The 61,263-nt window shown below is 35.8% G+C and overlaps 2 protein-coding genes and 1 non-coding gene across 4 annotated transcripts; 1 reads left to right on the top strand and 2 right to left on the bottom strand.

Moving 5' to 3' along the window:
• The first annotated feature begins 10,276 nt into the window (after positions 1-10,276).
• LOC6639567 (putative uncharacterized protein DDB_G0277255) lies at positions 10,277-18,778 on the top strand. 2 transcript variants are annotated; one of them, XM_023178522.2, is made up of 3 exons: positions 10,277-12,386; positions 15,310-15,381; positions 17,253-18,778. In XM_023178522.2, the coding sequence occupies exons 1-3, from the start codon at positions 11,277-11,279 to the stop codon at positions 18,174-18,176; spliced, it is 2,106 nt and encodes a 701-aa protein (XP_023034290.1). In that variant the 5' UTR covers positions 10,277-11,276; the 3' UTR covers positions 18,177-18,778. The 2 variants fall into 2 exon arrangements, with proteins under 2 accessions (XP_023034290.1, XP_046867973.1); XM_047012017.1 differs by lacking the exons at positions 10,277-12,386; positions 15,310-15,381 and adding an exon at positions 16,043-16,585.
• Positions 18,779-30,058: 11,280 nt separating this feature from the next.
• Trnai-aau lies at positions 30,059-30,132 on the bottom strand. Its single transcript has one exon. It is a non-coding gene; the product is annotated as a tRNA-Ile (tRNA).
• A 9,746-nt stretch (positions 30,133-39,878) lies between these two features.
• Positions 39,879-41,225, bottom strand: LOC111519751 (glutaminyl-peptide cyclotransferase). The gene has a single exon (XM_023181612.2). The coding sequence runs from the start codon at positions 41,210-41,212 to the stop codon at positions 40,157-40,159; it is 1,056 nt and encodes a 351-aa protein (XP_023037380.2). The 5' UTR covers positions 41,213-41,225; the 3' UTR covers positions 39,879-40,156.
• Positions 41,226-61,263: the final 20,038 nt, after the last annotated feature.

The raw sequence follows: 61,263 nt of genomic DNA, 5'->3' as shown, positions 1-61,263 counted from the left end.
GCTGCTGCTGCTCTTCATTATTTTTTATCACATAAAAATGGGGCATGGGGTAGGCACTGGGACTGGGAAAGTGTGTAACTCTCTGAAAGTAAAGGAAGGGGGTAAATGCACGATTGAGCGACAATCGCAAAGGGACCATATATATACATACATACATACATACACATTCTATATACTACCACATACGTATCTATGCTATTTCGCAGCTTATCATCAATATTAGTATATGGGGAGGAGCCTGGGGGCTCCCTGGGGTCGCATTCGAAGCGTGAGCATTTTGCACAAAATAATTTATGGCAAACTGTTGATTGTTGACATGGGGCCGACGCCACCGAGCCCGGGTGTACAGCAAAAAAAAAAGAATCCCTTTATTGGCATCCAAGTGCCGACATGGCAATACCCTACACATCCGAGAGTTAGATGGAGGTGAAATATATATATTTTCCACATACTCTTCCTAAAGATGGGCCTTTGATTTTCCTTAAGAAATAAGGTTATTTAATTTTATTTAGTTTTGCTCTCAAGTGAATTAGTTTATGAGGTTTAACCCCAAAATATCACTTTAAAAATTTCTTATAATCTTATTGACTTATTCAAATATTCTACTTAAAGAAATAATTAAAACAAAAATATTTAATAATTTAAGTTGTGGAATCGACGATATGTTTTTAAAATCATTTTTGAAGTGGTCATTTTTGTGTAATAGAAGCACAACCTTTTATAGACGTTAGGACCTTATACAGAAAGGAAGAAAGAGAAAAAGAGAGAGAGGGACAGAGAGAAGCACTTTGCTTTAAAGTGTTGTGAAAGTCAGTTTAAAATTAATCATATTCTCAAGTCCATTATGCATCATCTCATATGTATCATCTCAAATGTATCCGTCTCATTATGTATCCATCTAAATAACAAAAGCCTCTATAAATGGTCCTTTTTCGAAACTTTTTAAAATTTATCTTATTCCTAAGATTATTAAATATTTTCCTTATATACAGTAGTTTAACTTGATTCTAGCTTAAGGCCTAGTAGCTATAGCTAGTAAGAAGATTGGCTTTAATTTACAATCACTGCCCAATCACAGTATAAATAAATAAATAAATAACTTGATTCGAGCATAATTTTTTAGCATTAAAATTCCTTATGTGATCAGTATTGAGATCAAGTTAGAAACTGAATTCCAAGTTGTATTTTTAGATCTTAGTTTGGCGGAAGTTTTCCTAAATTCTCAACAGAGAGATTGCGAGACATAGAGAACTATCAATTCTAGGAAAGAAATCTCTAAATTGATCTTTTATGTGGCTAATCATTACTTTAATATGCCCGTTTTACATCATGTAGCTATAGGGTAGAAAAACAGAAAGCTGAAAGCTAAAGTTCGCTTGTAGAATTTATCATTAGTTTTATATATGTACATATGTACATACATACATATGTCTTTATATATATATACCATATATACTATATCTACTAAGTAAGTTGCTGCTATTGTTGTTGTTATTGCTGATTTTGCCAAGCGAAACGAAACGAAACGCAACGAGCAAAACAAAAACCGACAACATGATGGTGTTGATGTATAAAAACAAAAATAAAATAATAATAATAATAAAACAAAAAAAGAAAAAAAAAAACAACAGCTAACTTACATTACGTCATTTCCAGATGTTATAAGCCCCCCCTTAACCCCATACTCCAGAGTCCCCCAGGGCCCCCCTTTGCCATGCCTTGTCTTGCCCATGTCGATGCGATGCCTCGCATCAGTAGCAAAGGCGATCGAAGCATTTTGCCTGCCTGCCCGCCTGGAGCTGGCTGGCTGGCTGGCTGGCTAACTGAGCTGGGGGGGCACACATTTTGCCTCGTTGTGGATTTCGTAGAAAAACGCAGCGAATTCTACGAACTTGGAACACACGTCGTTGCCGTTGTGTTGCTCATATCGGAAAACAAACAAGTCTTGTATGTATATATATCCACACAGAGTGAGACAGAGACACACACACACACACACATACAAACAGTCGTATGTACATATGATTGATATTTGCTTGCCATGATTACTCGCACTTGTATTCCCATCTAATTACGACAAACTTGTACATACATACATATATGTTTGTATGAACGAAATGTGAAATATGATAAAAACATAAAAAGTAACAAGAACAACAACAACAAACATATACATACACACCGAAGAATTGAAGAATATTGTCTCAGTGTTGTGAGAAGTGATCGATGCACTACATCAATTAAACAACTGACAACAATCACAGCAAACATCATGTTCTTCATACATATGTATGTCTGTACATATATCGAAAAACATTGAAATATTTGATTATTATCACAATTATTGAAATCGAAAACATTTCCATTAAATGTTTTCAATTTTTTTTGCTTCAGTTTCGGTTTCGGTAAAATTGTTTTTAAAAAAGGGCTTTTGATCTTTTCCCTTCGTTTCTCAAATTATCGGCAATAAATCGATTGCAGAGATTTAGTTTATCGCCACAAACATTATTTTTAATTATCGTCCTAATATCAAGGATTCTACAATCTTTTTTGTTAGATCTACTTATTTTATAAATATTATTTATATAGCTTTGGGGAGGGTATAGTATTTAAATTTTTTATAATTATTTTTTCTGAACGCACAACATCTCAAAAATAGTGTGTTAAAATTTTAGATCGATCCGAGTAAAACTTCTCAAGTTATGGGCAGTTGAACGCAGGTCGGCCGACCGTTTTATATTAGTATTTTGGGTGTCCAAAACTTTAAAACGCTCTCCTGAAAGGTTGCAATTTTCAAAGCCGGTGAACACGATCCTGCAAAATCTACTGGACGAATTGTTTTGAAATTTTGCACAGTACTTCTTCACTAATCTTCTTCAAGTAACGCTGTCGAGTTTTTTTTTTTTTATTTTTAAATTTATTATTTTTACAACAACAAATAACTCGGTTGTTTGAGCGAAAAACGGGGGTTTTAACTCTCAAGTGCCTTTAAAACAAAAATTAAAAATAAAAACTGGACAGCGTTACCTGGGGAATTTTTTCCTTCAACTAATGCAATTTGATTTTTACATTTCCGATGATTCTGTGACGAGTTACGATGTTCACCGCAAACCACTTTTTTCCGAGGTCCCGCCGGAGATTGCCTATATCTCACTTTTCAATATTTTTGGATGAAAATTTTCAGACATATTGTTTTAATATTGTATTATCATACGGGCAAACAATTGAACCGAGACTATCCTCATTGCCAATAAAAATTCTTAAAAAAGGACAGATTTTTGCATGAATTGAGTATACACCCCCCTTTAATGATTATTTCTTTTATTTTTCTTGAATTATCGTTTTTAATACGATTTCAACGATTAAATAACTTGGGTGTTTTTAAATATTATGTGAGTATTTTTATTGAATTATCGTTTTTAAATCGATTTCAAAAATAAGGTTATCTTTGCCATCGACTTATTTTTGCAAAAAGTATTGCCATAACATCAAAGACTCTAAAATATGTTCTAGCTATATTATCTAGCTGTAGCTTTTATTATCATCCTTAAAATTTATGTTTACCTATCGACATTTTAGCATTTATCGATAATACTATTAAGATGCCGTTTGATGTGCTTTAAAGTTTAAACATCAAGCTAAATTAAAAAGCTAGAAACTTGCTGTTTGAATCCTTAAATTTAAATTTGCCATATAAATATTTAGAATACTTCTAAAGATATCTAGAAAAGACGTATAGATATACATACAATTATATGTATATAGAATGTACATTGTACATACATATGTATGAATGAATATAGCTCAAGGAATTATAGCAATCATTAACCAAATGAGTAAAAACACATTAAGATAAACAAATTGCCTTAAAAAGTGAAATTTGTTTTGTATCGCAAGCGTAGCATAAAAAAAAAATATAATGAATTAATATACCATACATATACATATGTATGTATGTATATCATTTTTTTCTTTCCTTTTATTGTTTAATGTTTATTTAGCAATTAATGTACGTATGGTATGTAAGTGTGTATGTTATTGTTGTTGTTATTTTTTAATATTGTTTTTTTGTTTTTTGTTCTTACCAAATTGCCTAGTTCTTCGATACACTTGAGAGCATTTGTGATTTATGGGCGAGACCCGCAATGATTATTGTTATACATACTTACTCACACTCACACACATATATATACTAATATACCATATGGAAAATATATGTATATATGTATATTTGCTCACGACAAGGGCAAACAAAAAACTTGATTGTTCTTCCATAGGCTTTAAAAGATAAACTGCAAAATAACTCTGACATTTGGCTTTATCTCTGACATAAACACAAATACTCGGACATTATGTAATTTTTTTTGTTCTTGAATTGATCATGAATTTGATAGAGTTTATAGTTGTCTATATCTACTACTGGAGCGTAATTAAACAATATGATTTGAAATTTTTATCTCACGTTTTGACACTAAATTGATATAGGGATCAGTTATGATTCTATGTAAGGTTAATTAAATAGTTCTAAGGGATTGTTTTCTTTTTCGATTTCGCATATACTTGTCGTAAACGGAATCGATTTTTGCTTTGGCTTTCGTATTCAAATACTTCCTATTTCATAAATATTTTAATTTAAACTTGGAATTTTAACCGAGTCGCGTTTTTATTTGATTCGGTAAAGTTTTCTAAAGAAATCTCATTGAAATTTTTCAGTTTCCGTAAAAGTTATATTAAAAACTTGTAATTTTATTTTAAATTTTTTGCCAAGCTAATTAATTTAAAGTAATTTAATGAGCATAAAAATAAAAATCAAAAATGTTGATTAAAAATTATTTGAAATTTTGGATATCATTAGTGAAACAAAGTAAGTACTAGGCTATAGGTAATTAAGATACAATTTGTCGTTAACTATTAAATTTTAAGTCGAATAGTCATCAGTACCTAATATATTAATATACATTTAATTTGCCAATAAATTTCATACACATCATCGTTTAATAAAAGAAATTGAAGTTACTTTAATTGACAAACTAATTGTACCTAATAACTACATAAACTTAAAGGAGCAAAAGGTGTGTAACCAAGTCAACGATTGAGTCTCCTCTTAGAATTGCAATGATTTTTGTCTATTTCTGGGGCAATTATTTGTTACATTATTTTGTAGTTGTTAATAATGCTTGTGTAATTTTCTTAGAACTACAAATTGGATTCTCTTTCGATGCGAATAATTTGATGCTTATATGTATAGGTTTTGTCCAATTAAAATGGGTTTTAGATTTCATAAAGTTATTCTATATAGAATTCAGTGGATCGCATAATTTGATGGGGGATGGGGGATGGCGATGAGGGGGATTGCTCAACCTTGGCTAATCGCCGCAAATTGAATTAAACATTCGATGCATTTTAGTGAGTGGGCAGTGGGCAATACTCAATGGGCAAATGCATTGGACTCTCTGTCCATGGATATTACGTTTATCAGATGTGCATTCATTGAAATGCACTTCCTTTCGGACTCGCTCAATGGCCAGGCCATTTCCCGTTAGCACCTACTTACTTAGGCTGCAACAGCATCAGATACGCATCAGTTGGAGGAAAAAAAAAACTGAGAGAAAAAAAATACTAAAAATGAAACTAAGTAAATAAGTAAACGTTCAGGTGAGTAAGTTGCCGACGTTGCTTTAGCTGTTGCCCACTTCATTTTTTCTATGTTTTTTTTTAGTCATGGCTAGAAGGAAGTGCAATTTCAAATTGTGCGACAGCCGGGTGGTAGAGCTAATCCGACAGGCAACGTTGCACGGTGGCAACGCGGGTCGCTGTAAAGAGAAGCGCCGGAGCGGGCAGTCGTCAGCTGATAAATAGGAAGACCGGAGACTGTTGTTCAACGGGAGGAAAAATATTTGTAACAAAAAACACACAGACACACACACACACACAAACCCATGACGACACTTACATAGATGTGACGTTACGACGACTTTGTGGCGACGTGACGTTCAAAATGGCATAAAATATAATATAATATATATAAGTACACACACATACATAGGTAGTATTATAGTAGTATGTGCGTATATGGCTATATCTATGTACATATGTACATGCATACATATTAGACTGGTTTTCTCTATTGTTAAGGAAATATACCTTTACTCATGATTATTAATTGCTAAAAGGTAAAAACCAAGTAGAGATTACTTGCAAAGTATGAATAGGTGATAAGAACAAATAGATAAATTAGCATTAGAAAATTAGAAAACATCATTTTTTTTTTTTAAGCCAGGTGCTAAAATGTCAAGGAAAATCTGAGAACTTTTGTGTATTTGGACAAATTAAATAAACAAACTATTGTTTGATCAAATTTACAAAATTGAGATGGCTATTTAATAAGTGTTTTTAATATTTCTATGGAAATCTAGATACAAATTTAATGCATTTTCTCTTTTAAAGTTTATCTACTGGCCTTAAGCAACAATCTTATTCTCAAGTAATCAAATCTGCACTTAAATGGTGTTACTAACTTAAGGTTATCCATCATTCGATTAAAACTATACACCAATTATCATGATAATTGATCGAAGTAATAAAATGGTTTAGAGGAAAACTGATTTTGTCAAAGTTTTTTTGTTCATCATGTCGTATGAGTAATATGATTAGTTGTCTTGATAAATTCCGAAGATTTCCCTATTTTACTACATACAATAAAAATCCACCCCAATTTAGATATACCTACTTACATATATACATACATATACCTTAGGTTTGTGTGCACTTCTCCCCCAACGTCAATATCAGTTTCAGCTAAAGTGCACGCAACTAACAGCAGCTAGTCACCTGGCCAACACCTCTAAAGTTGATTGATACAAAACTGTTTGACTGCGGCAGGAAGAAGAAGAAGAAGAAGATGATGATGATGATGATGAAAAGAAGGAGAGAGAAATACCCACTTAGTTGATGTGTATAGTGAAGGAAATAGTGTGACTTTGTGATGGAGTAGGGAAAGGGAGGGAGGGGGGTAGTGGAATAATGTGTGTGAGGTGGTGTCGTTGCTCTGAAGTATCGAGTTGCTTCTCTCTAATGTGACAGCTCAATGCAATTTAGTTGGCAATGACAACTGAAATAGCAATAGCAATAGCAACATCAGGAAGAACATCAATGATTGCAGCTGATTGCATACTAAGGGGGGACAACAGTGTTCCAGAAAAGTATGTATGCATGCATACATATGTATCTTAAATTAACTTAATTTAACTTTAATTTAGTTTAGAATTTTTCACAAAAATTTTGCTATAGCATTTTCTTTGCGTTTATGATTTCGTTGATTTGCTGGACATTAACTTTTCTTACTAACTGTTAGACCGTCGTTATATATTAAATGGCGAGAAGACTGCGGAAAATCATAAAATAATAAGGAAACAGAAAGAATCCCCGTATAATGATAACAGTAGATGGTGGTACGGTTATGCGGGGGAGGAAGGTAGGTTGGTAGGTAGTCTGTTTGCAGTCAATGAGAAGAAACGAGAGAGTAGATATGCACCAAAACAGGCAGAAAACCATAAAACATAAAATAAGAAAACAAAATCCAAAAACTTAACAAGCTCTTTAATATCGACTTGAATATACCCTATATAATAGTTTCCTATGGGAGAAATTCATTGTACAAATATCAATCAAATATTGAGAAAATTTGAACATACAAATTTTGTAGATAATTATCTTTCTCACTTAAATGACTTTTGGTTATGGCGTTAGTATTGCATTTTGACTCTTTTCTTGTTAATTTCCTTAGGTACATATGAGTGTGAAAGGGACAGAACAAGAATTGATGGACATTTTGGATGACAGTTTGCAAGGTGTGTGACTCTTTATCAACTTCTAATTCAGAAACTCCATTGCGGATTAGGCTAATTGCCGCTGCCTCGTGATTTGTAGATAGAGACTTACTTGTTGACCGATTGCTTATGATTAACTGATATGCCCATCGGTTTTTAATGCTTGCTGGGTATACGCAATGTAAAACTGTAACTGAAATGCTGCGCAAACAACTTTGAACGTCAATTTGTCAACTTGAAACGAAAATTGAATGCAAAAGCTTTACGCCACGACGCGACGTTGACGGCGCTGACGTTCCCGCGACAGAGCGGCAGAGCCAATTTTTGAATTCAATTTTTTTTTCTTCTCCTTTCCATCACCTCCTCATTTTCTTCTCCACGACATTTTTCGTTATTTTTGTGTTTGTGTTTTTTTTTGGTTTTTTTTTTGCGCTGCTGCAATCGAAGAGGCATTTGTGTTTACCACTGCACTCCAGCAATATGATTGGGGAAAGGAGGTGTAAATAGTGTAGGGTATAGCATGAAGCCGCAGCAGCCGGTGGGTCAACATAATGCCGTTATCGTAGGTGCGGCAAACACGTCGCTAAAGTTTGCGTCGACGTCAGCAGCGGCGCTTGATAATGAGCAAGTTAAATCGAGAAGAAAGAAGCAGAAAATGCGAGACACCAGGCATAAAAGCTTCCGCAATAAGAAAACAGCTGTGTGTATGCGTGTAAAACAGAGACAGACAGATACAGAGAGGGAGAGATAGAGAGAGAGGGTGAGAGCAAAACCATATAGAGCTGGAGTAACTGAGAGAGATTGCGATTAAGTGCAAGGTAAAATGCAAAAATGATAAGCAAACTCATTTGGTCATATTCTGCACGTGTTGAAAATGGCCAACGATAGAGAGAGAGAGAGAGAAAGAGTGACAGTGAGAGAGAGGGGTAGCATACGTATACAAGAGAGTCAGAGTCAAGGGGAGAATCATATAGGGCTTAACTCTGCCGCAGCGCAGCCGACACACGTTTAGCATAAATGCTCGTGTGGCTTCGGCAATGCCAATTTGTCACATGTTTTCTGGGATATAACATTCGGCTCGCCGAATCGTAGCACGACTGGAGGGGACTACAATTCGCCCATGTCTGAGAGCTAAAAAGATCGTGGCAAGACAAATTGTCAATGCAAATGATGATGCAAAACAGACAAAACCAAACAAAATGTTGCTGTTGCTGCGTGTGCCTGCCTGCGTGCCTACGTGAGCAACAGCAGCTCTCCACCATCCTTCCCTCCGCTCGACATACCCCCCCTTTACCGTACCGTAAGCATTATTTCATCGTTTCACCGTCCAGCGTCAAACAGAGATATGAGAGACAACCAAATTCGCCATGAAATGCAATGCAATTCCTTTTCTGTTTCTTCTTCGTTTACTGCTGACTCGCAAAATTTGTTACCGTGTTTTTCGAGCTTTTTTTTTTAGTGTCTTTTTGTTGTTTTTGTTTCTTAATTTTTTGTGGTTTTTTATACATATATATATATATATGTGTATATATATTATAGCAACAACATCAACAGCAGCAGCAACAGCAGCGGCGGCGGCAACGATAACAACTTCTCAAATCAGCAGAGAGCTGGATGGAGTAGCGAGACAGGGACAGAGAGACAAATACATATATAGAGAGAGTGCGATGGAGTGTCTAAAAGAGAGAGAGAGATTGATTATGGGCAGGGAGAAGGGTGGTAGTGGTGGAGGGACAGGTGGGGAGGTCAGGACCAGGCAGTAGCAGCGACGGCAACAATATTTACAACTGTAGCTGACAAGGCACAGTGGTGCGAATTTTTAAATCAAATCACAGGATAAATACAAACACCAAATGCTAAAATCTTAAAAGAATGCAAATTAAAGTTATTTTAAAGAAATCTTTAGATGAAGGGGAAAGGAAGAGAAACAAGTTGCTAGAGAGATATTTAATTCCCTATGTAATATTTATGGTTAACATATGAACTGTATTTAAACCACTGTGGCAATTATAAATCTCAGAAATGATCATTAAATTTTGATAATATTTTGTTTGGTCAATGGTTAGGAATCGCATGTATTTAGCCCACTGTGCAACGTGTTGCCGTTTGAGTTGACGGTAGCGACAGCAGCAGCAACAACAGCAACGATCGCAAGTCGCGACACGAGCAAAACGACAAGGTTGGCAAGGTGTGAGTCCGAGAGGGGGCGGTAGGCGGTGGCGGTGGCGTTGGCGATAGCGAGGGCGGGGGGCGAGCGGTGAGCCACAAGTAAGTGACGAACTTACGGCAGCAGCGGCAGCAACTGGTCCGTATGGAGGGGGGAGCTGCTGCTGCTGGTGCTGTTGCTGTTGCTGCTGCTGTTGTTGGCGAGCAGAGTCAGCGCGCATGCCACACACAGTTTAAATATGTGAAATTAGTACAAATCGTGATTTCAACAGCGAACGACGACGACGACGAGGAGAGACGACGACGACGGCGACGACGACGACGACGAAAGACCACGACGACGGCGTCGACAAAAAGCAACCTACAACAAACAACTGGCAACGCGGATCGTTGCGGTTAAGAGTGGCAGGCAGCAGCAAGTCGCACGTATTGCGGCAACAACAACATCGACAACAACAACAACAACTAATAATGCAATAAAAGCAGCAGCAAGCAAGCACCAATAACAACAACAAGAAAAACAGCTGATAGCAAAATAGAAACGAAACAACAGCAAGCAAACAGGCAAAAGCTTTGCATTATCAAGCGAGCAACAGGTCTCGGAGCAGAGCGCACACACGCTGCTGCAGCGGCACAAACACAGACACACACACACACACACTCTCACAGAGGGCGAGAGAGTATAGTCGCACACCTTTTGCGTTGATTTTGGACACTGTGTGTTGTGTTGTATTGTCGCGCCCGCTCGCTCGTTGGTTTTAGCTTGCGCTCACACAAACACACACACACACACACGTAGAGAAAACACACCGTTTTGTTCAGAGCGTCACCGTAACGTCTCTCGCGCTCGCTCTCTCTCTAACACACACACACACACAAACACACTGTGTCTGTCTCTCGCACAAAGTGCAGCTGAGCCGCCTCCGCTGGCCGCACTTGCCGCTGCTAATTCCTCTGCCACACCAACGGCACCGCGCTGCTGCCGCTGCCTCAGTCGAAAGTCAAAAGCAACGTGTTGTGGACGCTTTTTTTCGTCGCGTTGCGTTCGCTACCTTTTACACCTTCTTCTTTTTCTTAAACTCCTGCACCCACCAACACCACCAATACCAATACCACCACCACCTCCACCACCAACCACCAACAATATCAGCTGCACCATCCCACCACTACCACCACCACCACCACCACCACCATTGACCAGACCATCTCCAACCACCGCCACTATCATCATCATCATCATCATCATTATTGCCGCAAACTTTCACCAACAAAAACAAAACCATGTCCAGCAGCAGCGCCGCCACAGCCGCAGCGCAATACAAACTTGACGCCAATTCCAATGCCATAGCGTTGATTGCAGATGCTGCTGTTGCTGCCCCCGCCTCTCTGACCACAACAACAACAACAGCCACAACAACATCGCCCTGCCCCTCACCATCAACGGTAAACGCTGCCGCTGCTGCAGTCAACACAGTCGCCGTGAGCAGCGATCGCATCGAATGGTCACGCGCCACCATTTTGGGTTTCATCGAGGACTATCGTCGTCAACGTGTCCTATGGGATCCAAACACAAAGGGCTATCACATCAAACAAACCAAATATGAGGCCCTCAAAATGCTTAGCCAGAAATATGGCACCGAAATCCGTTCCATACGCTCAAAGATCAAATCGCTGCGCAGCTCATTCCATCGGGAGCACGGCAAAGTGCTGAATGGACGCAGTCGCGGCGTTAACTATCAGCCCATGTGGTTTGCCTACGAGGCCATACGTTTCATATTGGATGGGGAGCGATGTGATGTCGAGGATGTGGATACAATTGCTGCCGGCGGCGATATAAATGAATCATCATCATCATCTGCGGTTGTTGCTGCTGGTGCCACCACTGCCGAAGCGGCTGAGAAATTGGTTCTAATGCATAGCCTAGATTTGGAACAATTGACAAAGCAACAGCACCACCATCACCAACACCACCACCACCAACAACAACAACAACAACAACAGCAGCAACAATCACAACAGCCACAGGTGGTTGTTGTTGAGCCACATGAAGAGTTTGCCGCTCGTGTTGCTGCCGCTGTTGCTGTTGTACAAGCTGCTGCCGCTGCAGCAGCCACAGCTCGTGATAGGGACAGGGATCGAGATCATCAGATGTTGGATACCAGTGAAATGGATCCTTCGGCTGTTGCCACCATTGAGGCCATAACAACGGCGGGAGGCGGCGGCGGTGGCGGAGGCGACGGTGGTGACGATTGCTGTGGTATCGACGATGACAATGACAGCACCACCACCACCACCAATAACAACAACAACAACAACAATAACAATGGCAACAACAACAACGACGCAGTTGCGGCTGCTGCCGCTGCCGCTGCCTCCTCCTCAGCTGCTGTGGTAAGCGAGAGCTTTATGAATATGTTTTTTTGTGTTCATTTCGTTGTTTGTTTTTTCTGTTGGAGCTTTGGATGTTCACGAATGTATGTGTGTGTAAGAGTGTTTCTGTATGTTTGTGTGTCTGTGTGTGTGTATGTTTTAGTGTTAGTCCATATGGCGAGTGGTTTGACTTGTTTTGCGGCACCAGCCGCTGCTGTTGACAGCACACGCGCTGCTTACTGCTCTGCCATGGTTGTTGCTGTTGCTGCTGCTGCTGCTGCTGCTGCTGCTGCTGCTGCTGCTGCTGCTAGTGTCTAGCGGTTCGTCAGCAACAGCAAAAAAAAAAAAAAAAACAAAACTGTGACTCACAGTGGGTCAAAATTAATCAGTGCAACATGAAAATGTGCAATTCCGTTTTACCAAGGTGCTAAATAACTTATATTTGTATGGTAATTGTCCCAAGAACTATGTAGGATTATGGTTTCATGTTTTGTAGTTTCTATAGAAGTTATTATAAATGTGATCAGCTTTCTGATCTTGTCTTGGTCTTAAAGTTTGGTAACGATGTTTGGCAGGGATATCAAATGCCAATCATTGTTGCCGTTTGGCCCTTTCGCACTCATCCTACTACGTTTTGTACACAAAGAATAAAAAGAGACAAAGGATAATACCACCTGACATATAAAATAGAGAGAGATAGTGATATATGTATAACAGACACTATACAGAACTGTAATGACAACTTCAGATTAGGTTCTAGTAATAATAAAGACTAACTAATTAAAATAAAACATGTTGGTTTAGTGTTTAGAAGATTTAATATAACATACAAAGTACCCAAGTTTTTATTTCTCTGTTTTTTCTACTTTTTGCTATACTTTTCAGATGGTAGTTCAAAAGAAAAAGTATATAAAACTAAAAAATCAGTAGCTATAGTTAAGAATTCTCTTCACAGTATATATATTTAATAATTTTCATTGATTCCACATTTAAGTTCTTTTAAAATTATGTCAAATATTAAAAAACTTGGTATACATAACACTTGGTTTATTAGACTTTTTGATCAAATGCAAGACCACTGTGCCTGGGCCTTGCTATTGCGTCGCATGCGCTTGATAAGCTTGTATATGTGCGTGTGTTAATGTGTGTCTGTGTGTGTGTGTGTGTGTGTCAACTGGCTTTGATTTGCGCACTGTTGTGTGTTGCATCAGCCGTAGAAATCGGCAGCCCCACGTTTTGCACCGACCCTGTTTACCTGCCCACCCCGCCGACGCCCCCCCCCTTCCAACCATCACTAGACACAGGGGTTTGCCATACAGTCAAGCGTTCAGCCATAGCCATTACATGACTCGTGCCCGCCCCCAAGCAACAAATATCAGCAACGGCAGCAACAGCAGCAGCAACAACAACAACAACAACAAGAGCTCCAATATAGCAAGTTGCTGGATTGCGTTTTTTTTTTTGTTGTTTTGTAGCTGTGTGTTTCATTCGTTTGGTTTTGATTTGGTTGGGTTTTTTTTTTTTTTTTTGTGTTTTTGTTTGTGGCTAATACATCTCACACGACTGTCCGTCCGTCTGTTGGTGTCTGTCCACCCGTTGGTCCACTTCAATGTTGTCTTCGTCTGACGCTGACCAGAGTTCTCCACCACCATCACCACCTTCCATCTTGTTACTCCCTTCTCTCCTTCTTCTCCATCTCTTTTTTTTTTTTTTGGACGCCTTAACAACTAATTTAATCGCCATCGACTCACGGGTCTCTCATCGGTCTGTTTCACTGTGTCTTGTCTATATACTGTATGCATATGTTCGTATAGGTATGTCTGTTTATACATACATACATACATATATCTTTTTTTTTTATTACTATTCTAATTTGTTGTTGCCTTTCCGTCTACCTACCGCCCTCACTCCCCCGACATTTGTGTGTTTCTGCCATTCCGTGTTTTGCGTACCTACATGTTATTATTATTATTATATTCGTTACCCTGTAGCTTTGTTAGTAGCACTATTTAGTAGGCTATATGGATATATCGACCGAATTATAGGGTCCCTCAAATTCTTTGGCTGTATACTATATACATACATACAATTGTGCCTCTGTCTATATGTAGATTCTTGCGTTTAACTTTCAATAATTCAATGTCAAATATATTGACCATATTTATGACGTTGAATGATTTTTCTAGAATTTTGACATCTTTTACTATGGTATTTCCTTTAAAATTTAATACATATAGATTTAGTTGATCATCAGCCTGATAGAAGAGATATAGATGGATAAGTAGAATGATTGGTACATATATACCTATCTATACATATAGATAAAAGAATAGTAAGATAGATGGATAAATAAAAGGATAGATAGGTAAGGCTAGGATACCTTATATATATATTTCTTTCTTTAAACATTAAATATCCTTTAAAGTTGCTCAATTCAGTTAACTATAATGGACCTGGCTTTAATTGTCTTTGGCCAAAGGGAAGATATAACTCCAGTCTATTATCAATCAATCGTATCTATGTCTAAACAGTTATATGATAAATCTAAATAATTAGACTTGGAGCTAAATTAGATTAGACTTAGACTAATTAGGCTGCCTCTAAATAATTGATTTTAACCTGGGTTAACTTTGTCTTGGGACCTTTCAAAAAATGTGTAATTTATTACTCTTTTGTATACCTATATACAAAATATATATATTAAAAGGTACTTGGTAGTCGTTGCCAAAAATATTTAAGTGGAATTTCCAAATTTTTTTTTTTTCTTTCTTATTTTGTTATTATTTGTCTGACAAATTCTTCACATTGACTGGCTGCTGTTAATTTTTAACGATTTATTTTTGTTTCGATTCTATTCCGTGTTCTTTTTTCTTTTCCCTTTTTCTATATATGTATGTACATAGTATATTTGTTTATATATTTATTTATTTTTTTTTTTTTGCAGACACGTTCCTCTTCCGAATTGGATGGCGAGAATTATTGCAACATTAGTGCCGATGATGTGAAAACCGAAATTGTAAGTACTTTTTTTCTTCTTCTTCTTTTGATTATATTATATTTTAAGGTTGTGAGAAATTAGTTTAATATGTTTGTTATATACTTGACTTTTGTCAGTAGATGAGTATATCTTATCTTATCAATATAAATTAAAACCAAGTTTCACATTAACAAAATACTTGAATTTAATTTTTATTGACTTTCAGATCTTTGTGATTTGATTTAGCTTTAAAATTCAGTCTCCTTTCGTTAAAATTAATTGAGAGTTTAAATCAAATCTTTAAGGCAGGCAATTTTCCAATAAAATTTCATCAGACATTTGCCATTTTGATTTTAGTAATTACCTCATATATTATTAAATAGATAATTAGAAGTACAAATGATCAATCAAATTAATGGAAATTGTTCATGATTAAAAGATTATTTTCTATTAATCTATGCGTGTACTTTCTCCTTTTGTAAAATTTTTTTAATTACATCAGCCAAGATAAAACTTGGACAAGGATGGTCTAAAGTATTTACATTGGTTTTTTGCCCCCTTTTTTCTTGGGAGAAAGGGTATGAAAAAATAGTTCTAGCTTAGCTTCAATCTATGCGGAAACAAGTGAAAGTAGAAATCTGGAGAACTAACGGTTCATAGGATAGCAATAAATTGCAAATGAAAACAAGAAGCTTTGGTAGTTGTCGAAAGTATTTATAACATGCAAATCTAGTCTTTGATTCTCGGAATAAAAATGGTGAAAACTAGGGAATTGTCATTTGAAATTCGATCTGAGATCGTAATGAAATTTCAATTTGGTTTTACAGCATCGGAATTGGCCAATGTATATAATATATCGAAAAAGCAAGTTAATGATCTGCTTAAAAAGAAAAAGAAGAGAAATGCAAATTTGCAAAATTCAAATAAAAGTGGCCGAAAACTAGCAATGACTAAACGGAAATGCAAACGCTTAAAAAGCGTCAATGCGAAAAATCCATTTAGCAGTCCAATCAAATTGGCAACAGAATCCTCCGTAAAGTTGTTAGATGAAAAAGTTAGTACAGTGAAGTCTCCCGTGAGGCCAAAGCCACGGTTCCAGTATTTGTGTAAGTCTGCAGGAGATGTCCGCCTGCGGGAGTGGATTTTGTATGAAAGTCATGCTCTTGGCATGGTAAAATTCGTCCGGCTAAGAGAGATGTCCGTTTACAGGAGCTGTCCGCGACTAGAGCTTTCACTGTATATGGTGGGTAAAATGATTCATAATTCAATGATTCAAAATAATGCAAATTTCGTCGAGATTACTTAGTGGTATTAGTTCTAGTCAGCTTACAAGTGGTTATTAACGTCAAAGGTGCAGAAGAAGTTGTGAAAAGTTCCAAGACAAGAAAAACTAATGCTTTTGCCGTGGAGTATATAAGAAAACCAAAAACTGTGTAAATACTTTTGACTACCCATAAATGAATTAAATATTTCTAATTGAAATAAGGAACTAAACAAATTTACAATAAATATGAATGAGGAATCCATTAATAGGTTGTGCCCAATATATGAACTATGTATGTATAATCAATATGATTAGGTCTTATCTCTAAAGATGGGCGGCACGCCCCAGACCCAACCCCCTCCCCCAACGCGTCATGACCTATCCCCAAGATAGATGTAGTTGATGAAACGAGATGATACAGATTTCATCAGACAAAAATGTTTTGCGTGACATTGAAGATGAGATGAGTAGAAGAAAATGAAATGAGTAAAGAAAACTGGTTGCCGGTGTTTTGTTTTTACATTTTTTTTGTTGAGAGTATTTAGTTTTTGATAGTCTGATGAAATATATTTTTGTACCTCTATACATACTTCTAAAATATATATATTTAAATTTTCATTTTATTGTTTTTGTTGGGGATTAACAGATTGAACATGAAACAGAGCTGGGTATACTCGATCGACGGACTAGCACACCATCGCCCATTAATTATTATAAGGCAACCGATTTAACCTATAATCATCGCAAGCGTAAGGCACAAATGGATGAGAATGGTTGCGATGGAGTAGGAGTAGGAGGAGGAGGCATCGGCATTGGCATTGGTGTTGCTGGCGTGGGGTCAGTTCTGGAACAACATGTTGTTGGTGCCTTGACACTGACGCCCATTACAAAGACGGCAACGTCACAACAAATGACGAACCACAGGCAGCTAGCATTTCAGGCCTTACAGCAGCATTTTAACCACAACCACAGCGGCATCAGCATCAACAGCAGCAGCAATAGCAGCAACAACAATAATAATATCAGCGGCAGCAGCAACGGGAACAACAATAACAACCACAATGATAGCAGCCATTGCAATGGGCAAATGCATCTGCAACACCACCACCAACACCACAACAACCACCACCACCACCACCAACACCACCAACAACAACAACAACTACAACAGCAACATTCCAATAACATGGCACTAAAACGTGATCGTGATCGTGATCTCTCATCGTTGGTGAATACGTCCACTTCCTTGGAGCTAACTTCAAGCTCAAGTGCTACAGCAGGAGCAACAATTTCATCATCGTCATTATCATCAGGAGCAGCAACATCATCATCATCAGCTGCAATAGCAACAACAAGTGCCTCAGCCACGCCCATTAAGCCAAGCCATATAGATGAATATGGTATATTTGGTGAATATGTGGCCATTACCATAAGGAAACTAAAGACAACCAAATCAAAAATCGTTGTCAAACATCTGATCAATAATTTATTATATGAGGCCGAATTGGGTAAATATGATCATGGTATACCCGCCTCCAAAGAGCCACCACAGCTATATAAAATGCAATAGAATGCACCACCATCACCACCACCACCACCCACCTCATTCATACCCAGGCGGAGGACGAGGCGGCGGAGGAGGAAAAGCAGCTGGAGTTGGCGGCAGGCGTATCATAAGGCATCAAACAGATCTGGCGGCATTTTGTAGTTAAACATTTAAACTAATAACGCACACTAGTCAAAGGTAAAAAGCAAAGCAATAGTAAACCGTATATATACATATAAAAAAAGGAAACCAGAGACAGCAGAATTCTAAGGGCTATACCAAAATTGTTTGTTTTTTTTTATGAATTCTTTTTTTTTTTTTTGTTGTCGGTATAGATAGGTTGAGATAGGTTTTCGGGAACAGAATATATCGTAAGCCTTTTAGGGTAAACGAGTTCAAGTTATAGAGCATTTCATTCAGGGACAAAGACCATATAGAAGTACTTTATATAAATACAAATATATATACATATACATACGAACATATATCTATATCTCTATCGTCTTTCGGCGATCCATCAACGATATCAATGAGTGATATCAAAAAGTCAGTAGTCAATCAGTCGATAACCCACAAAAACCGCAAACAAAAACAGAGTGGAAACAACAACAACAACAAAATCGAAATACAAAACAAAAACAAAAAAAAAAAAATAAATACAACATACCATTAATTAAAATGAATTAATTATTAATACTTATGTTCTCTTTATTATTATTATTATTTTTTTTTTTTTTTGAATACTTTTTTTTTCTTACTTTTTATTGATTTGATTTGCGTTTTTGGTTTACGTTTTCATTTTTCCGTTTCTCATTTTTTTTTCTCTTTAATTTAATTCTTTATTTTTAACACACATTTTGAACTCAGGTGCCTTTTTTTTTAATTATTATAAAAAAAAAAATATATAAATATATATAGATACGTTTTTTTTTTTTTTTTTGTAGTCAATTAAGCGTTGTTATCTTATGCATAAACGAATCGACATAAATAAATGAAATGAAATAACATAAATTGCTGTAAATTTAATTAACTTTTTATTATCGCACACATGCAATATGTAAATGTTGAAATGTTTAAACGACAAACACAAAAACAAAAAACCAACAAAAAAAAAAAAACAACAACCAACCTTGTAAATAGCATAAAAAACAAAAACTGAATAAACTTTTTTTTTTTCCTTTTTGTTACTGAAATTGAATAAAACAAAAACTAAGAGACGGAGAGAATGAACCCCATATGAAATTGAAGTTTATGTCTTTTAATATATATAATTAACATGGATTACTTCTAGTTGTGGTATAAAAACTTAAGAAAAAAAAAAATTAACGAGTTTTGAGAACAAGTTTCTTCTGATACAATCCTCAATTGAATAATTCGGAAACGACAATCATTAAGAATTTTGACATACCCTTAAAAAACTAATCTTCCCCTTTGTCAGGGTTTTTGTTTTCAGGTTCCTTAGGGGATGGAGACGGAGACGAAGATCTATTCAAGTTTCGAGCTGTTAGCTTTTATGATTCTTCTTTTTTTTTCACTGATTTGACTTTCAAAAGGGAAAATTTTTGCTTACCCCTTTTCTGTCTTTTGTTTTGTATTCCACATTTTCCGCTTGTCTAGAAATCTCAGACTTTTTTTTCGAGAGGACAATGGATCGATCAATCAATTCTCACCATGTCAGGATATATGTATTATTTTATTCTATTTTCCTTTCTTTTGCTATTCCATTCTATTCTATTATGTTCTCTGTTTTCTATTCTGGTCTTTACTCTAGAGACAATTCGTGTAGCCGGAGAGTTTCTTTTTATCTGGTATATTGTTTGTGGAAAAGTTTCACAATAAATGTTTGCTGGCTAAAAAGGGTTGCTCTTTATGGAATTGAAACAAAACAACAAATTTTTCTCCTACCCCTTGCCTTTTCTTCTTGCTCTCCTCTCTACCCCTTGGTTAATTTTCGCATCAAAACTTAACGAGAATTGTAGCGCCCCCCCGCACCGCCCAGCCCGCTGCCAAGTTTTATTTACTTTGCTACTTTAGTTCTTAAAGCAATCGGCGGTCCATTGAAGTTTGTTTTCTTTTGTAGCTACCCCTAAAGAATAACAACCACAACTTTTTTCTCTCCTCCCCTTCCGAGTTCGCCCCTTCCAGGGAAGTAGAGGCACAACTCTATCATTAAAACTTAAATGACCTTCCTGTTGACATGAATGTCTTTCGGCTGCTGTTGGCTCAAACTTTGACTCCTGATATCACACTTTGAGAAGAAGCTGGAAAGAAACATTATGGATGGGAGGGACGGACGACAGGACGACAGCATGGATGGATGGACAAAAGGACATGGGGGACAGACATCATCCATTCAATTTCGCACCCCGGACAGGCCAACCAGCTAGCCAGCTGCTACTGACATTCTATTACCGTCGCAAAAGATTTTGTAAACGAGATACGCCATAAATGCTTTCTATTTAATGAGTTCTTTTCGCTACACACACACACACACACACACACAACAAATTTCCATAGACTTTTTCCCATGTATTTATTTATGGCCTAAGCTTGACTATTTAATTGCCCAAAAAGACTAGATCGGCATATGTACAATATCTATCTATCTATACATACATATATATGTTTCTATATATGTTCATACATATATATGGATATGCTGTTTGACCTAATGGAGGGGTTGGATCTAATACAAACACTTGCTGCGCTCATCCAAAACATTTCACTCTATGACTCATTTATCATGTGTCAGAGAAAAAGAGAAAAGCGACCTAGAGAGAGAAAAAAACGAAAGAAAAAGCATAGAACTGCGAAGAAAACTTTGGACTTTATGGGAGTGTTTGCTAAGTAGTTAGTTTTAATAGTCTTGGCCAACATAAATAACTCTCCTTGACCAGGAGGCGGCCAGCCAGGCCAGCCTCTGTTCATCTCGTCTTGTTACTACTTCCCTGGTAAAGTGCTAACAATCTTTGAGATACATTTCGTACGTTGTTAGCGTGATGAATGAGAGAACCTTATGTATCTATGTATCTATCCTATTTATGGGATGAAGTGTAGGAGGCGGGGTGAAGCATTGAGGCTGCTCAGCATAATTATATGCAGACCCAAATTGTTTGTCTTAGAGGATGACCGCAAAATGTCTTAATCGGCAACTTCAACTTGCTAATGTGTGTGTGTGTGTCTGTCTTTGGTATATGATTTCAAGTGTATGCGTGTGTGTGTGTGTGTGTTTGCTTATCATCACATTTCTGATAAGGTAAGCATATCAAATGAGACCCCATAAACATTTTAGTTGAAACTATAATAAATGAATCAAATATAGTAAGCAAAATTAATTGACTTGCACAGGATGTCTGTGAAAAGGGTAAGAGCCAAGCATTTAAATCACATTACAATATACACATAATCAATTATATAGTCTATATCTAATCAGCAATAATTTTACTTAAGAGATCTATTATGCCAAGCAGATGAGACGTAAGTAGAAGTAAACAATTTCAAAAACTTAGCATTAATTTTGCAAATACATAAATGGTTTACTAATTTTCCTGTTTTATGAAAGGAAATAGATTGATGCCTTTGGGTTACTTACTTTGTTCTTATTATTTTGAAAAATTTGGATATTTAAATCAAGATCAAACAAAGCTTAATATATGTATATACATTTTGGTTTTATTCTACCAACTTAACAACTTAACAACAACAACTTTTAAGACATTTTGTGCAAGGCAAACCTTAAAATATTTAATACTTTCCTTCTTTTAATATGGTTCTAAAAGGTTTAATTAGAGTAAAGTAGTTTTAATACTGGATAAGAAGTATAAATCAAATAGATAGGTGGTCCTAGACTCCAGGTTCTTATATAAAAACAATTTAAAATTGTGATTGATTTTTGAAACTTTTTGGAATTGTGTGAGTGACTTTTTGATTTGTTTAAATCTAATTTCGATGTTCCAGAGAAGGTAATGTGAAAAAAGTAAAAGGTTCCCGAATGCATTTCATATAATTGATTGATCCCAGAGACCATAACCGTATACCATTACAACAATGTAATGTATCGTAACGTAACGTATTGTATCGTATCGTATCGTATCATATCGTTGGTTGGCTCATTCCCACCCTGGGGAGAGCTCATTTCTGGCAGTTATCAAGGGGCGGTATATTTGCATCTGTAAAATGGTCAATTGAGGACCGTTAAGTTGTATCGTTATCAGAGTTACACTATCGCATGGCATGCAGGCAGGCGGCAGGGATACAGGAACAACAACAAATATTCCGCCAAATATGCCACTTTTATATGGCCAACCGAAAAATTCGAGGGTTGAGTGGGTAAAACGGGGCAAGGGGGGGACCATAGCCGGGTCTATGGTCGTTGGCGTTTCCATTTCCGTTTCATCACCCCTCGCCCGAGCGCGAACATTTGCGCGTCGCACATCATTTTGCTCCTGCTGCGTTTTATGCCTTACGCATTTTGCTCATTCACAAAACAAAAAGGGTCTGGAGACGGGTTGGGGGGGAGGAAGTTGTCAGCAACAGCAGCAGCAGCAGCAGCCGTACAACACTTTTCGTAATAAGTGTATTTACACAACCCAACTTCCTCCCCTCTCACCTCACCTCTTCTCGACTCTTTACTCACTTAAGCGACCCTAACCTATGCCCTACTACCCTCTTCTACGTCTTTCTTTACGCTCTATGGGTACTTCTCCTGTTCTGTTCTGCTCTCTGCTTACCTCGCTGACTGGCGCAATGGCAATGGGTTTCGTAATAATGGATTTCATTAAGACTGAGCAGAAGGACAATGAGCTAGCGAACCTGGGTTTGGGTTTGAGTTTTGGGTAAAGGTAGGGGTAGAGGATTTTAGGACTGCCGTTGTTGATGCTGCTCCTGCTGCTGTTGCCGGCGCTGCTTCAGCCGACGCTGCTGACATGGACGCCAATTCAAACTACGCCATGCGTAACAAATAAATTCATTAAGCGCAGCCAATGCCGACGACGTCGACGTTCAAACATTATCATCAATGCCAACGGACAAAGAGGCAGCAGGACCAGAAATACACACACACACACACACAGAGGGGGGGTGAGAGGCAGAGGGAGTGAGGTTGTAGTTGTAATAGTAGCAGAGAGGAACCAGGAACCGGCTGACTGAATGATAATAACAAAAGCCGCTCGGCTTGGCACGCGTAATTAAGTCGCATGTACGCCGAATGAGTCCTGTGAGGTCCTACACAGGAATCGACCCCTCCGTCTCTCTTCTCACCGTTATTCAAATGATATTTATGCCAGTAAGAGATAGAGAGAGAGGGAGAGAGAAAGAGAGCCTTGGCTTGGCATTAACGTGAAATTGTCAAGTATTTTGCCTGTTCCGATTGCCACGTTTAATTAAAACGTATATGGGGCATAATTTTTGGTCGGGCAACCGCAGAGCAAAAGTTATGTCGATGTCGCTTCATAAATTTCAAATTAATCAATGGGCTTATGCTGGCTGTTCCTCACATTTCGCTTGCCTTACAAGCCCATCTCTGCTCAGGACACCAACAAGAACAACAACAACAACGATGAGAACGACCAGGCCGGGGGCTTAGATGAAAATTGAAACTTATGCTCGACGGCAAACGGAAAAGCGGACAACCGACTCACCGACCGACCGACCCTGTGAGAAATCTATATAAATTCCAAGGGCTCAACACAGCGCTCGACGGTGCTGCGAGCCTTCATTATTGTTTCTGGTTACATTTATTTATTTTTTTTCTTTCGTTTGTTAGTAAAATGATAGACTTGGTAATTTTCGGGGCCCCCAAAAACTTGTTAATGGCCAAGCAGTTAACAAAAGTCTTAGTTAATATGAGCTCGAAGTTGAGCGCTAGAGAATGTGGGTGGATGAAATTAATTTGCTAAGCATACAAAAGTCAATGGTATTTGTATACGCTAAAAACCCACGTTACGAAATTTATATTATGGTTAAAGTTTTCTAAAATACGATGGGTATCGTAATATTCGATTTATGCTGCTCGCTAGAGGAGGAGGTGGTTCTTCTTTATAAGCTTCTTAAGCTCGAATGCCAATTAGGAAAAGTTCAAAAGGTTTTCCCTGTTCTTGGGATTCACTTTCACCATCAGTTTTAATGCTAGATCTTAAAGTTAAATATTCATTAAAGGTTTTTAATCAATTTTAAATATATCGAACACAAATCAAAGATAATAATTAACCATAGGTTCGACAATTAACTTTAGATAACCATAAAAAATTAAGATTTATGTAAAGTTGTTACAGATTTTAAGTTTACTCGCCTTGGTGGTTGTCATGATTGATGACTATCAAAAAAGTAAGTCAATGGTTTGTAAAATAATATTTTTGAACTTTGTTTATCCCTCGTTGAGTTTTAAATTTTTCATCTTTCGTTCAGTTCTGTAATTGAAAGAAATTCATTGTTTAGATTAATAATAACAATATTGAAATGTGTAAAAACTTTACATGAGGATATAAATGAGAAACAAATGTCATTTATTTGTTGATTTGATATTGGTTATTTATAAATAGGTAATACCGTTAGTTCAAACGCTAATGAAATGAAAAGGGCAAAACTAAAAGAACAACAAATATCTTTTGCCATATAAAACTGTGTATACTCTTCTTCGCTTTTGAGATAAATGTATATAAGAAAGTAAAATTAGCAACATTTTCTGAAATACTTTTTGCGTTTATATTTCTCTAGGACGACTTGCTCAATATTTGCAGACTGTATTCCAGAAGGACATCGCTTAGGATTCCGTAAATAACTTTTTAAGGAAATTGTCTAGGATTGAGTAAAGCATTCAAAAAGTATTTGTGAAAGAAAGTACGAATTCGGCAATAAATTTTGAACTTAGCTGATCTAGAAGCTTTCACGAAAAAAGGAATATTCCTCGAGGACTTTTTGATGATGAATATTAAATTTAGAACTTCATCGAAAACATTATTAAATTTTTAAATAAATTTTACCAGAAATTCATCACGGAATTCTTTCAAAATTGTCCTCTTTTTTGCTTGTTTTACATCTTTAACTTTTAAATACTTTAAACTAACTATTTTGCGTGACATAATTATCGATTCTTAAAGGCTGCTTAATAGCATTATTTTAGTCAGATGCCAAAAAATTTCACTACTAAGGGATAGAGATGTGTATGATGCTTTCATATTGGTGAGTCTATGTGTGTGAGTGTGTGTGTGTGTGCATGTATGGGTTTTTAATAGGTTTATTGTAGTACTGTCTACTCCAACCAGGCATACGCAATTTCATTTTGCGTAGGCTCACCTCATAGGTCGCGTAGAGGCATTTTGTACGGTTTCGACGCTTCGCTAATTGCCGGAGCCCTTTCAGGTTCCAACAGAAATGAATGGGCGGCTTTTCGTTGGGGATTCATTAAGCCACGAAAATGGTTATTTATTGCGCAGATTTCAAAGCCAAATATGCACACACGTGTGCGACGGCCCAGAACATCAACAACAGCAATGAACAAAAAAGAAAAATAAAAACCCTTTGCCTTTACTTCTTTTTGTTTTTTTTTTTTTTGGCACCGACAAGAGCAACAATAATGGTGTAATGGGTTAATTAGCAGCCCCCCAGTCCAAGTCAATGTGGATGATGGCAGCCTAAAAGCCTTACCATCACCTCATACCACACCGCACCGCAGCGTACCTAGCCCAGTTGGTCGTAACAATAAGTCAGCAAAGTGTTACAAATATCACACTTAACGGCTGGAAAAAAAGAAGAAAGAAAAACCAAAAACTGGGGTAATTAATCAAAGGTAATAGAACAACACACAAAGGCCAACAAAAGTAACATTTCGTTGCTCTCTCGTCGGTATCCGTGAGATACGCAACAGTCGTCTGACCTAACCGACCCAACCGGACCCTCCCTCCCCCCCAAAAAAAAAACCCAGTCGACCAACCAATCGGCCAATATGCAAATGCCAACCCTTAAGGATGTGGCGTGCCTTTATGGCCTGACATTGGTAAATATCTGGGCAATACAGAAACCAGCCAAAAAACTAAACTAAACTAAAAAAAAAAGAAAAACTAAACTGAAATAAATTTATTTACATAACTTCCTCCTCCTCCTCCTCCTCTCTCACACTCGACAAGCAACAGCAAAAAAAAAAGACCTTATAGCGTTGGCATTTCTCATAATCATAATTTACGCCCAAAAAGGTCGACAGGTCGCTGTGGCTTAAAGAAACGTTAAAACAGCTGAGAGTAACGGTCGCACAGTGGTTCAAAACTTAAAGAAAGTATTGTATAATGTTTAAAATTCTAAAAAGATTCAACAATATAAAAGTTCATACAAATTTAATTACTTTGTAGAGTGATAATTGTATTTTTTTACTAATACATTTAGTTTTTGATCACAAAAATTACATTTTGAAAGAATCAATCGTCAAAAAATTCTAAAGAGAAATGCATAGTTTTCTTATGGTATTCCAATAAATACATATTAGTTAAGTCAAGGACAAGGATATGATAAAACTGTAGGAAAAATTTGACAACGAAATATTTTACAAAGGATTTTCTTAAGAGAAAAGAAAATGGAAATATTGCAATGATTATTATATGAGAAATTATCGTTTGAAGTTTCAAGAACTAATTCATTAGTATCCAAAAAACAAAAGATAAACGATTGTCTCGATATAATAACTCTAAAATTGTGTAATTTTTCTTAGAGTTTAAATTATTAAAGTCTTTCTTACACTTCAGTTTTCTACTCTTCCCTTCCTACTCTTTCCCTCCTTGAATAAGATAAAAAATAACTCAAAGAGAAAACCGTTTCGGTTTCTCATTCATTTTCCCTCATTTCCCGTGCAGTTTTTAGGTTTCGGTTTTTTTTTGGTGATTTCACTTTGACATTCGATAGTTTTGAAAGCAAAAGCATCAGAGTTGGTAAGTTTTTGCATTGTTTTTTATATAGTTGATACCAATGTAGCCGCCATTGAATTTTACGCATGTGCGTGATTATTTTGCGCCTCGAATGCGGCAAAAACAAAAAAATACAACACCAAAAAAATGTTAATTAAATGATTTTCCCAGCTAGGGCGCCGGCAAAAAAAAAGAAAAGAAAAAAAAAAAAACGAAACGTTGGAAAAACAAAAACCACAATTGTGGCCACCACCACTGACCGACAGACCAAGCGACCGGTGGTCTATCTAACCTAGGTGGCTGGCGGTGACTGGTGGTGGTGGTGGTGGATTTTATTTTATTTTATTTCATTTCATTTTTTTTTTTGTTTTTGGTTGGTTCGCGCCTTGCCGGAAAAGTGCCTCAAATTATGCATTACTGAAGGTATTTTGCGGCAGCGACCCACGCATATATTAGCGACGAGATAGCGATCAGCGGGTCTCGGGGAAACCGTCCAACAGTAAGTAGTAAGCAAATGTCATGCGTAGCCGGTGAGTGACGACTGACAGCGCCTCAAATAGGCCCAACTCACGCACTGACCAAACGTCCGACCGACTAACTAACTAACTAGGCAGGTGATGGAGCTTCCACCACCACCACGATGATGATGGTGGGGTGGGTGGCGGTTTTTTGGTTACTTCTCCTCCATGGTGTGGTGTGGTCAGGTCGGTCATTCTTGCCCCTTCTACTTTCTGGTCTCTTCACACGTCAACGCAACAAAGCCGAAAATTAGTTAACATTTTTTGGTACTTTTGTGACCTGTACATAAAGTACACCTGCTTATTAGCCACACACACACACATACAGATAGTGAGCGAGACAGAGAGAGAGAGAGAGACATTCCATGCCAATACATAAACATAGTAAGAAAAGTGAGAAAACGTGAGAAATTTGACCCAGAAAGATCGTTAATGATCGAATTGATTGATTGCAAAGAGCCTAGCTCATTAAGGATTCCATATCTTTGTTGTTGTTGTTGTCGAATGAAGACATATTTGAAAACAAATAATATAAATGATCCACAGTTGCATTTGCCATAGCACATAAATCCTAATTGATAGGTCACTTACACTCTATATAGAAGATGCAGCCGGAAGTGTCTTAAACTGAGAACTGTCATACATCTTAATGATAACAAATTGTTAGAATGCTAACTCAATTTCAAAGAACTAGAGAGAAAGAGAGAGAGACAGAAGCAACAGCAGTTATGTGTGTTCTCTACAATTATTTTTTCATTCTTTTTTTTTCTCCATGGAGTGAAAGGTTCGTCTAATAATATTCCCCATTTATTACAAAACATTTTAACTTCTGTCCAAAGTGGGTTGGAAGTTGGGGTGAAATGGGCTTGCGGGCTGGTGGGGTGGTTGGGGCGGTCGGGGGGGTTCTTTTTCCAATTGTTGCTAATGAGTGCCACAAATTAATTAGGTTACTTCGTTACGCTGACGCTGCCCTCGGCAAGTTTATGTATGAACTGACGCGATGGCAGTTGGTATGGGGGAAGGGAAAGGGAAGTAAGTAGTAGTAGTAGTAGAAGGGGGTTTTAGCTGATAGTTGCTACCAAAAAACAAAAAAAAATTAGCATAAATTTCTCTTTCTTTCATTTCATTTCGGTTTTTTGTGTGTGTGTGTGTGTTTCTTTTCCCGCATTTCTTTTGTTCGCACGGAAAATTGAGCAATTTTCCAACGTTTTTCGTTTCTTTCTGTGTTTTTAAAGGGAGCGCGAAAAGAAGGAGAGAGGGGGCGGGCATTCGTTTGCAGCTGAACTGAATTATTAATTTAAAATCTTTTTATCACGAAACGGAAACTTCTGTAAGTTTCCTGAACCTCGAACCCTCAAGAGTGCCGGCGATCTTATCTCAACCGTAATAGATGACATGCACAAAATATTTCTCTTTTTTTTTTTTTTTTTTTTTTTGGTTTTTTGTGTATTTCTTCAGATCTCATGGCCCATTGTGCGGTTGCGTTTTCTTTTCTTTCACTCCATTTCTATTTCGGTTTGGAAAATTAATTTCATGAGGCGCCAAAATATGAAAGATCCTACCACATAGTGGTCATAGTGACCCATATCGGTTACCCAAATAATAGCAGTAGTAGCAGTGACTCAACACAAGTGGTAAATAAGTAGGAAAGAAACAAAGACCATACAAGTGGAATCACAGACATCAGACAAAAGGCGTAGAACCATAACGAATCTAGATTTAGTTTCGGTTCATAGGTAAATAGGTACATGAAAAAGGCAACATCAAGAGATTAATAGGCATATAATTATAGCATATACTGTAATTGAGGTACGTCCAGACACACACACACACACAACATACACTTAGAAACACTTTGTGAATGTAATGTGAGAAGGATAATGCGTGTTCTTTAAGATTTTTTAGAGAAAAAAAAACGAGAAAAAAAAAATTTTTACTTCCATTCCTTTTCACATTGAATGTTATTTATATCCATGTTATTATGGACTTAAGATTAACTTATAGCAATTCATATTATTTAAGACAGACCCTAGAAATTTTAAATGCCTTGTGATGTTTAAAATCGAAAATTTTTATAATTGTCCATAATAATCTGTTCTTTTTTGTGGGTGTAAAAAGATATTAATTCAGGAATGTCCAAAAAGTATCAGAGGCTAAATAATTATAAATTTTTTAACAATACCTAAAGATTTTTTAGTTTCTCTATGCAGGACTCAGTACGACAAGTGCCGTGTCTATTCGTCTATGCTTTCATTTTTTGTTAAAGTCAATCATTTTTAATTTTTACAGACGTTAAACACTGCATATTCAAATGTAATCATATATTTTTTAAAAATTTTTATGCTCAACTATACCAATAAATATTTTGGATAATGGAATTGAATTAAAAATAAAGAAAACTTTACATAGACAATTACTTTACAAAAAAAAGAAAGAAAAAACATTTTTAAATAAAATAAACAAGAAAAATAAAATTTTTAAAAAGAAAAAAAGTATGTGGCCCATGAGGGGATCGAACCCGCGACCTTCGCGTTATTAGCACGACGCTCTAACCAACTGAGCTAATGGGCCTTGTTGACATATTGGAAGTATGTGACAAATATTTCTATAAAAAATAAACTATTTATATTTATATATATATACTGCATAGAATGATAAGATATATTTATATATATACAGAGTACACTTCATAAATATCTTTTTTGCTTATAGAAAAATCTTGATGACTATTCTAAAAATATTTATGCTATCTCAAAAGCAACACAAAGTAAGCTTACTTTGTGCCTCATCTCCTTGGCAATCTGGCGCGTTGACTATCTAACACTGCCCCAACCCACCAACACCACCAACACCACCACGACCACACCACTACTACCCTCGCACTACCCACTTACTCATTCTAACTAAGGCGAACTAAGCTAAGTTATTAGGGCATCAACTAATCCAGCATCAAAGCTTTAAGGGGCAAAACCACAAAGGCGAATGGATGGACGGGGTAACGGGGGGATGCCAGAAATTCTTTGCTTCTTTCAATAGAGCCACCACCCACTTGGCCCTCAACCCACTCTACATATATCTACACTATACTACATAGTTTGGTTGTTTTGTTTGAATTTTTTTTTTTTTATGAGGGTGAATGGGTGGGGATTTGAACTTTATCAATAAAGATGCTAGGGATTGGCTGTGAGTTCAACGCCATTTTGTTGACGTTATCCTTCTACCAACACACACACACACACACACACACACACACGAGAGATTGAGATGGTGGGCGAGGGGAAGGAGGTAAAATGTGCGAACATTCACTTGGCATCTCTAATTAGTAGAATTTAATCTTCACACTATGGCAACGTCAAAGTGCCACGCCCACAGTTAGCCCACCCAGTAGTACTTATACACATACACATACATACATACATGTATACCACTTCTTCATTCCGTTCGCGTTGCTCATTATGAAAAATTTCAAATTAAAAAGGGGCAAAGCGCATGTGGAGCGGCGGCGCAGGCAGCAAGCAGCAAGCAGCAGGCTGGTTTGGTCTGCTCTGGTCTGGTCGGTTTGGTTTGGTTTGGTTTGCTTTCGGGGGCAAAGTAAAAGTTTCTCAGAAGAAGGCAACATCAGGATTTGCATAAATAGCAGGACATATATATGTGTGAATTAGTGAGTGTGTGTGTGTGTGTGTGTGTGTGGGAGCATCACACATCATGATTACATAATTTAGCTATTAAAACAGCGCCAAGTGGCCTGAGAGAGAGAGTGAGGGAGAGGGCGGTGGGGATCCCTTGGCGGTGGCGGCTTATTTATGCCTCGACACGCCGTTTGGCGTAGCTTCAAAGGATGCGGTAGTTGTGGGCGAGCGGGCGGGCGGGCGTGGTTGGTGGAGTCGTTCGCTCGGTCGGTCGGTCTGTCTGTCTATCGGTCCGTCGGTCGCTCGCTTGGTATATTCCAGTTCAACGGCACACATGTGCACTTGATTTACTCATTAGCGTTACTTTTCTCTTCATAATAGGCGCTTACCATGCCGGAAACCGCAACCACAGCCCGCTACCATCCAGGCTACCTTCCTCCCGTTCCTGTTGCCCTTCTCTCCAATCACACACTATGACTTCAGCTCTACCTCTTCTCTTTTTGCTTTGGCGTTGTTCCTGCTTGGTGCCTTGGCATAAGCAGCTTAGGCGTATCCTTTGTGAATGTGTAATTGCGCAGGCAGGCACACACACTCACACATATTCTCTCCCACACACACACACACACACACACACTCACGCACATGCCTAAGCCCTAATAATCCTCACTATTTGCTGAAAACGAAGAAAATGAAAAAAAAACCAAGCGCAAAAAGAAAGAAACACAAAGTACAAGTGTGTTGTTTGTGTGTGTGTGTATGTGTGTGTGTGTGCGTATATGAGTCCTGCGTAGCTGGGCAGCAACAAACTTAGCCCTTCCCCTCTTTCCGCCCTTTATTCCTCTGCCCTGGCCTCGTTCTCAATTTTCATTTTCTGCCATCAAAAAAGTAAAAGTCAAAAACTCAAATTTCACATTTACATTATGAGTGTGTATGTGTATGTGCATGTGTATGTGTGGGTCGGACAAAATTTTGGCAACACTATGGCAAAATTACCTGGCAACGAGTCTGTCTACCCAGTAAGATGATTCTTCAATGTGTAGCCAACTTAAATACTGCAAAAGTGAGGTAGTTGTCGTTATTAGACGGCAGAGAAAACGCTCAATCAAACAATTTACTTTTCAAATGCACTTGTAATTTCCAACTTGTTTAAGCATAAAATGAATGAAGAAGAAGTTTCACTAATCCAATCAAAATTCAGCAGCCAAAAAATGTTTTTTTAAGTTTAGAAAAGTTTCTTTTGGATTCCCAATCGATAGGCCCACTCCAAAAGTAGTCTATATTTTAAGGCGTTTAAGTCTAAGGTCTCATGCTTCATCTCACTTAATAGCTAAAGTTTTAGTAATCAACTGCTGCTAGGTACCACAAAGTTTTCACTCAATTTATTGTAGACCGTTTATGGATTGATTCATAAATAATAGAATACATTTTACCCCTCGTGTTAAACGAACCCTTTTATATATTCAGAGAGATTTATGATATCCTGATGTTCTGATGTCAAGGAACTTCTTTTTTGATCTACGCTCTATCTATGAAGTTTTAGGATGACTGTTTCTTAAGCATTATCATGAAGTCTATGAAAACTTAATTTTAGCATACATCAAATGAAATGATGACTAAATCATAAGTGGTTACTTTCCATCGCAATTTAAGCCTTCTTTGTGGTCAATTGAATACTTAAAACAGTTTTCCAATTGAATATAATAAAAACAAACAGCAATAACTTGGCAATAATTGTTTGCATTGTGTTTGTTGTTGCTGTTAGTAGTTGGCCCTTGTTCATGTGAGGTTGTCACTAAAATACATTCAGAAAAGTTCTTTATTTTATCCCAGTTTAATTATACTCATGTCATAAATGTGAAAATAATTAAAAATGGATTTCAGTTTTTGCCACATGCCACAAAATTTGGCCCGTAACTCACTTGACAGGAGGGTGGCAGAGCCAAAGCAGCGCAGAGCAGAGCAAGGAGTCATGGGTATTTTTTGGGCCGAAAAAGATGGGTATGTGAATGGGCCATGGGTATGGGTTGTTATGGGTTCTGGGGCATGGGACGGGTGGATTAAAACTAAAGTGGAGTGTCGGAAAGTGGAAAGTTTTTGTTGAAACTTTTCGCGCTGTGTGTTTTAATTAAAACTCAACGCACCAAATAAGCCTCGTGCCAGGTTCTTTGAAACCCCCCCCTCCCCCCACCAATCCGCGGGCGAGCCACCATGCTATTGCAAACTATTCGTAATATTATATATACATACATATATATTATATAATGCCTAAAAATAGAATTTTGCGTGTTTTGGCCAATTTGCTTTTCGTTTTTTATTTCTTTTGTGAATTTCTCATCTTTTCTTTTTTTTTTTGTTCTGGGGTTAAATAGAAATATATTTAATCCGCTTCGCTTATCTGCAACCTCTCGAAAAGAGTCTTAATTAACTAAACCGAATTTAAACGTTCTTGACGGATTGAAGAAGCCCGCAGGCAGCGGCTAAATCAATTACAAAATCAAACGACTGTCAATTTACTGCAGGAAGTGGGCCTAAAAGAGCGAGCGAGCGAGCGGGCGAGGTCCTGCCTGATGACAGGACAAAGCCATGCGAAATAATATACGTTTCTTCCTTCTTTTTTTTTCTTACTTGTTTTATTTTTATTTTTGCTTTTTTTTTTCTTCTTTAAATTTCCCCTAAACAAAATAAAGAAGCAGCAAACCCATCGACAGTTGCTTGACTAGGTCTGAATGTCACAGCCAGCTATTCACTTTGATGTTCTATCATCCAAGTATTTGACGAGGACTCTGATGAGAATTTCGCTGGTTTCGGTTTTTTTTTTATATTTTGTTTTGTTGGCATATAAGTGGCCGGCCGGGTCATAAAAAGTTATGTTACACAAAAGAACAGAAAATAAACAAACAGCAGCAACGTAGAGAGTTTAGAGAATTGACTTTAGAGTTGGGGGAAATTCAAGAGATAACTCACAGGTATAACCATTATAAACGGTGCTAACCGCTTGAAACGATATCGATACAAAAATATATCGAAACATTGACATATCGAACAGGCTCGATATTTTCGTATCAACTAACATCGATGTAAAATATCTTCTGTTTTGCATTACGATACATTGATTGAAAGAGGTCGTTGGAAAATATCTATTAATCACAATGGAAAATACATCGATATATGGCTTTGAAGCTGCATACATTTCCAAAGAGTATCCCAATTATTTAGCTTGCCTGGCTGGAAGATCTTTGTGTATATGCTTCTGTTAGGAATTTCATTTGACTTTTGATTTAAACATTGTAGTAGAGGAAATGAAACTGTTGAGATTACGATAAGTGACAAATTTTGTAGTATTAACTGAAAATTTCAACGGAAATTGACTTAAAGTTAAAGCTGTCCTTACCACACGACGTTGATGTTGCTGCTGCTGTTGCTGCTTCTTTACTCTGCTCTCTTTGTGTACACCAACTATTTCCATTTGGCCCTCTCCCCCCTGCCAGGAAGCAATTATGAAAGCATCAACTCTAACCGAAAAAAAGGAAACCAGGAAAAAGAAATCTCTTAGAGTTTTTGCCTTGCCTTGCACTTGCAACAGCAGCGGCAACTCCCCCAACGACTTTGCGCGTGTTGTGCTGAGAGATAAAGATAATAGAAAAGTTGAATTTATAGCAAAACACTTTTCAATCATGCAACCCGAAAGGAGGACCCTTCTTACATAGATACATACGTATGGATGTATCTATGTATGTATGTATAGACCAGCATATAGCCGGGAGACGGTGTAAAACAGAGTCCCCCATCAAATCATTTCCGCAACACTTGCTCATTCACGTTGTTGTTTCGTTGCGTTTCTTTTTCTTTTCTTTCCTTGCCTTGCCTTGCCTTGCCTTGCCTTTCCTTTCCATACCATCATTCCTTTCGTTTCGTTTCGTTTCGTAGCAACACCAAAGTTAATGGGAGATAAATATACATATAGAAAAAGAGATGATATAAAAAATAAAACGACATTAGAACCTTAAAGAAACCGAAGCATGTATACTCTTGTGTACAAAGAGAATCGTTTCGAAAGCATTTTTTGCGAAAATAAGACGCATCAAAAATTAATATGGCATTAGAGCTGAAATTAAGGCTTATCGAAACTTTGCGATAACAAAATAAAAAAGATGAGTAATCGCTTATTAAAATCAAAAAACTTCACATTAAACGAAATGAACAAATTCTGTTACAAATTTTGGCAATTTAAATAGTAAAATATAATCTAAATTTAACAAATTGAAATATTTTTAACTGTGTCACAAAATGATCGTAGATTCATATCGATCTAAAATGAAAATTGCGATTTTCTAATATTTTGTTGCTTTTAAATTGTATCTGCATATCGGTTTCAATGTATACCTTATATATATATTGTATATTGACTTATCTCATCTCATCTCATCGAATGATTTCAATGCATTTAAGCAAACTACATTTTCAGCTAAACAAACCCCAAGTCAAAGTCCATCAAATACTCTGCCAGTAAAGTGGAAAAGTATTAGGTATATACATGCACATATAGATGGATATATAAATTATACATATAAATATATATGTATATATAATATTGTGTGTGTGTGTGTGTGTGTGTTTCTAGCTGTTGTTGTGTGAAAAACATCTGCCAACGGATGTGCCTGGCCTGGCCAACCAACCAACCAACCACCCACATCCACATCCAGCCACCTCTTCCTCATATTCAAGCAACTGTATCTTGCAGATAAACCCGTGTGCCATGATGTTCCATGCTCTCGCCGCCCTCCATACCAACCCATACCATTCTTTCTCACTGTATCTATCTCTCCACATAGCCCCAGGACGATCTAGCCTGACTATTCATGCGTTTCAAATTTGCAATACACTCAAAATGAAAATGGGAACGGGAGGCGGAGACGAGGAGGATTGAGCCAAAGAAAAGGATGAAAAAACGCCGCATGTTACATTTTAAAGCTTTGGCAAACAAGTTTTTCCTTTTTTTTTTTTTTGCTTCTTTCTCTCTCTCTTTCCTTTATTTTTTTTCTTTTTTTTATCTTCACATGAGATTGAAGGGAAATTGGTCCGATGCGTCCATTGCTTGCAGGCAGGCACCTGTTCTAATGGCGTGACGACGACAGACGACAGACTGTTGGACGAATGAACGAACGAGGGCGAGGTGGGACAGGCTGGGGTGAGGGGGACAGACGGATTTGTCTCTTTCACAGACATATCAATAGATGCGCCGCCGCCTTTTATAGCAAAAGGGGCGTGTTATGGCAATTATGGAGAAAGCTTTTTTTTCTTTCTTTATTTTGCCTTTCCTATGGTGAAGGATAATTTATATATAAGTATAAACATATGTATGCAATATATGTGGATACACAGTAGTAGTATAAACATTGGGGTGGACAATATCCGCAACAACAACTCAACAAAAAAGCAACAACAACAACAACAACAGTTCAATATACTAAAATGTTTCATAAGGGTCTAGGTATATCAAAAGCTATCGATAACAATATATAAACAGAACTAGAAAACGTTTATGTTTAATGCTCAAACTTTCGATTTCTCTTAAGTTGCTCTGAATTACTTATTGATAACCTGCTCTATAACTACATGTCAGCAATCCGATGAATTTATAGCGAGGTTCATCAATAACTTTGATATTTTTAATTTTAAAAAGAACGCTTATGTCGATTATTCGATTATTGCAAAGAGATTTGTCTCTTCACAAATCAAAAATTATCACTTATCTCGTGTATTTCGATTAATGTCACACGATTTGTGTTTGTCAAGGTTTGTTGGGGCTAAAGACAAATGGATTGTCCCTATATCGACCAATGTAACTCAATAAACTCAGATATAAGAATTCTATTTTATTTAGAAATTTGTATATCGATAGTTCATATTAACAATCGATAGCACTTTCTAACTTTTAAATTCCAGATCATGAAATTTAAATGTTTAATTTTATATGATTTCGCTGACTTCCCCTTAACACAACATTGCGTATACGTGATAAACTCAAGAACATTTAAAGTAGAGAAGGTAAAAAAAAGGAGAAGAGAAAAAAAAACACGAGAAAACTTTGTGTGTTGCATATTTTTCTTGAAGAGGTAACTTTTAAGTTTGTTTGTAAAATATACTACCTACTTCTTAGTTTTGTTTTCTTTTCACTTGAATACCCTGGCCCATAACAAAGGGTTGAGTTGCCGACAGTAAGATGGAGTGTGTATCTACTCTTATGAATTCATCAAGATTTCTTTACCTTTTTGGTAAATGTAAATTAAATTTGTGATAAATTACCTATGAAAGGATCAAAATTGAATACACTTTGAAAGCGTAAACGAGGGTATAGACACGTCGATGTCACATCTCGTCTCTCTCTTTTTCTTGTTTTGCGTTTTTGTTGTGTTTTTTGCCTACTAAATTGTAATGCCATGATTTGAATGTGGATCCATTCGTAAGCCTTCTTTTGTTGTATGTGTCGTCATGCCAAAGTGCCAAAGTTTTTTCCATTGTAATAAATATTTTAATTTTCAACTTGAGCAATTAACCCAAGAACGCATGTGGAAACGAAAGGTTGCCTGCCTCACTGTGGATGCTGAAGGGTGGGGTGGGTATGGGGGATGGGTGGGTATGAGCTTCAGTTTTGTCATGGTTGCCTGTCACCCTCAAACCCCTCTTGCCTTTTGCATCTTGTTGGAGATGTTTTGCTCTATATATGTATGTGTGTATGTATGTATGTATGTATTTATGTATATGTGTACATGAGAACATTATGAACTTAAGCTTGGCACAAACAACAAGAACCATAACAATAAGATTCTTAGACACATGCCAAGTGGTTAAGTCTTCGGGGCAAGAAATGTTTGGAAAAAGTTTTGTACGCGTCGCATTTGAAATGATTTTGCATAATTCAATGTTGGGTGAATATGGTGAATACTCTCGACACTCCACTCCGTACAGCATTCTCCACTCTTCCATCCTCCTTTTTTCATAGAGGAAAAAGGAAACTTTTTCGACAACGAAAAAACGAACGGCAGGAAAATAAAGAAGGTAAAAACTTGGCCTGTAATATATTTTCTTTAATTGCGCACAATTAATCCTTTTTATGAGCAGTTGCGCTAGCAAGGATTCTCTTTTGCCAGGTGGTCTGACTGACTGAATGACTCGCTGGGCTGACTGCCTACCCGCCCCGCCTCACAAAGGACGAATAGAACCGTTTTTCGAATGGGCATGGGGAGTTGACTTGATGGGTTGGTTGACTTGGTTGGTTGGCTTGGTTGGTTTGGATGGCTGTTCGAGTTCCATCAACTGGAAATGTACACAAAAGGCTTAATTATAAAAGTCAACATACGACCAAACGGCGGACGAGCGGACGGACGTACCGCCCAACCAACCGTCCGTCAGTTTGTTGGTGCACTCAGTATGTGTGTGTGAGTGAACGAGAGATACGAATATGTTTAGGGATGGACTTGACGAAGTCTCCTCTGTCCCCCCCATCACTCTCGCTCTCTCTCTCTCTCTTTCTCTACATCACTCCCTTTCTCACTCTCTAATTTCTGGAATGGTTAAAAGAGATGAAAAAATGAATTTCGCATGTAATTAAAATAAAAATCCCTTTTACGACTGATGTGTACGGCAAAAAGATTTTTACGGTTATTTGCTAAAATAAAACAGTCCACAAGAAAACCAAACACAACCAAAAAGGAAAGTAGCAAACCTGCAGAAATTTTCAAACAAACGTAGCGGAAATACACTGATACTGATAAATTTTTTGTAGCTACCAATCTCATTCTCCAAAAAAATTATTTTTTCTGCTAATTTAGTGTGCGTTTGGTTTGGTCCGTCAGTTCTTAGGCGAGATCACTGAAAATTTTTCAGAAAATTTAGAAATGCTGCTAAAATTTTGACATCTTTCTAGTACAATCTTATCTAAAAGCGGCATTTTACTGTTAATGTGCCTAACTTTTCATTATGCAAGAGATTAATAAATACTAGAAGATTTACTATGAATATATACGAATAAGCAAATTGAATGTCAGCCTAATATGATCAGATATCTTTTGAAACACATTCTAAAAAGGATATGAGAATTTTCTTTTCAAGTATAAGTGATGTCAGTTCGACGTATATAAACTCTTTAGCTACCTTTGAATACTTTTGAATATAGATGCTTTTGCTCCAGGTCCTTTGGTCAATGTAAATGATTTTGTCGAGTGCGATTGCCCAGTGAGTGAGTGGTTTTGCTTCTATTTGCTGTCATAGTCTGTTTTAATTATTGTCCGCATTTTTATTACAGTCCGCAGCAGATAAAATTCGTGTGAGAACTTTGGGGAATGTCAACGTAGTCATTGTCACCCAAAAAGACACAAAAAACACAAAAAAGTACAACAAACTGAAACCAGGCAGCAATAACAACACCGAAAACAAAATAGAAAAAGGAAAAACGCAAACCAAAAACCCTCTTCGCCCAGCCCCACCTCACCTCTTTGGCCCACACAACAGTTGAGATGCAGCAGTAACATCAGGTTGGCAACAGGCCGACAGAACTCCAACAGGGTAGAGTTAACGCGGTGGGGCGGGGCGGGGAGGCTTGGCGATTAACTTTTCAAAATTCAGTAACCCTTTTTTTTTTTTTTTGTTTTTTCTTTTTTTTTTTCTGCGCCCGTTTTTCGCGACGGATGCTGTCGGCGATATGCTAATGCCGATGTACACTTTTCTGTGTTTTATTATTATTTCCCTCGGCCTTTTTTGCTTTTATTATACGCTCAAGTTTAATTAACTTTTGTGCACATAAATTTCATCTGAGGTGTGGCCTGAGGTCCTTTTTTTCCGGTGTTGGTGATGATGATGATGACGATGGTGGTTCGCCTGCCCTGGCCTGGGATGTGCTGGGATGTGCTGGAATATGAGAAGCTCTCCGGTGGTAGATGGTTTAGTTCAGTGAAATTTGAGTTAGCTTAGGCAAGCCAGAGGCTAGTAGCAGCCAGTAGAGTTAGAATCAAACTGAGACAAGGATATAAAACAACTTGTCCATCGTTCACTCCTGACTTTTGTTTGCTGCTGATTTGCAAATATTCAAGGACAAACAATCGCAAAACTACGGACACCTGCTCAATGGCCGTATAGTCAACCTTTTTAGATATTTTCCTCATACTTAGCGGTTTTGGTATTGTGATTAATGGCAACACTGGAACGTGAACCGCATGAAAAGGCATATGATCATTTCTTTCTGGTAAGTCCACGGTTATAGCTTGAAAATACTTTGTCCTCTTGTGATAAAGTAAATTCTCCAATTGTCTTAGACGTAAATACCAAATGACTGTTGAACGTATCATATGGGGGAAATGTATATCTTCATCAGTCACAAGCAAATCGATTGGCACAAACAAATCAATGTTATCTAAGAAACCATTCCTGGCCCATCGCCTGACCAAATGATAAGATCCTTGTAGAATATTATTCTGGCTTCCAATGGCCTCTTTGCCATCAAAAAAGACCAACATTAAACTAATATCCCAGGGTCTTGGATGAATTTTTTTGAATTCTTTCTGCAGCACATGGGCAATATTTAAGAGCATGGCACATGATATGGCCGAACCTGTTGACTTTTTATAGCCGTTTCCATCATAATGACATCCCAGCATTAAATAACGATTGGCGTAGGGTGTTAGCTTGGCAACGATATTATGTAATCTCACTTTACCCACCCCAGGATTATCCGTCACAAATGTATCCTCTTGCACAAGCCAGTCCAATTTTTTTAAACTTTGCTTGATATATCTTCTTATGTACTTGTGTCCGATGCCATTTACATTACGTTTTCTGGCAATCCTTTGGACTGCCTCCTGCAAATGATTTACATCTGTTAGCTGGGCAAAATGTTTCACTTCATGGGCCGTCAACTCTTTGGGATGATAGTGTATACTGCCATATAGTCCTACTCTCCAATGATCTGTGGCCATGACGGATATAATCCATAGACCACATGCTAAGAGGACTACATGAGGAGTCATTGTCGCTATATGAACTAACTATTGTAAGTGTTTTTTAGATCTCCAAATAACAAATTTAACTTATTGGTTACAGTTATGCTGGCTTAAATGTGTAGTGTATCAAAAGTTGTTCGAAATCGTAATACAAGTGGAATACTGTCCCTACCTTATGTAAGTTTTTTAAGATATTTTAAGGTTTTTTTAGCCTTGTCTATTCTAATTGTTTAGCTATTACAAAAAAGTAAAAGTGCCTTAATTTTCGATTCTTTAATTTCCAATTCTTTGCCAATTTTTCTTTTCTTGCCTAACTTTAGATCGGAATTTACCAATTATATCTGTTGCCTCCGGAAAATGAGAATTGAAAACAACAATATGCTTTAACAATAAATTTCTAGATAAACTACTAGTCGTCATTGCCATTTTAAAAGTCATTTCTGCTTGATTTCAGATGCATCAAAGTGAAAATTAGTTGCTTGAAATTTCAATTTTTATCGTTTAAAGCAAGTGTAAAAAATGTTTTTATAAAAACAACAATGAATACACATATATTCATTTATATATGTGTATGTGTTTCAGAAACACACCTGCATATACACATTAAGACAAAAATACATAGATTTATCTAACAATAAGTCGCTCTCAAACTGAAGGAGAAAGATACACTAATCCCAACGGACTCGATTATATTGACTCCAGTTCTTAGACAGATTAGTATGAGGCTAAGGATTTGAGAACTATCCACATTAAAATGATGTGGCAAGTTCTACGATCAGAAGACTGATTCATAAAGATTTGTGGTACTATCATGAAGTAAAATAAGTTAGCCCATGAATAAGGTACATATATTTTATGGGAATCTTATCAGGAATTAATTATAAACTAACCCGTTGCAAGGTCATAAAAATATATATACAAAATTAAGTATTGTTTAAGTTATTTGATAGATACAATAGAGATACTTATCTTAACCCATGTAAACTTTGATAAATGAAACTCTGATAACATAATGAAAATACATTAAAGGCATAATTAGTTTGAGGTAAAATTAATCATTACTAATTATTTGTTTCTTGATATGGGTAATAAAATATGTAATTTTATTTTTTGAATTATTTGAATTACATTTCCTGGCACAAGCAAAAAAAAAAAAAAAAAAAAAATACAACAACAACAACTGTGATCCAAAACAATTACTTAATGCCACTCCATTCGACCGATGTCTGGGCTTACGTAATTTCGCACGCTTATATAATAAATCGCACCAACACAAAAACACATATTTTCTTCATCTCTTTCCCTGCTCCTCCAACCACCATCAGCACCATCGCCACCACCACCACCACCACCTCCCTCCCAAGTGTGTGTGTGTATGTCTCCTTTTTGGCTCATTTTCTTTACCGCCTTTGGGGGCTGCCAGTCTGTCTGTCAATTAGACTTTAATGTATTGTACTTAAAGTTATACGCAATTACGATAGAACTTCAGCCTGCTCAAGACGTGGAGTGGGCGTGACGACGGTGGCTGAGGGGCAGGAGGGCGGACGGATTGCTTGAAGAAGGGGAATACTGGTTTCTCGGGTAAACAAATGAACACATAAAAACATGAGCGACAGCCAGAAGTGCCTTTTCAGTCACAAACAGGCACAAATAAGAAAACGAGAACAAAACAAAACTGAAAACAAAAACAAAAAATAAATTCAAAACTAAACTGATCTTCAGTTGGCACTTATGAAACGAACATATGTATGTAATTACAAACCATCGAAAAAAAACAAAAAACTAAAACGTTCTAATGCCAAAAACCCAAAAGAAATTCAATTTAAATCTTAAACTTTTCCATAGTTTTTCGTTTCTATATGCAGATTTTGTTGTGAGAATTTAAGTCATATACCTTAGTTCGATATGTCTATATGTAGATACATATATGTATGTGTATTGGATTTTTTATTTGTCAGTGTCTGGCATCGACAGCTTCTACCTTCTTCCTAACCCCTCGGGCTCTAAATAGCAGCGACCTCCATTCTTTGATTCGTCTGTCTGTTGCTCTTGAGATTTATGTCTACAAAAAGCCAGAAAAAAAAAAAACAAATAACCAATCTTCCAGTCAAAGCTAACAAACAAGCATTGTCTAACTGATCTTGGCCGGTTTTTATACTCTTACAAAAAAAAAAAACTAAATTTTGTTCAGTCTTCCATCATCTTATCTATATATATTGTTTCAAATGATTTTCAAATTATTGGCTTAAATATTACTTAAAGAGAAAACAATACAAGGAGGAAGAGTTTAAAAAATGCTCTTTAAATGATTAAATCAAAACTAAATTGTAATTATCAAAACTCTTACAAGTAGAAAGTAAAGTAAAGTAACAATTTTTTTTAACAATTTTGAAATTATCTTAAAAGTTCTAAATAATTAGAACTTTTAATACACACACTTATTAAAGCACATTATGCCGAGTTAGGTATATAAATTATAATATCAGTTGGTTAAAAAAAAAAGTATATACATTTAGAATTTAGAAAATTTACAAAAATTTCTAATTATTGTAAAACTATTTATTCTCTTACTCAAAATAATAGTTATAGATTGTGGGTATAACTAAAATCTCCTCTCTCCTTCATCCCAACTCCGATTTCAATAAGAAAGAGTATGGCAACATTTGTTTTAAAATATTCCAATATTTTTGTTTTGGTTAGTTTTTTTTTTCTTGCTTAAAGTTTCATTATTATTTTTGCAAGTTTTCTTTATGCTAGCATAAATTAACACACTAAAAGAGAACTGAGGCAGTATTATAAATTTTAATATTCAAAGTCAAAAAAAAAACGAAGAAAAAAATTCGTCTGGCAGACAGATGAATATTTATAAGAATTCTGGGGCGCCGAGTTGAACAATTTTTTAAGCAAATTATTGCACATTTTTCTTGTACATTTCGTTATGTTTTATTTTATTCTATTTTTTTTTTTTTGCTCTTTTTTGCTCTTTTGAGATGCGCACCATATTTTGACGAGTGGAATTTTTTGTTTAAAACATAATCCAAGTTTTTTAGAATAGAAAAGAGAATCAACTTTCCTTCCATCAAGCTATTATCGTCATGACTGCATTTAACCTGGGGGCTGACTTGGTTGGATGGAAAAGCTGGCCATTTTAAGATTGGCTCAATGATAAGACGCTGAATCTCTTGGCTTTTCTTTTCGTTTAATAGTTTATTTGTGTATACTCTTTTTCTATGAAAGGATTATTATTTTCTTTTTTGTGGCTAACACATATTTAGTATTGTTTAGTTTTGAAGTTACATAATTTGAAATTGAGCAAATTTTTATATTAAATCAAAAAAGAAGGGAAAGCAAAATGTTGATTTCAATGTTTTTGGTTTTCAAACGAATATGTTCTACTAGTTTAACCTTCCTTTTATTGGGGAAAAAAGTATATAGACAGTTCGTTGTAAAGTTGATAAACTTTTCTTTAAGTTTTTTTTTAAGTTTTTCTTTTTTGTAACTTTTTTAATTTTGGTTTGAGCGATCGGGCACGTTGGATTGCGGCAAGAGGCAATGGCAATAGCAACAGCAACAGATCCGAGAAATGAGGCAGATAATACATGTATGTATGTATATATCCACAAACACCACACATATATATAGATATTAGTGTGTGTGTGTGTGTGTGTGGGTTCGAAGGTGCGGCCTGATGTTGCTTTTATAGTCGATATAACGTTGATTTTTTTCCTCTTTTTCGCTGTTTTTTCTTTCTTCTTCTTATTATACCCTATATATAGGCCTGCTATTGTTTGGGTATCTTGGAATTTGACTAGCTTATTGTTAGATCAACGAATGTAAGTACATGTACATGGTTCCTTTTCTTGATCTCAAACTATAGACTTAGTCGTTAATAATTTAATATTTATTAGTTAATGAGTTTGAGTTAACTTTAGAGCCAAGTTAATGTGAAGTAAAGGAAATATATAATAGCTTGAGAGGAAACAGCAATCGATTGGTTAGTTCTTGACAAGGTTAGTTCTTTTGTTGATAAAACAAAAGATTTTGGCACATCACATTACCCTTTTAAGTGTGTCTTTTTCAATCAGAAGATTGACTTTTATTAATTACTTAAGGAACAACATTTTGTAAATTTTTCTAAACAAAAAACACACTGATCATATGCTTAACAAGTGCAAGGTAATTTCACGTCTACTTTTAAGGTGGATATTTGCCGTAGAGATATGTATATGTGTATATATACTTTTTCGTTTACTGTGGTTAACGTTGACTTGAACAACAAACTCGGCTTAAGGTTTGCAGTGGCTGTTGTTGTTGCTGTTGCCGTTGTTGTAATGGCCACAGCATGCGTTTTGATTGCAGTCACTGTAGTTGTTGTTGTTGTTGTTATTGCTTGTGTGTTGCCTTTTTTCATGCCATTTAAGTCTTATTTATGGTTCTCGTTGATGATCGTGTTGATGGTCGTACTTTTTTTTTCTTCTACACTTTATTTTTTCTTCGTTTTTGTTTTTTCCCCCATTTTTTTCCTTTTATAGTTGATTTTTAACCTTTTGGGATTGCGCTACAGTCGAGATGCAAAGGGGTTTTCGACTTCTTAAAGATTTGTGTAAGGGTTTTAAAAGAAACAATTTGGTCAAATTTAAACACAAGGTCAGAGTTTAGTTGAAGCATTTGTAGAGTCAACATGCGAGTATATATTTAAAAGTAGTGATAAAACTTCCACAAAATTCTATTGAAGTTGCCCATTGAGTTAATATTGGTTAATAAAATATTTTATTTAAACAGGGTTTCAACAAAATTAAGGAAAAATCTTTGTTAAAAATTGTACTGGAGATTCTCGCGAACTTGCACACGTTTTCGAGAATGGACATCTCCGCCAGACGTTGCGTATTGAGTTTATTTTGGTTTTTAAAATATTTTATTTAAACAGGGTTTCAACAAAATTAAGGAAAAATCTTTGTTATACGTTGTGCTGGAGATTCTCGCGAATTTGCACACGTTTTCGAGAATGGACATCTCCGCCAGACGTTGCGTATTGAGTTTATTTTGGTTTTTAAAATATTTTATTTAAACGGGATTCAAAAAAAATTAAGGAAAAAGGTTGGTTAAACGTTGTGCTGGATCCTAATGAGAATGCACATCTCCCCCAGAAATTGCGTATTGAGTTTTTAACATAATTTCTTTAAACGGGATTCAACAAAATTAAGGAAAAATCTTTGTTAAACGTTATACTGGAGATTCTCGCGAACTTGCACACGTTTTCGAGAATGGACATCTCCGCCAGACGTTGCGTATTGAGTTTATTTTGGTTTTTAAAATATTTTATTTAAACAGGGCTTCAACAAAATTAAGGAAAAATCTTTGTTATACGTTGTTCTGGATCCTAATGAGAATGCACATCTCCCCCAGAAATTGCGTATTGAGTTTTTAACATAATTTCTTTAAACGGGATTCAACAAAATTAAGGAAAAATCTTTGTTCAACGTTATACTGGAGATTCTCGCGAACTTGCACACGTTTTCGAGAATGGACATCTCCGCCAGACGTTGCGTATTGAGTTTATTTTGGTTTTTAAAATATTTTATTTAAACAGGGCTTCAACAAAATTAAGGAAAAATCTTTGTTATACGTTGTTCTGGATCCTAATGAGAATGCACATCTCCCCCAGAAATTGCGTATTGAGTTTTTAACATAATTTCTTTAAACGGGATTCAACAAAATTAAGGAAAAATCTTTGTTCAACGTTATACTGGAGATTCTCGCGAACTTGCACACGTTTTCGAGAATGGACATCTCCGCCAGACGTTGCGTATTGAGTTTATTTTGGTTTTTAAAATATTTTATTTAAACAGGGTTTCAACAAAATTAAGGAAAAATCTTTGTTATGCGTTGTGCTGGATCCTAAGGAGAAAGCACATCTCTCGAAGGAATTGTATATTGAGTTAAAATTGGGTTTTAATTAATAATTTAAGTGGGCTTCAAAAAAATTAAGGAAAAAAGTCTAGCGTTATACGTTTTAACATTATTTCAGCTATTTGGTTCTGCTCTAAAACGCTTTAAGGAAACGTTTGAGGATTAAAATCCATTTAAGTGGGATTTAAAAAAAAAGAGAAAATAAAATTAGATGTTTGCTTGTTGAAGGTAAGCAACTGAATGAATGTATGTCTAGTCCTATTCCAGCTTTTATAGAAGTTGAAAGCTGTAAAGTCATTGCCTACTAGAGCTGTTTGACTTTCGATAGCAGTCTATCGTTTCGTTATCGATAACAGATAGGTTACATTTTTCGATTCATCTTTCTATCGATACAGATTACAATCGTTAGCAATTTGGTCGTACTTTAAACGCAAAACTCTGAATTTTTTATAACATGTTTTTTTCCTTCCCCTTTTCCTTTTATAGTTGATTTTTAACCTTTTGGGATTGCGCTACAGTCGAGATGCAAAGGGGTTTTTGACTTCTTAAAGATTTGTGTAAGGGTTTCAAAAGAAACAATATGGTAAAATTTTAACACAAGGTCAGAGTTTAGTTGAAGCATTTGTAGAGTCAACATGCGAGTATATTCAAAAGTAGTGATAAAACTTCCACAAAATTCTATTGAAGTTGCCCATTGAGTTAATATTGGTTAATAAAATATTTTATTTAAAGGGGATTCAACAAAATTAAGGAAAAATCTTTCTTAAACGTTATACTGGAGCTTCTCGTGAACTTGCACACGTTTTCGAGAATGGACATCTCCGCCAGACGTTGCGTATTGAGTTTATTTTGGTTTTTAAAATATTTTATTTAAACAGGGCTTCAACAAAATTAAGGAAAAATCTTTGTTATACGTTGTTCTGGATCCTAATAAGAATGCACATCTCCCCCAGAAATTGCATATTGAGTTTTTAACATAATTTCTTTAAACGGGATTCAACAAAATTAAGGAAAAATCTTTGTTAAACGTTATACTGGAGATTCTCGCGAACTTGCACACGTTTTCGAGAATGGACATCTCCGCCAGACGTTGCGTATTGAGTTTATTTTGGTTTTTAAAATATTTTATTTAAACAGGGCTTCAACAAAATTAAGGAAAAATCTTTGTTATACGTTGTTCTGGATCCTAATGAGAATGCACATCTCCCCAGAAATTGCGTATTGAGTTTTTAACATAATTTCTTTAAACAGGATTCAACAAAATTAAGGAAAAATCTTTGTTAAACGTTATACTGGAGATTCTCGCGAACTTGCACACGTTTTCGAGAATGGACATCTCCGCCAGACGTTGCGTATTGAGTTTATTTTGGTTTTTAAAATATTTTATTTAAACAGGGCTTCAACAAAATTAAGGAAAAATCTTTGTTATACGTTGTTCTGGATCCTAATGAGAATGCACATCTCCCCCAGAAATTGCGTATTGAGTTTTTAACATAATTTCTTTAAACGGGATTCAACAAAATTAAGGAAAAATCTTTGTTAAACGTTATACTGGAGATTCTCGCGAACTTGCACACGTTTTCGAGAATGGACATCTCCGCCAGACGTTGCGTATTGAGTTTATTTTGGTTTTTAAAATATTTTATTTAAACAGGGCTTCAACAAAATTAAGGAAAAATCTTTGTTATACGTTGTTCTGGATCCTAATGAGAATGCACATCTCCCCCAGAAATTGCGTATTGAGTTTTTAACATAATTTCTTTAAACGGGATTCAACAAAATTAAGGAAAAATCTTTGTTAAACGTTATACTGGAGATTCTCGCAAACTTGCACACGTTTTCGAGAATGGACATCTCCGCCAGACGTTGCGTATTGAGTTTATTTTGGTTTTTAAAATATTTTATTTAAACAGGGCTTCAACAAAATTAAGGAAAAATCTTTGTTATACGTTGTTCTGGATCCTAATGAGAATGCACATCTCCCCCAGAAATTGCGTATTGAGTTTTTAACATAATTTCTTTAAACGGGATTCAACAAAATTAAGGAAAAATCTTTGTTCAACGTTATACTGGAGATTCTCGCGAACTTGCACACGTTTTCGAGAATGGACATCTCCGCCAGACGTTGCGTATTGAGTTTATTTTGGTTTTTAAAATATTTTATTTAAACAGGGTTTCAACAAAATTAAGGAAAAATCTTTGTTATGCGTTGTGCTGGATCCTAAGGAGAAAGCACATCTCTCGAAGGAATTGTATATTGAGTTAAAATTGGGTTTTAATTAATAATTTAAGTGGGCTTCAAAAAAATTAAGGAAAAAAGTCTAGCGTTATACGTTTTAACATTATTTCAGCTATTTGGTTCTGCTCTAAAACGCTTTAAGGAAACGTTTGAGGATTAAAATCCATTTAAGTGGGATTTAAAAAAAAAGAGAAAATAAAATTAGATGTTTGCTTGTTGAAGGTAAGCAACTGAATGAATGTATGTCTAGTCCTATTCCAGCTTTTATAGAAGTTGAAAGCTGTAAAGTCATTGCCTACTAGAGCTGTTTGACTTTCGATAGCAGTCTATCGTTTCGTTATCGATAACAGATAGGTTACATTTTTCGATTCATCTTTCTATCGATACAGATTACAATCGTTAGCAATTTGGTCGTACTTTAAACGCAAAACTCTGAATTTTTTATAACATGTTTTTTTCCTTCCCCTTTTCCTTTTATAGTTGATTTTTAACCTTTTGGGATTGCGCTACAGTCGAGATGCAAAGGGGTTTTTGACTTCTTAAAGATTTGTGTAAGGGTTTCAAAAGAAACAATATGGTAAAATTTTAACACAAGGTCAGAGTTTAGTTGAAGCATTTGTAGAGTCAACATGCGAGTATATTCAAAAGTAGTGATAAAACTTCCACAAAATTCTATTGAAGTTGCCCATTGAGTTAATATTGGTTAATAAAATATTTTATTTAAAGGGGATTCAACAAAATTAAGGAAAAATCTTTCTTAAACGTTATACTGGAGCTTCTCGTGAACTTGCACACGTTTTCGAGAATGGACATCTCCGCCAGACGTTGCGTATTGAGTTTATTTTGGTTTTTAAAATATTTTATTTAAACAGGGCTTCAACAAAATTAAGGAAAAATCTTTGTTATACGTTGTTCTGGATCCTAATAAGAATGCACATCTCCCCCAGAAATTGCATATTGAGTTTTTAACATAATTTCTTTAAACGGGATTCAACAAAATTAAGGAAAAATCTTTGTTAAACGTTATACTGGAGATTCTCGCGAACTTGCACACGTTTTCGAGAATGGACATCTCCGCCAGACGTTGCGTATTGAGTTTATTTTGGTTTTTAAAATATTTTATTTAAACAGGGCTTCAACAAAATTAAGGAAAAATCTTTGTTATACGTTGTTCTGGATCCTAATGAGAATGCACATCTCCCCAGAAATTGCGTATTGAGTTTTTAACATAATTTCTTTAAACAGGATTCAACAAAATTAAGGAAAAATCTTTGTTAAACGTTATACTGGAGATTCTCGCGAACTTGCACACGTTTTCGAGAATGGACATCTCCGCCAGACGTTGCGTATTGAGTTTATTTTGGTTTTTAAAATATTTTATTTAAACAGGGCTTCAACAAAATTAAGGAAAAATCTTTGTTATACGTTGTTCTGGATCCTAATGAGAATGCACATCTCCCCCAGAAATTGCGTATTGAGTTTTTAACATAATTTCTTTAAACGGGATTCAACAAAATTAAGGAAAAATCTTTGTTAAACGTTATACTGGAGATTCTCGCGAACTTGCACACGTTTTCGAGAATGGACATCTCCGCCAGACGTTGCGTATTGAGTTTATTTTGGTTTTTAAAATATTTTATTTAAACAGGGCTTCAACAAAATTAAGGAAAAATCTTTGTTATACGTTGTTCTGGATCCTAATGAGAATGCACATCTCCCCCAGAAATTGCGTATTGAGTTTTTAACATAATTTCTTTAAACGGGATTCAACAAAATTAAGGAAAAATCTTTGTTAAACGTTATACTGGAGATTCTCGCAAACTTGCACACGTTTTCGAGAATGGACATCTCCGCCAGACGTTGCGTATTGAGTTTATTTTGGTTTTTAAAATATTTTATTTAAACAGGGCTTCAACAAAATTAAGGAAAAATCTTTGTTATACGTTGTTCTGGATCCTAATGAGAATGCACATCTCCCCCAGAAATTGCGTATTGAGTTTTTAACATAATTTCTTTAAACGGGATTCAACAAAATTAAGGAAAAATCTTTGTTCAACGTTATACTGGAGATTCTCGCGAACTTGCACACGTTTTCGAGAATGGACATCTCCGCCAGACGTTGCGTATTGAGTTTATTTTGGTTTTTAAAATATTTTATTTAAACAGGGTTTCAACAAAATTAAGGAAAAATCTTTGTTATGCGTTGTGCTGGATCCTAAGGAGAAAGCACATCTCTCGAAGGAATTGTATATTGAGTTAAAATTGGGTTTTAATTAATAATTTAAGTGGGCTTCAAAAAAATTAAGGAAAAAAGTCTAGCGTTATACGTTTTAACATTATTTCAGCTATTTGGTTCTGCTCTAAAACGCTTTAAGGAAACGTTTGAGGATTAAAATCCATTTAAGTGGGATTTAAAAAAAAAGAGAAAATAAAATTAGATGTTTGCTTGTTGAAGGTAAGCAACTGAATGAATGTATGTCTAGTCCTATTCCAGCTTTTATAGAAGTTGAAAGCTGTAAAGTCATTGCCTACTAGAGCTGTTTGACTTTCGATAGCAGTCTATCGTTTCGTTATCGATAACAGATAGGTTACATTTTTCGATTCATCTTTCTATCGATACAGATTACAATCGTTAGCAATTTGGTCGTACTTTAAACGCAAAACTCTGAATTTTTTATAACATGTTTTTTTCCTTCCCCTTTTCCTTTTATAGTTGATTTTTAACCTTTTGGGATTGCGCTACAGTCGAGATGCAAAGGGGTTTTTGACTTCTTAAAGATTTGTGTAAGGGTTTCAAAAGAAACAATATGGTAAAATTTTAACACAAGGTCAGAGTTTAGTTGAAGCATTTGTAGAGTCAACATGCGAGTATATTCAAAAGTAGTGATAAAACTTCCACAAAATTCTATTGAAGTTGCCCATTGAGTTAATATTGGTTAATAAAATATTTTATTTAAAGGGGATTCAACAAAATTAAGGAAAAATCTTTCTTAAACGTTATACTGGAGATTCTCGCGAACTTGCACACGTTTTTGAGAATGGACATCTCCGCCAGACGTTGCGTATTGAGTTTATTTTGGTTTTTAAAATATTTTATTTAAACGGGATTCAAAAAAAATTAAGGAAAAAAGGTTGGTTAAACGTTATACTGGAGCTTCTCGTGAACTTGCACACGTTTTCGAGAATGGACATCTCCGCCAGACGTTGCGTATTGAGTTTATTTTGGTTTTTAAAATATTTTATTTAAACAGGGCTTCAACAAAATTAAGGAAAAATCTTTGTTATACGTTGTTCTGGATCCTGATGAGAATGCACATCTCCCCCAGAAATTGCGTATTGAGTTTTTAACATAATTTCTTTAAACGGGATTCAACAAAATTAAGGAAAAATCTTTGTTATACGTTGTTCTGGATCCTAATGAGAATGCACATCTCCCCCAGAAATTGCGTATTGAGTTTTTAACATAATTTCTTTAAACGGGATTCAACAAAATTAAGGAAAATTTTTTGTTAAACGGTTTACTGGAGATTCTCGCGAACTTGCACACGTTTTCGAGAATGGACATCTCCGCCAGACGTTGCGTATTGAGTTTATTTTGGTTTTTTAAATATTTTATTTAAACAGGGCTTCAACAAAATTAAGGAAAAATCTTTGTTATACGTTGTTCTGGATCCTAATGAGAATGCACATCTCCCCAGAAATTGCGTATTGAGTTTTTAACATAATTTCTTTAAACGGGATTCAACAAAATTAAGGAAAAATCTTTGTTAAACGTTATACTGGAGATTCTCGCGAACTTGCACACGTTTTCGAGAATGGACATCTCCGCCAGACGTTGCGTATTGAGTTTATTTTGGTTTTTAAAATATTTTATTTAAACAGGGCTTCAACAAAATTAAGGAAAAATCTTTGTTATACGTTGTTCTGGATCCTAATGAGAATGCACATCTCCCCCAGAAATTGCGTATTGAGTTTTTAACATAATTTCTTTAAACGGGATTCAACAAAATTAAGGAAAAATCTTTGTTATACGTTGTTCTGGATCCTAATGAGAATGCACATCTCCCCCAGAAATTGCGTATTGAGTTTTTAACATAATTTCTTTAAACGGGATTCAACAAAATTAAGGAAAATTTTTTGTTAAACGGTTTACTGGAGATTCTCGCGAACTTGCACACGTTTTCGAGAATGGACATCTCCGCCAGACGTTGCGTATTGAGTTTATTTTGGTTTTTTAAATATTTTATTTAAACAGGGCTTCAACAAAATTAAGGAAAAATCTTTGTTATACGTTGTTCTGGATCCTAATGAGAATGCACATCTCCCCAGAAATTGCGTATTGAGTTTTTAACATAATTTCTTTAAACGGGATTCAACAAAATTAAGGAAAAATCTTTGTTAAACGTTATACTGGAGATTCTCGCGAACTTGCACACGTTTTCGAGAATGGACATCTCCGCCAGACGTTGCGTATTGAGTTTATTTTGGTTTTTAAAATATTTTATTTAAACAGGGTTTCAACAAAATTAAGGAAAAATCTTTGTTATGCGTTGTGCTGGATCCTAAGGAGAAAGCACATCTCTCGAAGGAATTGTATATTGAGTTAAAATTGGGTTTTAATTAATAATTTAAGTGGGCTTCAAAAAAATTAAGGAAAAAAGTCTAGCGTTATACGTTTTAACATTATTTCAGCTATTTGGTTCTGCTCTAAAACGCTTTAAGGAAACGTTTGAGGATTAAAATCCATTTAAGTGGGATTTAAAAAAAAAGAGAAAATAAAATTAGATGTTTGCTTGTTGAAGGTAAGCAACTGAATGAATGTATGTCTAGTCCTATTCCAGCTTTTATAGAAGTTGAAAGCTGTAAAGTCATTGCCTACTAGAGCTGTTTGACTTTCGATAGCAGTCTATCGTTTCGTTATCGATAACAGATAGGTTACATTTTTCGATTCATCTTTCTATCGATACAGATTACAATCGTTAGCAATTTGGTCGTACTTTAAACGCAAAACTCTGAATTTTTTATAACATGTTTTTTTCCTTCCCCTTTTCCTTTTATAGTTGATTTTTAACCTTTTGGGATTGCGCTACAGTCGAGATGCAAAGGGGTTTTTGACTTCTTAAAGATTTGTGTAAGGGTTTCAAAAGAAACAATATGGTAAAATTTTAACACAAGGTCAGAGTTTAGTTGAAGCATTTGTAGAGTCAACATGCGAGTATATTCAAAAGTAGTGATAAAACTTCCACAAAATTCTATTGAAGTTGCCCATTGAGTTAATATTGGTTAATAAAATATTTTATTTAAAGGGGATTCAACAAAATTAAGGAAAAATCTTTGTTATACGTTGTGCTGGATCCTAATGAGAATGCACATCTCCCCCAGAAATTGCGTATTGAGTTTTTAACATAATTTCTTTAAACGGGATTCAACAAAATTAAGGAAAAATCTTTGTTATACGTTATACTGGAGATTCTCGCGAACTTGCACACGTTTTCGAGAATGGACATCTCCGCCAGACGTTGCGTATTGAGTTTATTTTGGTTTTTAAAATATTTTATTTAAACGGGATTCAACAAAATTAAGGAAAAATCTTTGTTATACGTTGTGCTGGATCCTGAAGAGAATGCACATCTCCCCCAGAAATTGCGCATTGAGTTTTTAACATAATTTCTTTAAACGGGATTCAACAAAATTAAGGAAAAATCTTTGTTATACGTTATACTGGAGATTCTCGCGAACTTGCACACGTTTTCGAGAATGGACATCTCCGCCAGACGTTGCGTATTGAGTTTATTTTGGTTTTTAAAATATTTTATTTAAACGGGATTCAACAAAATTAAGGAAAAATCTTTGTTATACGTTGTGCTGGATCCTAATGAGAATGCACATCTCCCCCAGAAATTGCGTATTGAGTTTTTAACATAATTTCTTTAAACGGGATTCAACAAAATTAAGGAAAAATCTTTGTTATACGTTATACTGGAGATTCTCGCGAACTTGCACACGTTTTCGAGAATGGACATCTCCGCCAGACGTTGCGTATTGAGTTTATTTTGGTTTTTAAAATATTTTATTTAAACGGGATTCAACAAAATTAAGGAAAAATCTTTGTTATACGTTGTGCTGGATCCTGAAGAGAATGCACATCTCCCCCAGAAATTGCGCATTGAGTTTTTAACATAATTTCTTTAAACGGGATTCAACAAAATTAAGGAAAAATCTTTGTTATACGTTATACTGGAGATTCTCGCGAACTTGCACACGTTTTCGAGAATGGACATCTCCGCCAGACGTTGCGTATTGAGTTTATTTTGGTTTTTAAAATATTTTATTTAAACGGGATTCAACAAAATTAAGGAAAAATCTTTGTTATACGTTGTGCTGGATCCTAATGAGAATGCACATCTCCCCCAGAAATTGCGTATTGAGTTTTTAACATAATTTCTTTAAACGGGATTCAACAAAATTAAGGAAAAATCTTTGTTATACGTTATACTGGAGATTCTCGCGAACTTGCACACGTTTTCGAGAATGGACATCTCCGCCAGACGTTGCGTATTGAGTTTATTTTGGTTTTTAAAATATTTTATTTAAACGGGATTCAACAAAATTAAGGAAAAATCTTTGTTATACGTTGTGCTGGATCCTGAAGAGAATGCACATCTCCCCCAGAAATTGCGCATTGAGTTTTTAACATAATTTCTTTAAACGGGATTCAACAAAATTAAGGAAAAATCTTTGTTATACGTTATACTGGAGATTCTCGCGAACTTGCACACGTTTTCGAGAATGGACATCTCCGCCAGACGTTGCGTATTGAGTTTATTTTGGTTTTTAAAATATTTTATTTAAACGGGATTCAACAAAATTAAGGAAAAATCTTTGTTATATGTTGTTCTGGATCCTAATGAGAATGCACATCTCCCCCAGAAATTGCGTATTGAGTTTATAACATAATTTCTTTAAACGGGATTCAACAAAATTAAGGAAAAATCTTTGTTCAACGTTATACTGGAGATTCGCGCGAACTTGCACACGTTTTCGAGAATGGACATCTCCGCCAGACGTTGCGTATTGAGTTTATTTTGGTTTTTAAAATATTTTATTTAAACAGGGTTTCAACAAAATTAAGGAAAAATCTTTGTTATGCGTTGTGCTGGATCCTAAGGAGAAAGCACATCTCTCGAAGGAATTGTATATTGAGTTAAAATTGGGTTTTAATTAATAATTTAAGTGGGCTTCAAAAAAATTAAGGAAAAAAGTCTAGGGTTATACGTTTTAACATTATTTCAGCTATTTGGTTCTGCTCTAAAACGCTTTAAGGAAACGTTTGAGGATTAAAATCCATTTAAGTGGGATTTAAAAAAAAAGAGAAAATAAAATTAGATGTTTGCTTGTTGAAGGTAAGCAACTGAATGAATGTAGTTCTAGTCCTACTCCAGCTTTTATAGAAAATGAATAGCAGTAAAGTCATTGCCTACTAGAGCTGTTTTACTTTCGATAGCAGTCTATCGTTTCGTTATCGATAACAGATAGGTTACATTTTTCGATTCATCTTTCTATCGACACAGATTAGAATCGTTGCCAAAAAGGTGCTACCTTTATATTGGCCCACAATCGCTTTGATGTAAAAAGCGCATTTGCAATTCTCCTATGCCATCCACTACATTTGGGTACTTCACGTTGATGGTTGATTTTTAACCTTTTTTTTGTTGTTTGTTTGTTTATTTGTTTGCTGGTGTGTTTTGTGACTTTTGCCGAGTTTATTTTCACCATTTGTTGTTGTTGTTGCCATTGCCATTGTTGTTGCTGTTGTTGTTGGTTTTCTCTTTTTGGTATGCATCGGCCCAGGCAATCTTTATTTTAGCTGCAACAATATTTTGTGCGATTTTTCTTCTCTTTTTTTTTCATTATTTTTATTTTCATTTTCTTTTCTTTATTTTTTTGTATATTATTTTGTTTTTTATACCCTGTAGGTATAATTTAGAGAGAGAATATTGGAAAAGGCTATATAAGTCCATCTGATATGTGTTGGGTGTAAGGGGTTTAACTTTTAAAACGCAAATTCATACTCTTAAGAAGAGAAACAGGACATCTTAATTTTTTAAGCTTTGGTGCAACCATCGACCGACTACTAGGTGGCAGCGCAATTTGTTTTATTCATAGACTTTGTTGTTAACTACAAGCAATCAAGTCACAAACCACAGAATAATCAAAGGGTAGTCGGAATTGCTTTCAAAAGAAGGATGTTCGATAATTTGCGTCTCGTCTATGCGGCATTTCGAATATTGCTCGATGACAAACAACAATTGGATTTGATCAAAACTTTAATATATAGAGTTTTTATTTCGCATTAAGGTTCTGAAATTATTTTTTTTCGACTTGAGTAATAAGTTAGTTACAGACCACAGGGTACTTTAATGTTTCGATCATTTTTGGTTTAAGAAATTGTGTGTGTGTGTGTTTTTTTCTCCTTTTTTTTTTGTTGTTAACTACAAAATGGGTTTGCACGGTAGTCCATTTTGGATTGCAGTGGATAGAGTGGTGGAGAGGTGGAGTGGTGCAGCGGTGCAACGGTGGACTTGGTGTTCAGGTTGTTGTTGTTGTTATTGTTGGTGTTGGTTGGTTTTTGTTTTAAGCCTTTGCTTTCTCGTTTTATTCGGTCGCGCACTGCAATCGCAGGAAATCAATTATAAACAAAAAACCTTTGCTGTTCAGCTTCACTGGCCACGTTAATTCGTGAAAAATGTTTCCCCCCCCACCACCACTCCACAATTTTTGTTGTTGTTGTATTTTATTTCTCTTTGGCTTGGCTGTTGCTATCTCACTCTATCACTCACTCTGCTGATCATTTCAAAGAGTTTTCATTATTTCTCGAATTGGAGTTGAAAGTGTTTGGCTGCTTGGGTCGGGTCGGTCCGGTCGATTTTTTCGGGGAGTAGCAGCAACCCAACCATTTTGGGATTCGGACAATGGGTATATATACATATATACTTTTGTTGTTGTTGTATATTTGTTGTGAGCACAACAAAGGATTGTTCGCCATCACAGCGGAAAAAGTGCAATAAATTTTACTACAATTTCTTGTTGTTATTGCTGTCGATTTTGTTCAATGATTTCTCTATACATATTGCCAAGAGGCAGCAGCAAAAGCAGTAGCTACAAACCAACAGCAATTCAACAATCCAACGACCTTTATTTATGTGCCTTTGATAATGCGTTTTTAAATTCGGGAAGTTGTTGCATTTTATGCTCCCAACCAACCATTGACTTTGCCTCAGTTTTCTTTTTCTGCGTTTTCATTTTCATTTTCCGCTTGATTGCTGCTGCCGCTGCTGCCACTGCCACAAAGTGTCTTCAAGGCATTAATTAAGTCTCTTGAAATGAGAGTCGTCTAAGCACAAGACAAGACCAACAACTTGGAGCAGATAATTGCTATACATAAAACTCATTTTTGCAACCCCTGCAAAAAAAAAAAAAAAAAAACACCAACACATAAAAAAACGGGAATATTAGACTAAAAACCATTTGTAAATTTTAATTAAGCATAATTGAAGTTTATTTTCAAGCAATCGTTTTAAATGGTTTCTCTTCCTTTTTACATATCAAATGCTCTTGAAATGTATGTGTGTAGGGTATAGCTTAGTCGTCACAGTTGATTAATGTGTCATTTTGTGGTTTTAATAAGGGTAATAAATAGAAACCTGATATCCCCATCTGATATATCACCTGTATTCCTTTGCCAATTTATACTTTTTGTTTGTGTTTTGTATTTCGTGTTGTTGGTTTTATTGTGTAATTGATTATATTTTAACAGCTTATTTCAAATAAAATGTGTTGATCTTATTTATAGGATATTCATATACTTTTCTTGGGTTTTGGGCGTTACTTATATATGAAAGAAATAAATTTTTGATAAAAAGGAGTTGCAAAGAAGATTCTCCGCCTGAAAAATGTTGTATAGATCTGTTGAAGATAAAATTTTGAGAATTATATAAGCACCCATTGCATATAAATTGGTTACATAGTGAATATCTATCAATACTTGACTGAACCCGCTTAAAAGAAGATGATCTCTATACAATCCTACCCTAAAACTAAAAAACTTTTATAAATTAGTGAAGAAGAGAAGATTTTTGAACCTAAATTATAATTCAGACAAAACTGTAAGAAAATCAACTAACTTGTAAGTAACTGAGACTTAGGGTTGATTTAGTAAAAAACAAATTTAAAAAAAAAGATTCTTAATCATTTTACAAATGTCCCCATAAATCGAAATGTATGCACTTGATATAACACTAAACGTAACTAATGAACTGTACGCTTTGGCATTAATCCCTGCATTAAAGTCAAAAAGGATTTAAGTCGTATACATACATATGTATGTGTATAAGTGTGTGGTAGAAAGTGCTAGAGTGGTAACTCGATGCTACTCAATTTCCAAACAGGAAGCGAATGAGTAGCGACATTTAAGAGCTGGTCCAAAAGTCCAGCGCATAAGCTCCAGAGCATTCGTGGCCCAGAGAATCAACTAGATGCATATACATATATATATAAATGTATGTATATGTATGTATGTGTGTACCTATATACCAGTTGCCTGTGCTCCACTTCAGCAACATCTTAGCATCAGGTTAGGCCTATTGGACAAACTCCTCAAGTCCCCAGTCCCCAACCACCGACCCGAATCCCTAGGCTCACCACCTCTCTCTCTCTCTCCTCCTCCTCGCTGCCAAATACAATATAAACAATATCATGTGGAGCGGCCAAAAGAACGCGACATGAATTTATGAGATCATGTTTGAAGTTAATTATGCCAGGGCATAAATTTCACGTTGTGGCCAAACATACATATATTTATATGTACATACATATGTATGTATGTACTTACATATATATCTCGATTTATATATATGTAGATTTATATTTGAATATATATATATATTGTATACCTATGGCTCAAGAGTCGCGGTCGTGTGCTGGAGTGCAAATGTACTCCATCTTCAGAGCTGTCAAGATTGTTTCTTTTGTTGTTGTTGTTGTTGTTGTTATTGTTACTGTTGCTGCTTTTGCACGTTTCACCAATCATAATAGTTTTTATCTTAAAATCCATAAACATGTGCAACAACAACAACAACAACAATAACAACATCAGCAATAGCAACAACATTAACTCGAAACTAGTTCCTAGACCTAGGTTAGTTCTTGACACAGGTTTCTTTTTTGTTGTTTTTTTTTTTTCTTTTTTAACGAAAACAAAGTCCGTCTCTCAATTTCAAAAAGATATACCCCTACATACATATATGTATATATATATTTTTTATAAATACACTGTAAAAAAACGCAGTTATTAATTGAAATGATTTTTGACTTTCGAGAACTCTTTGCTATGCTTATATTTTTTTCTCCTTTTTCTAGATAAGAAAAATAATTATGCCGAGTCTCGAATGAGGTTCGGGATGACATTTCTATAAAGATCAGATAGATTTTGTATAACGATTTTTAGTATTCATTCAAATTTAACTTTGAGAGCTCTACATTCAGTAAATTTTTGGAGGATTCTCAAACCTGGCTAAAGTAAAGCATTTTCTTTTAACTTTTGAGGGTTTAGATCTTAAGCTTTATTTCTTTAAGATAAAATTTAAGATTTCGAATGAGCTCGTGAAAATTTATTAAACCGAATCAAAATTAGACAATTTGTTCTTATTGATCCATTTTTAGCAACTTCTTTCATTAAAAAGCACGGCTAACCACTTTAGAATTAGAATGTCGTACCAAAGCTAAAACTATTTGGGAATTAGAACTAGATGAAACGAAAGTCGTGTTAAACATATTTATTCTCTGATGCAATTTCTAATTTTTCTAAGTGTAGAATCCTCTGTAGAGCAACAGAGGCCAAGAATCAGAGTGACAGAGGGAGAGGGATATA

This window comes from Drosophila willistoni (assembly GCF_018902025.1).
Source record: "Drosophila willistoni isolate 14030-0811.24 chromosome XR unlocalized genomic scaffold, UCI_dwil_1.1 Seg144, whole genome shotgun sequence".
NCBI classification, from domain to species: domain Eukaryota; kingdom Metazoa; phylum Arthropoda; class Insecta; order Diptera; family Drosophilidae; genus Drosophila; species Drosophila willistoni.
Note: the sequence above shows the minus strand (reverse complement) of the source record. Positions and strands in the feature narration are given on the sequence as shown.

Excerpts from the sequence above, each read along its gene's own strand:
- LOC6639567 (XM_023178522.2), top strand. The coding sequence starts at position 11,277 with ATGTCCAGCAGCAGCGCCGCCACAGCCGCAGCGCAATACAAACTTGAC. Across the intron at positions 12,387-15,309 it reads CCTCCTCCTCAGCTGCTGTG|ACACGTTCCTCTTCCGAATT; the intron begins GTAAGCGAGAGC and ends TTTTTTTTGCAG. Across the intron at positions 15,382-17,252 it reads ATGATGTGAAAACCGAAATT|ATTGAACATGAAACAGAGCT; the intron begins GTAAGTACTTTT and ends GGGGATTAACAG.
- LOC111519751 (XM_023181612.2), bottom strand. The coding sequence starts at position 41,212 with ATGACTCCTCATGTAGTCCTCTTAGCATGTGGTCTATGGATTATATCC.